Source organism: Salmo salar, chromosome 20, assembly GCF_965601325.2.
Source record: "Salmo salar chromosome 20, fSalSal1, whole genome shotgun sequence".
In the NCBI taxonomy this organism is placed as follows: Eukaryota; Metazoa; Chordata; class Actinopteri; order Salmoniformes; family Salmonidae; genus Salmo; species Salmo salar.
Genome location: NC_138310.1, coordinates 12,194,096 through 12,261,752, shown reverse-complemented (window position 1 = coordinate 12,261,752; position 67,657 = coordinate 12,194,096). Strand labels below are relative to the sequence as shown.

The 67,657-nt window shown below is 41.4% G+C and overlaps 1 protein-coding gene and 1 gene segment (V, D, J or C); both read right to left on the bottom strand.

The window, feature by feature from the left end:
* Positions 1-13,761: 13,761 nt before the first annotated feature.
* LOC106580235 (uncharacterized) lies at positions 13,762-48,035 on the bottom strand. The gene is made up of 7 exons (XM_045704213.2): positions 47,462-48,035; positions 42,783-43,106; positions 22,795-22,990; positions 16,157-16,194; positions 15,279-15,584; positions 14,873-14,938; positions 13,762-14,186 (listed from the first exon to the last, which is right to left on the bottom strand). The coding sequence occupies exons 1-7, from the start codon at positions 48,033-48,035 to the stop codon at positions 14,050-14,052; spliced, it is 1,641 nt and encodes a 546-aa protein (XP_045560169.2). The 3' UTR covers positions 13,762-14,049.
* A 12,442-nt stretch (positions 48,036-60,477) lies between these two features.
* On the bottom strand, positions 60,478-60,932 carry LOC145862469 (T-cell receptor gamma chain V region DFL12-like). The segment is given in 2 exon segments: positions 60,478-60,809; positions 60,923-60,932. Coding segments are annotated over 2 exon segments (342 nt in total).
* Between the last annotated feature and the right edge of the window lie 6,725 nt (positions 60,933-67,657).

Sequence of the window (67,657 nt, the reverse complement as noted above, 5' to 3'; positions counted from 1 at the left end):
TTAGCTTACATTGTTAGATTATATTTTAGTTGTCACTGTATTAGACTAAGCACAGGTGACTAGATAATGTTGAAAGGTTGAAGTTGAAATGGTGCTGGAATAGTGGAGGCAGCTCCCAATTTATTTGTGACATGCTGTAACCCTCTGTGGTTCTAAATCAATAGTTGTTTAGTAGTCCGAAAATGTCGGGAAACATTTGAAACTTTGCTTGACCATGTTATAGGTAATGTAACTGTTTGTTACTGCAATATTTTTTGGTGAATTTCACCGGACAGGTGTTGTTCTACGGTCTTGTAATGAAACAAATGTGTGGCTGAATTTATTCTGCCACTGTGTCTTCTTATTGTCTCGGCCTAAGGCCTAAATATCACATTGTTAAGGCATATGAACTAACAGGTTATAGAGCAAACAACGCAATTATCACGACACAAAGATTGTCATATGGCTTTTTTTTCTGGCTTGGCATCCCCGGTGATTTTACCCATGCACTGCTACTGCAGTTGTTTCAAGTTGGCTGGATGTCCTTTAGGTGGTGGACCATTTTTGATACACAAGGGACACTGTTGAGCGTGAAAAACCCAGCAGCGTTTCAGTTCTTGTCACGACTCCCACCGAAGGTGGCGCCCCCTCCTGCTCGGGTGGCGCTCGGCGGTCGTCGTCACCGGCCTACTAGCTGCCACTGATTCCTTTTGTTTTCCCCTTTCTGTTATTGTTGGCACCTGTCCTTAGTTGGGTTGATTAGCGGGGCTATATTAGCCAGTTGGCCCGCCTGCTCTTTGTGCGGGATTGTTTCTCTGTTGGTTGCTTTGTTACGCGCTGTATGTATTTGGCACTAGTGCGTGGTTTTGCGCTCACTGTGTTTTGTTCCCTGTGTTTGGGGCACTTTGATTTTTGTGTGCGCTCAGTTCGCTATTTGGGGTGGCTGGTGTTTTGCTGTGTCGCTCATTAAAAGCTATCACCCGTATCGCTGCTTCCTGCGTCTGATTCCTCCTCCACTACGCCAAAGCCTTACAGTTCTTGACTAATTCAAACCAGTGCACCTGGCAGTGGCGTGTATTCATGGATGCAAAGGGAAGCCAAGCTTCCCCAAAAAATGTAACAATACTTTTATTAATCAATTATTTTTCTTTCGTCTCTCTGTGTTTCAGAATTTTCCATCAATTCGCAAAAGGCTGAATGTATCTCACAGGAGAAAGCATCTGAGCGAGTGAAACAGCATCCCTCTGTCTCTCTACATGTAGGCCATCTATCTGATGCTGTCTGATCCAAACGAATATGACATTGTTGCCGCCCGTAGCACTGAATGCAAGGGAAGCCAGCGAGCATTTGGCGTCCCTTGATAAAAAAAGTATAAAAAATTTGCTAAACTGACCGAACTCAACTGTGAATGTTTTTTTCTTAGATCATTTATTTGATTTTTGTGGTACTTGCTCCGTTCGTAGATTCTGATGAGGAGCTGTTGGATGATAAACACGAACCGGAGAAGCCTCTTATTTAGCAGGTACAGTGGCTTGCAAAAGTATTCACCCCCTTGGTATTTTTCTATTTTGTTGCCTTACAACCTGGAATGAAAATAGATTTTTGGGGGGTTTGTATCATTTCATATACACAACATGCCTACCACTTTGAAGATGCAAAATATGTTTTATTGTGAAACAAACAAGAAATAAGACAAAAAACAGAACTTGGGCGTTCATAACTATTCACCCCCCCCCCCCCCCCCCAAAGTCAATACTTTGTAGAGCCACCATTTGCAGCATTTACAGCTGCAAGTCTCTTGGGGTATGTCTCTATAAGCTTGGCACATCTAGCCACTGGGATCTTTGCCCATTCTTCAAGGCAAAACTGCTCCAGCTCCTTCAAGTTAGATGGGTTCCGCTGGTGTACAACATACCACAGATTCTCAATTGGATTGAGGTCTGGGCTTTGACTCGGCTATTCCAAGACATTTGAATGTTTCCCCTTAAACCACTCAAGTGTTGCTTTAGCAGTATGCTTAGGGTCATTGTCCTGCTGGAACCAGTCTCAAATCTCTTGTTTGTTATTGGTTTTACTCGTCTTTGTATTTTGTATTTTGGATGAAAGTGAAAATTGTAGGCCCTATGATTGATTTCTGGTAATGATAGTATTATATACAAGTTACAATTTGCTTTTTATGTTATTTTAATCAAATTGACATTTGCATATATTGTTAACCCTAGGATGTATATGTCGGGTCTGTCACGTCCTGACCAGCAGAGGGTGTAGTTGTGTAGTATTTTGGTCAGGACATGGCAGAAGATGTCTGTGTACGTTTGTTCTGGGTTGTATGTTTCTATGTTGGTCTGTGTGGCTCCCGATCAGGGACAGCTGGTTATCATTGTTCCTGATTGGGAGTCATATATTAGGTGTGTGTTTTTCACTTGGGTTTGTGGGTTGTTGCGCTAGCACTGCTATTATTTTGTATGTATAGCCTGTTAGCCTGTCGTGAGTCGTTCTTGTTTATTGTTTTCCGTGTTTGCGTTATTCTTTATCATTAAAGATGAGTATCCACATCGCACTTGCATTTTGGTCATCCATTCCCAACGACAGCCGTTACAGGGTCAAAATGATCCGGCCTAATGTTGTTGTTTTTTTGCTGTATTGATCCCCCCCAAGAATGTAATCATCTAATATTCCAGGAATTCCTTAAATAATGCGTCTTTAATGTTCTAACGTCCTAGTTTTGTTTTCTTATTTTTTAAGTAAAAATTGTTTTTGCATCACTACCCCAAGTTTTCATATGTGGGTCAAGTATGACCGGTTTGTATTTCCTGTGGAATTCACTGCATTTCTTTTTGCTACAACAATAAAATCAAAGTAATTAATCAAATATTTATTAAATATCTTGTTTTTAATGTTCATTAATTACCATTTTCATTTCTTCTTTTTAACCTGTTAGTGACCCCTTAACACGTGAATCCTGTTAGCGGGATCGATTTGACAACAGCCAGTGAAATAGCACAGCGCCAAATTAAATTTAAAAAAATCTAATAATTCACATTTCTCAAACATACGACTATTTTACACCATTTTAAAGATACACTTCTCCTTGATGCAACCACATTGTCCGATTTCAAAAAGGCTTTACAACGAAAGCAAAACATTAGATTATGTTAGCACACCACCTAAACAAGAAAAGCCACGCAACCATTTTCCTAGCAAGGAGAGGCATCACAAAAAAACAGAAATACAGCTAAAATTAACCACTAACCTTTGACGATCTTCATCAGATGACACTCCCAGGAGTCAATGTTAGACAATACATGCATGTTTTGTTCGATCAAGTTCATATTTATTTCCAAAAACAGCATTTTACATTGGCACGTGATGTTCAGAAAATGTTTGCCTCCCAAAACTTCCAGTGAATGTGCACATTAATTTACAGAAATACTCATCATAAACGTTGACAAAATATATAACAATTATTTAAAGAATTATAGATATACTACTCCTTAATGCAACCACTGTGTCAGCTTTTAAAATAGCTTTTCGGCAAAAGCACATTTTTCAATATTCTGAGTACATAGCTCAACCATCAAAGCAAGCTATACAGCTACCCGGCAAGTCATGGCATTAATAAAACTCTAAATTAGTGTTATAAATCTTTCCTTACGTTTGCTGATCTTCGGCGGAATGCACTCGCAGGACTCCCACTTCCACAAGAAATGTTAATTTGTTCGATAAAGTCCATCATTTATGTCCAAATACCTCCGTTTTGTTGGCGCGTCCAGAACACTATTCCAAAGGCACGATGCAGGAGCGCAAATAAATACACGAAAAGCTCAAACGTTCCATTACCGTTTGTAGAAACATGTCAAACGATGTTTACAATCAGTCCTTAGGGTGTTTTTAACATAAAAAGTCGATAATATTCCAACCGGACAATAGCGTATTCATTCCAGAAGGAAAAGGAACGGCGCGCTCACGGGCTGGCGCATAACCAAGTCCTTTGTCTTCAGACAGGTCACTGATTGACTGAGCTCCTATTTTCTGCCCAGTAACAGGAGAAGGATGCAAAAAGTTTCTAAAGGCTGTTGACTGCCAATGGAAGCCTTAGGAAGTGCAACGTGATCCCACAGACACTGTAGTTTCGATAGGGATTCAAAAGAAGAACTACAATTCTCAGATTTCCCACTTCCTGGTTGGATTTTTCTCAGGTTTTTGCCTGCCATATGAGTTCTGTTATACTCACAGACATCATTCAAACAGTTTTAGAAACTTCAGAGTATTTTCTATCCAAATCTACTAATAATATGCATATCCTACCTTCTGAGTCTGAGTAGGAGGCAGTTTAATTTGGGCATGTTTTTCATCCAAACGTGAAAATACTGCCCCCTATCCTCAACAGGTTCTCATTGAGTAAAAATTGTTTCATAAGGATAACATTCATAAGAATGCTGCCTGATATACAACCAAAATGGTTTTACAGATGCTGGATGAGGAAGCCATTGGTGCCTCTGACTCAGAATCTGAGGTATGCAATTCAGATGACACAGACTATGTGCCCTGTGGGTGAAGTTGGCGTTGTGGATGCACCTGGTAGTCCAGCTGTCCTAGATGATTCTACAGATGAAAACCAGTCAAATTGACTGAGTAAAAAGGGATCTTACTGGAGTGAACATTACACCCCCCCCCCCCCACTAAAGGCAGGACCAGAAGCCATAACATCTTGAGGAGCCTGCCCAGTGTCTGTGCCAGGGTCAACAGTTGTGTCACCAAAAGTTGCCTGGGAGCTGTTCATTAGTTACAACATCATTGAGGAGGTCCTAAAGTGTACAAATTTAGAAGGATGGAGAATAGAGACAGCAAATGGGACAGAGTGGAGAGAGGTCAACAAAGATGAACTAAAGGCCTTTATTGGTTTAGCCCTCCTCACGGAATGGAGAAAAGGTGTTATGTCTCCACATGGGAGCTATTTTTGGATCCACTGCAGAATCCAATGTTTAAGGCCACCATGCCAAAAGTAAGTGTTTGTTTTGACATAGGCCTACAATTCTACACATGCAAGAACCTTCCGGCCTTCCCTGTAGCTCAGTTGGTAGAGCATGGTGTTTGCAACGCCAGGGTTGTGGGTTTGATTCCCACAGGGGGCCAGCACAGGAAAGAAAAATGTATGAAATTGTATGAAATGTATGCATTCACTACTGTAAGTCGCTCTGGATAAGAGCGTCTGCTAAAATGACTAAAATGTAAATGTAAACCATAAGGTACCATTATGCAATCGTATTGTCTGCCAATCGCTGTGATATTGTTGAAATTGATGGCAAGACACGAACCCACAAATAGAGACAAAAAAATGATAAATAAAACAAGGGATTCATTACATACTCAAGTTGTCATTTACCAGATGCTTTTATCAGGAGCAATTACGGTTAAGTGCCTTCCTCAAGGGTACATTGGCAGATTTGTCGCCTAGTCAGTTTAGGGATTCAAACCAGCGACCTTTCGGTTACTGGCCCAACGCGCTTAACAGCTTATCTACTTGCCACCGATATATATTGTTTCAAGTAGCTACCGTTTCACATTTCATTAGAAAACCAAATAAACATATTAACCACATTTTCCCACCACTATTTAGTCCAGGCTCAACATCTGCGTTGGAAGATGCAGATTTAAGCAAACAGGTTGAAAACAGAGAATAAGGGATCTTATGATCTTATTGTTCCACTTCTGAAGTCATTCAATAAAATACAAATTTCACAACCAAGAATAGATGATCCTATAGTAAAGAAATCAAATGTTTTGATGATTTTAAGTAACCTTTATTTTCTATTATGGTGACATTTTCCTAATCCAAAACAGCACCAACATTTTGCAGAACCATTTCTGTTATAACTTTTCTTTCACAAAGGCAGCGATTATTAAACCCATCCCCATCTGAAAGGACATGGTTACTTTGGGAAACTTAATTATTTTGAGCAGGCTGTGTTACGCAAGAAAAATGTCACTCTTCATACAAGCCGTATCAATGCAAAACAACAACAACAGCATTGTATCAATGTAAAAAAGCACAAATAAATGATTTCCCTCATAGACAAATATACCTGCTCAATAAGCATTCAGAATTTAGTTATTTAAAGCAAAAATAAAAGCTGGATGTTCAGTTATTCATGGTAAATGAATGAAATAATTGAATTAAGATATGAAATACTACATTAGAAAACATGACAAGTTACAAAATATTATATTGGAAAATGATACAGATTTTGTGAAAATAATTTAGCTAGGACATATTTTGCAGGACAACTTTCTTAAAACAGTCTAAAATTAAATCATAATTGATCTACCTGAAAGATTTGCTCTCCTTATTTTTCAGAAAACCTTAACTTAACCTGTATTCAAGTGTCTGCAGTGGGTAAGTCCCAAAGTAAAATGTGATATTCATTTTAATTTTAAGGAGGGAAACACAATACACACCATATACAAATGTGTATGTCCTGCGGTTATTGTAATATCATTATATGACAGTCCATGTTCAGTGATTATGTTGTTAAGAATTGGGAAAATCTAAAAATACGAGTTCAATTGAACGGAAACGGTGATGTACTGAATGACCAGTTGAAAAACGGGAAGGGGTTGGGTAGGGGTTGTGGGCATAATGTAATTGCTTATGGGTTGGGGAATGCTGTCAGCATGGCCATTGACCTTTAAATACATCCCTCATGCATTGCTTCAAGCCACACGTCGCCTTTTGTGACCTGACAAGATTCTGCAGGAGAATACAACAACAACTCTAGCAGAAGTTAGAATAAATCATGTGACCACAAACTTTGCATCAATGACTTGGGGTGCATTGTTCAGAAAAAAAGAGAGTTTGGGACACACTTACTTAAATAAAGTGAGTAAAGAATGACAACAGAGCCTAGAGACATTTCTATGATGATTCTGATGTGTCCTCTATTGAACCTGAAGATAATTATGTTCAGTTGGTGCAGAGACGAAGATGTGAGGTGAAACACTGTCACTTGTGTTTGTGGTTTCTAACTGCTCCTTCAATCTGATGTCACTTCCTGTTGTTGTTGACAAGGGCATGTTCCAATTGTATTATCTACATATCTGTCCTTCCTCCCAAAGTGTGAACTTCCATTCACTGATTTGAAAGAAATATAGTGGCATGTAGCCTAGCGTTTAAGAGCTTACTGGTCCCCACTGGGAATCAAACCCAAAACCAACTGAGCTACACGGGACCATACGACTGTGCTTTGTAAAGTAGCATCAGAGGTTGAATTGGAGATTGTCAGAGCATGTTTACACAATAATCAATAATTCAAAGGCATTGGGAAAATATAGCCTACCAAGACACTCATGTTGAAGATTAGTTTAGGTCGCACTGGAAACTTTTATCTCTCACTGATCAAACAACATAAATTCCACAACCATCGTCACCATTAGCAAGTGTTGATGTGTGAGGAAAACATCCTGCTGCATGTAGTTAACTGTCAATACTGTAGCCGACAAAGTTAATCAGATTGAAATCCGGCTTGGTTTTTTCATATTAAATACCCACTAAAGAGAGCATTCTCTTCTCTTTTTCAATAGAGTAAATTAATAAGGTTCACCAATCAAGGCACCAAGTTCATTTTCACAGTGGAAAGCCTATGTGCATGTTACCACATTTGATCAATAATTACATTGCTTGCTTGTTAATTCAGTGAAGCAATACCGTGCAGGCTATCTAGCTTTTTATTAGTTTGACATTAGTTTTACTCGTCTTTGTATTTCGTTTTTGGGATGAAAGTGAAAGTTGTATCATTAATTTCTGTTAATTTTAGTATTATAGATGTTATTTTTTGTATTTCAATATAATGAAATAAAATGTAACATTTGAACATATTGTTAAAGGGCCTTCATTGGGAAGTGAAGATAAAAAAATACAATTAATTAATGAGACATTTCGGTAGCCCTTTACATTACAGCACAAAATAAATAGGTACTAATATGATAATAACTTGGAAACTGACTTCAATTCTACTGTATTTCATAACCATATTAATTTAGTCGAAGTAAAAAAATTAATTAAACACTCCATCCCTGACTTCATTTAATTTCTGTGTAATTTGAATGTTTCAAGGTAAAAAAGTAGCCTATACATAAACAGAAGTATGAAGAGCTTGTTTTGCAATAGGCCTACAATTCCACAAATGCAAAAACAATAAGCTACCATTATGGAATTGTCTTGTCTGCCCATCACTGTCTAATTCTCAAATTTGATGGCTAGGTCCAAAAGGCTCCTTAACAGCTTCTACCCCAAAGCCATGAGACTGCTGAACAGTTAGGCAAATGGTTACCTGGACTTTCTGCTTTTCACCCCTGCTTACATGTAGGCCTACAGTGTATTAGTACATCAATCAATTGCCTAACCAAACCTACATGTACATATGACCTCAATCACACCAACTACTGCTTATCCCAGTACACTGACTCTGTACAGTAGGCTACTCCTTGTGTGTGTGTATATATATATATACTGCTCAAAAAAATAAAGGGAACACTTAAACAACACATCCTAGATCTGAATGAAATAAATAATCTTATTAAATACTTTTTTCTTTACATAGTTGAATGTGCTGACAACAAAATCACACAAAAATAATCAATGGAAATCCAATTTATCAACCCATGGAGGTCTGGATTTGGAGTCACACTCAAAATTAAAGTGGAAAACCACACTACAGGCTGATCCAACTTTGATGTAATGTCCTTAAAACAAGTCAAAATGAGGCTCAGTAGTGTGTGTGGCCTCCACGTGCCTGTATGACCTCCCTACAACGCCTGGGCATGCTCCTGATGAGGTGGCGGATGGTCTCCTGAGGGATCTCCTCCCAGACCTGGACTAAAGCATCCGCCAACTCCTGGACAGCCTGTGGTGCAACGTGGCGTTGGTGGATGGAGCGAGACATGATGTCCCAGATGTGCTCAATTTTGATTCAGGTCTGGGGAACGGGCGGGCCATTCCATAGCATCAATGCCTTCCTCTAGCAGGAACTGCTGACACACTCCAGCCACATAAGGTCTAGCATTTTCTTGCATTAGGAGGAACCCAGGGCCAACCGCACCAGCGTATGGTCTCACAAGGGGTCTGAGGATCTCATCTCGGTACCTAATGGCAGTCAGGCTACCTCTGGCGAGCACATGGAGGGCTGTGCGGCCCCCCAAAGAAATGCCACCCCACACCATAACTGACCCACCGCCAAACCGGTCATGCTGGAGGATGTTGCCGGCAGCAGAACATTCTCCACGGCGTCTCCAGACTCTGTCACATGTGCTCAGTGTGAACCTGCTTTCATCTGTGAAGAGCACAGGGCGCCAGTGGCGAATTTGCCAATCGTGGTGTTCTCTGGCAAATGCCAAACGTCCTGCACGGTGTTGGGCTGTAAGCACAACCCTCACCTGTGGACGTCGGGCCCTCATATCACCCTCATGGAGTCTGTTTCTGACCATTTGAGCAGACACATGCACATTTGTGGCCTGCTGGAGGTCTTTTGCAGGGCTCTGGCAGTGCTTCTCCTACTCCTCCTTGCACAAAGGCGGAGGTAGCGGTCCTGCTGCTGGGTTGTTGCCCTCCTATGGCCTCCTCCACGTCTCCTGATGTACTGATGTACTGGCCTGTCTCCTGGTAGCGCCTCCATGCTCTGGACACTACGCTGACAGACACAGCAAACCTTCTTACCACAGCCCGCATTGATGTGCCATCCTGGATGAGCTGCACTACCTGAGCCACTTGTGTGGGTTGTAGACTCCGTCTCATGCTACCACTAGAGTGAAAGCACCGTCAGCATTCAAAAGTGACCAAAACATCAGCCAGGAAGCATAGGAACTGAGAAGTGGTCTGTGGTCACCATCTGTAGAACCACTCCTTTATTGGGGGTGTCTTGCTAATTGCCAACAATTTCCACCTGTTGTCTATTCCATTTGCACAACAGCATGTGAAATGTATTGTCAATCAGTGTTGCTTCCTAAGTGGACAGTTTGATTTCACAGAAGTGTGATTGACTTGGAGTTACATTGTGTTGTTTAAGTGTTCCCTTTATTTTTTTGAGCAGTGTATATATCGCCTTTTTATTGTTATTTTGTTGTTTTATTTTATTTCATACCATGTCATTGTTGCATACTTGCACCTGATTGGCTTAAAGGGCATTCTAGAGCGTGCATTATTTCCCTTTATAAACTGGGTGGTTCAAGCCCTGAATGCTGATTGGCTGAAAGCCATGGTATATCAGACCATATACCACAGGTACGACAAAACATGTATTTGTACTGCTCTAATTACATTGGTATCCAGTTTATAATTGCAATAAGGCACCTTGGGTGTTTGTGGTATATTGGCAAAAATGTGTACATTATAGCCATGGTATGAAAAGGATTATGAACTCGGGCTTTATGCGTTCTCCGTTAGCATGGCGTGAAAGATACCTTTCAGGTTATTCATTATTTACCATGGAACCTAGCTATAGCCCCCTCGTTGATTATCCCTTAGGCCTACATGCTGCTATTTTCTTTTTATCTGTTTGTTAATTGTCTTACTTTTTAACTGCATTGTTGGGTAAGGGCTGGAAAATAAGCATTTCACGCTACGGTAAAGTCTACACTTGTTGTATTCGGCGCATGTGACAAATAACATCTGATTTGATTGAATAAAAGAGTGCTGCGCCAGTAACCGAAATGTCACTTATGCATGTCCACGAGCCGACTAGGGGTGCGTTCGTAAATTCACTCTGTGTGCGCACTAGATGTTCGTAAATTCAGAGCGTTATCAGATTGTCCGTTCGTAAATTCAGCGCGTTTCGGAGCGTTCAGACGCTCGAGGAGTAGAGTTGAACCGAGCGTTCTGACCACACAATGGCAGTCAAGCTCCCAAGCTAACTGGGTAACGTTGGCTAGCTTGCTAGCTAGCTACTTCCAGACATGAGAGAACACCTCTCTGACCATTGTACTCGCCCTAGCAGAGCTGGTTAGGCTGTTTTCATGTTATCCTCTGTAACTATGCTGCTGGCAACAATTTAAATACGTTTTTTTGTCGACCTTTACCGACTCCGGCCATATTCAACAGGTGTTGAGCGTTCGTAAATGCATCAGTTTTTCTGCGCTCTGGCACACTCAGACGAGAATGCTCTGAAATCTGAGTAGATAGCCAGAGCGAATTTACGAACACACTCCTAGGTGAAAAATCTATAGATTTGCCCTTGAGCAAGGCACTTAACTCCAATTGCTCCTGTAAGTCGCTCTGGATAAGAGCGTCTGCTTAAATGACTCAAATGCAAATGTCAAAATGAACCCACCAAAAAATGTGACAACCATCATCCTGTGAATAACCAAAACTCATCACACGATCGAGCTGCGGTTATGCAGCTATGTCTTGTTTCCAGTAACTACGTTTCACCTTTCTTTAGAAAACCAAAGAAACATATTAACCACATTTTCGCACTGCTATTGGGTGAGTAGGCTCAACACCTGCTTCGAAACACAAATGGAAGCAAACAGCTTAAAGCCAGAGAAAGAGGGATCTTATGATAGATTAGATAATTTTATAGAAAATAAATACAACGTTGGGGGGGGGGGGGGGGGGGGGGTGTTAAGCAGCCTTTATGTTCTATTATGATGACAGTTTCCTCAACAAAAAAACATCACGGAACAGTACAACATTTACAATAGGCTACTTTGCAGAACCAAGTTTGCTGTAACATTTCTTTCACGCATGCAGCGATTATTAAACCCTTCCCCATCTGAAAGTATTTGGTTATTTTAAGAAACTTTGCACACTGCATAGGCTGTGTTACGCAAGGAAAAACATTGTATCAATGTAAAAAGCACAAATTAATGATTTCACTCATTCGTCTGCTCAATAAGCACTCAGCATTTAGTTCATTAAAAGAAAAATAACATCTGGATTTTCAATTATTCATGGTAAATTAATAAAATAATTAAATTACGATATTAAATACTATGTTCGAAAACGAACTCAAATTTCTTGAAATAAATTGCACTTCATTACACACATGACAAGTTACTAAATATTATTTTGGATAATGATGCATATTTAGAAATAATGAGACTACATATTTAATAAGTTATAGGTCACATTAATATTTTGGAAATATCTTTGTGTAAATCAAAGACGGATTTAGTGAAAATAATGTACGCTGTGACAGATAGGCCTATTGCAGGGCAATTTTCATAAAACTGTCTAAATTTAAATCACAAGGGTCTACATTCAATATTTGCTCTCCTTATTTTTCTGAAAACTTTAACCTTCTTTCAAGTGTCCGCAGCGAGTAGCTCTCACAATCATCAAAAGTTAAATGTGATTGTTCATTTTAAGGAGGGAAACACAATATACACAATTAAAAGTTCTGCAATTCATTTCATAATTGGCAGTTGAAGTTAATGGAAGACATGGAAAGATATGACTCACAATACTTTAGCATCCTAAAATAAAGTAGGACAAAAAAAATAAAAAAGTTCGACCTCAATGGGATGTAAAACCATTGTTATTACCAGCCCCCTACAACTATATCCATACTTGGGGTTTTCCCTTTCAATGAATGTGTCCACTGGTGCTGGGTCTTCTTGTCATGTTCCTGTGGTGCAGCAGGAGAGAGCGAGCCCACAGCACTACTCCATGCTCTTCACTATCATCACTGTGTAAGCCAGAGAGGCCAGGTTCAGATTGCACATGGACTGGAAGGAATCTGGAGAAAATAAAAGTTTATAGGCTGGGATTTTAGCCAGTCATTTTATTTATTGAATACTTTTCTGCAATTTCAACAGTAAAACACTGTAGATTGCAAAGTATAATACCATACATGTATTTTACAGAATTAAGGCTGTAGATTGCGTTGCATTATGAAAAAATACTGTTATTAACTGTAATTGGAAGCCTCCTGTAAAAATGATTCTAACATGCTGTATTTCTTTACAGTAATGGTTTATGCCTACTGTAGATTACAATGATCAGTTTCAGGCACCAACCTCATGCTGTCGAGTAAGACGCATGAAGCTCAGACTATTTTAGTAGGCTAGAAATGCTAGAAATCTTTTTGAAGCTGCTGTGAAGTAGAATAATATTTTCATTAGCTGCTGGGGAGGTACCTATCCAAATAATAAGACATTTCGGGAGCACTTTAAGTATTTTCCATGTCATTGTAATGTTATTACCAAATAAATGGTAATAACATTACAATGACATGGAAAATACTTCTCTTGATAAATGTTCATTTCCTTGCAAAATATATGTTAAAAACAAATTAAACACTCCAACCTTGATTTAATTTAATTTGATTGTTTCAAGGTTTGTTTTGCCATAGATCTATAATTCTACAAATGCAAGAACCATTAACTGCCATTATGGACTCGTCTGCCATCGCTGTCATATTCTTCAATTTGATGGCAAGAGCCGAACCCACAACAAGAGGTAAAAACAGATCAAGGCAAAATGAATCATCCAGCAGCTTTGGATAACCAACGCACCACACACTCGAGCTGTGGTTATGCAGCTAGCTATATCTTGTTTCCAGTAACTACCATTTCACATGTCCTTAGAAAAACCAAAGAAACATATTAACCATATTATCCCACCACTATTAAGTCTAGGCTCAACATCTGCGTCGGGAACATGCACATTGACGCAAACAAGTAGAAAACAGATAATTGGTGAACTTATTGTTCTGCTTCTGATGAGATTCAATTAAATAAAATTTTCCTAAATATGAATAGATGATCTTATAGTAAAGAGATGCAATGTTTTGGGGGTTTTAAGTAACCTTTATTCATAGAAAACAGCACGGAACTGTAAAAAATGTATTTTACAATGATTTACAGAACCATTGTTGTTGCAACATTTTGTTCATAAAGGCAGCGATAATTAAATCCATCCTCATCTAAAATAATATGGTTATTTTGATCAACTTGGTTAATTTGAGCAGGCTGTGTTAGGCAAGGAAAATGTCATGCAAGCTGGATCAATGTAAAAAAACAACAACATTGTATCAATGTAAAAAAGCACATAAATGATTTTCCTCATAGAGGTCTTCAGGTGCTGGGTCCTCTTCCTAGAATCCTGTGGTGCAGCAGGAGAGAGAGCCCACAGCAGTACACCATGCTCTTCACGATCATCACTGTGTAAACCACAGAGGCCAGGTTCAGACTGCACGTTGACTGGAAGGAATCTGGGGAAGAGAAAAGAGTAAGAGCTGGGATTCAATTTGCATGCAGGTTACAGGGATTGCCGTTTAAAAACACATGTTCCTATTAAGCCGACATATGGTACATTTACCATGGATGGCATCTCGGCAAACAAGTGCCTTTAAGGGGCACTTTGCCTATAAACCGTGATCAGATTATCTATCCGATCGCGTTTTGTCGGCTACACTCCACTTAGGAGGTTTTAACAATACGAACAATTTACATGACCTTGGCGAGTGCAACAGGTAAAAAAGTTCCATTCGACTCGCTCTGCCACTGTCACAATTCCTGGTACTCTGGTCCTGGATCTTGGACCCGCTACTCACGCTATCCTCATAAGAAGATATTCGTTTCAGCCCGGGTTAGTTTGTGTTTCACACATGCTTTATAGCGCGGATCAGGGTAGAAAACTAAACGCTCCTGGATCCAGATCATAAGAGGATATGTGAAAGCGCCCTTAATTAAAGGTCATTTTAAATTGAGCAGCCATAAACAGCGTTTATACCGTGAATGCGTTCCTCAGAAGGTGGAATGGCGACAAAGCGCAATCGGATGTAATATCTGTCTAAATCTGTTAATTTATCCAAACACTCATATTTTAATTTTTTCCCTTTTTTTATTTTTGTTTTGAATTGACCCCAACCCTGCATGAAATATACATGAATTTTACCTTCGGTAAACTGCAGAGTCAGTGGCTCCTGCGTGTCATTTCTGAACGGGCAGGTTGGTGGAGTATCTTCAGTTGGTTTATTTGAGAATGAGATGGAAAAATATAATATTAAAGAATATGCTTTCAGAATATTATGTGGGCTACTGTCAGGGATAATTGTTACGCAAATTAAGGTGTTTTGTTTTAACTTGCAAAACTAACTACACAACATTCCTATGCAATGGCCAATTGTGTGTCACATTTTTATGTACTTTCTTTTTAATAGGCCTATGTCATTTTTACATGGTTGAATACATGATAACCTACTCATATAAATATAGTACATACATATTAAATTAATAATGATGTATGACAAACATAATAGGCTTACATACTAATGTAAAACTATTTCAATTACTGGCTTTACCTTTTGGGATGTCAAATTGTTGAGCGCCCCATTCATGCTCCACAGAACAGACGTATTTGTTCCTGTACGTCTTCTCTTTATCAATGATGATCATACTGGTCGTCTGTCCTTCCTCCCTCTGCTCCAGCTGTTCCGTCTCTGCTTTGGACACCTCCATTCTTCCGCCGTTTGCATCCTCAATCTTCCATGAGATCTTGACCAAGTCTGGAAACATGTCTCTAGCCAGACATAGCAGGGTGGTCTTCCCATTCGACTCAGAGTTGGACGCTGGGTACACCGTCACTTTGGGTTTTCGTTGATTGCTGTCTAATGTTCAAGAGAAATAATACGATTTACAGACTTCTTTAAAGGGACATCACACACAAGATTAATCGTGATGTCCCACATTATTTGTTTTATATCCAGCTGTATGTACTATCTATATTCAAGTGAACAATTAATTACATTTTTCTCCTTAACAACTATACTTTATGGAATATATTATTTCAATGTAAATCATAACTTTCAATATCATTTAAAACATAAGACTCTTAATTAAGTAAACGGTTCAACATTTTTGCTCTGTCAAATTACTTTACATTTATATCATTAATTTAACTGAGGGTGTATATCTCTAAGAGTAGGGACATGCAATATTCTGTAAAATGTTCATATGGCTTCCTTGAAAATCAGAATTATCTATTGTACAGACTATTAACAAACTTTCAAAAACTTTTTTCCTAACATGGATTAATCATGAATAGTGCATATTTGCGGAGCAATACTGCAGATGTTTTCAAAATGATTTTGGATAGTGATTAGAGCTATAGATTAAATATGAATTATTAAGGACTACTGCTTTGTTTACCTGTTGAAAATCAGAGGAATGGATATCTTACCTGTCACATAAAGTGTCGTGCCAGAGCCAAATTCGAGCCTTCACAGTGAAAATTCCCTTCTCAAAAAGTAGTCTGCACTGTGAGGATAGCCTGGAGGGGTGGATGTGGGGGATGGGGGGTGGTGGGGGGTTGGTGGGGGTTTTCCTGAGGTAGCTAGTCCCCCCCATCTTTAAATGTAGCATTTTTAATGGTTAATCCAAAATATGTAGATGCTTCTCTGCATATCTAAGCATAACTCTTGAGCTTTAATAATTTTTTTTTTTACAGAACTATTTATTATTATTATTATTTATTTCAACTTTATTTACCAGGTAGGCCTGTTGAGAACAAGTTCTCATTTACAGCTGCGACCTGGCCAAGATAAAGCAAAGCAGTGTGACAAAAACAACAACACAGAGTTACACATGGGATATACAAACATACAGTCAATAACACAATAGAAAAATCTGTGTACAGTGTGTGCAAATGAAGTAAGGAGGTAAGGCAATAAATAGGCCATAGTGGCAAAGAATTTACAATTTCGCAATTAACACTGGAGTGATAGATGTGCAGAGGAGGATGTGCAAGTACAAATACTGGTGTGCAAGAGAGCAGAAAAACCAAAACATATATGGGGATGAGGTAGGTAGTTGGTTGGATGGGCTATTTACAGATGGGCTGTGTACAGCTGCAGCGATCGGTAAGCTGCTCTGACAGATGATGCTTAAAGTTAGTGAGGGAGATATGAGTCTCCAACTTCTGTGATTTTTGCAATTCGTTTCAGTCATTGGCAGCAGAGAACTGGAAGGAAAGGTGGCCAAAGGGGGTGTTGGCTTTGGGGATGACCAGCGAAATATACCTGCTGGAGCAATTGCTACAGGTGGGTGTTGCTATGGATATCAGTGAGCTAAAATAAGGCAGAGCTTTACTTAGCAAAGACTTATAGATGACCTGGAGCAAGTGGATTTGGCGACAAATATGTAGAGACAACCAGCCAACGAGAGCATACAGGTCGCAGTGGTGGGTAGAATATAGGGCTTTGGTGACAAAACAGATGGCAGGTTGTTTGGAGGTTTGTTAACACAGTGTCGAAAGAAGGGCCAGATGTTTACAGAATGGTGTTGTCTGCGTAGAGGTGGATAAAAGAATCACCCGCAGCAAGAGCACCATCATTGATATACACAGAGAAAAGAGTCGGCCCGAGAATTGAACCCTGTGGCACCCCATAGTGACTGCCAAAGTTCCGGACAACCCTCCGATTTGACACACTGAACTATTTCTGAGGAAAAGTTAGTGAACCAGGCGAGGCAGTCATTAGAGAAACCAAGGTTGTTTAGTCTGCCGATACGAATACGGTGATTGACAGAGTCGAAAGGCCAGGTTGATGAAGACGGCTGCACAGTACTGTCTTTTATCGATGGCGGTTATGATATCATTTAGGACCTTGAGCGTGGCTGAGGTGCAACTGTGACCAGCTCGGAAACCGAATTGCATAGCAGAGAAGGTACGGTGGGATTTGAAATGGTCGGTGATCTGTTTGTTACTTGGCTTTCGAAGACTTTAGAAAGGCAGGGCAGGATGGATATAGGTCTGTAACAGTTTGGGTCTAGAGTGTGTCGTGTCTTTGGCTATGCCAGATTAAGTGATATGACATGCTATTCTATAAAATAATTTCTCTGTAATTAATATTACCTGATTAAGCTAATCAGGTAAATAATTAACTAGAAAGTCGGGGCACCATGAAATAATGTTTATAGAGCTGTTATCTTCCGAATAAACTCATAAAGACCTAGTAATCTTTTACATGAATAGCAGTCAATATTTAATCGTCACCTTGTTTAGTCTCATCTGAAAGTTGTAAATTCTTGGTTATATTCACGAACCCTGGCTAACAAGTTGAATCAGCAATACAAAATGTGGTTTAATTATTTATTTACTAAATACCTAACTAATCACACAGAATTACATATACACAGAATGAATCATACTTTGATGGACACGGTGAACGGAGCCGATTTAGCGGCTGGTTACACAAAGGAAGGGGGGGTATGAGTGAAAGAGTGCGAAGACTAAGGAACAAATGGAGAAGCTATGCTCTCGTAAATGCAGTATCTTATGCATTCTAAATTACCGCCCATTTGAAAAAGGAGAATGCAATAAATATTTACTCTGAGCTGCGCTTCGGTAGATTGGTTGTCGATGGAAGGCCGGTTTGTCCTTTGAAGAATGTCTCTTGGTGAACTGGAGCGTGGTAGAATGGATACTCTGTCCATCCTTTCCTAGCCCACGTTTAGCGGGCGGAGTGGGTAGAACTTCTTTAGTGAATAAGAGTTCAAAAGTTCATACCAAGTTGCCATACTTTAAACTCATGCTATATTCTGGCTGGTATAGTCGAAATTCATCCTTCCGGCATGTAGGCCTTCACATTGAAATTCGATGCCAATTTCATTAGGTTCTTGCTGAGGTTGGCTTAGTTCTGTAGGTGGTCTTTGTCCTTTCAACGTGGGGATGGTAAGTCCTCACGTCCTTGGAACAGGTTATTATCAAATCAAATGACATTTTATTTGTCACATACCCATGGTTAGCAGATATTAATTTGAGTGTAGTGAAATGCTTGTGCTTCTAGTTCCGACCATGCAGTAATATCTAACAAGTAACCCTACCTAACAATTTCACAACAACTACCTTATACACACACAAGTGTAAAGGAATGAATAAGAATATGTACATAAAAATATATGAATGAGTGATGGCCGAACGGCATAGGCAAGATGCAGTAGATGGTATAAAGTACAGTATATACATATGAGATGAGTAATGTAGGGTATGTAAACATTACATAAAGTGGCATTGTTTAAAGTGGCTAGTGATACATTTATTACATACATTTTTCCATTATTAAAGTGGCTAGAGTTGAGTCAGTATGTTGGCAGCAGCCCCTCAATGTTAGTGATGGCTGTTTAACAGTCTGATGGCCTTGAGATAAAAGCTGTTTTTCAGTCTCTCGGTCCCCGCTTTGATGCATCAGTACTGACCTCACATTCTGGATGATAGCGGGGTGAACAGGCAGTGGCTCGGGTGGTTGTTGTCCTTGATGATCTTTTTGGCCTTCCTGTGACATCGGGTGGTGTAGGTGTCATGGAGGGCAGATAGTTTGTCCCCGGTGATGCGTTGTGCAGACCTCACTAACTCACTACCCAGGATGCTCTCGATTGTGCATCTGTAAAAGTTTGTGAGTGTTTTTGGTGACAAGCCAAATTTCTTCAGCCTCCTGAGGTTGAAGAGGCGCTGCTGCGCCTTCTTCACCACGCTGTCTGTGTGGGTGGACCATTTCAGTTTGTCCGTGATGTGTACGCCGAGGAACTTAAAACTTCCCACCTTCTCCACTACTGTCCCATCGATGTGGATAGGGGGCTGCTCCCTCTGCTGTTTCATGAAGTCCACGATCATCTTCTTTGTTTTGTTGACATTGAGTGTGAGGTTATTTTCCAGACACTACACTCTGAGGGCCCTCACCTCCTCCCTGTAGGCCGTCTCGTCGTTGTTGGTAATCAAGCCTACCACTGTAGTGTTGTCTGCAAACTTGATGAATGAGTTGGAGGCGTGCATGCCCACGCAGTCATGGGTGAACAGGGAGTACAGGAGAGGGCTGAGAACGCACCCTTGTGGGGCCCCAGTGTTGAGGATCAGCGGGGGTGGAGATGTTGTTACCTACCCTCACCACCTGGAAGTTCGGGACCAAGTTGCACAGGGCGGGGTCGAGACCCAGGGTCTGGAGCTTAATGACGAGTTTGGAGGGTACTATGGTGTTAAATGCTGAGCTGTAGTCTATGAACAGCATTCTTACATAGGTATTCCTCTTGTCCAGATGGGTTAGGGAAGTGTGCAGTGTGATTGCGATTGCGTCGTCTGTGGACCTATTGGGGCGGTAAGTAAATTGGAGTGGGTCTAGGGTGTCAGGTAGGGTGGAGGTGATATGGCCCTTGACTAGTCTCTCAAAGCACTTCATGATAACGGAAGTGAGTGCTACGGGGCGGTAGTCATTTAGCTCAGTTACCTTAGCTTTCTTGGGAACAGGAACAATAGTGGCCCTCTTGAAGCATGTGGGAACAGCAGACTGGGATAGGGATTGATTGAATATGTCCGTAAACACACCAGCCAACTGGTGTGCGCATGCTCTGAGGACGCAGCTGGAGATGCCGTCTGGGCCTGCAGCCTTGCGAGGGTTTACACGTTAAAATGTTTTACTCACGTTGGCTGCAGTGAGCCCTTTTAACATAGGACCGTCGCCCTAACATCCTCGGAACAGAAAGTTACATTTTTGTCAAGGGGCTTATGTAGGATTGGGAGAGAGGGCCGTGTTTCATAGTTTACAACCACGGTCTGTTCACATAGGCAGGGCCACTGAGTTGGCAGAGTTTACTCTATGACAAACCATTCTCTCATTAATAAGAGGCTAATTACGTTTCATAATTTCACAAATAGTTTCATATTTAAACATTTAAATTGCACAACAATTCCATGTGAATCTGATAACTATAATGTGTAGACTTTCTAAGATACAGTTTATGTCGTCCTATCATCAGTAATCATGTCTCAGACGCCAACTGAACTGACATCATATTCATTAATTCCCAACGCATATTTTCAACTGGTTGGATTTATGTACAAATACCTAAGTTTTGTTCGTGCATACAGATCACTTATCCAAAGGCATAACGCGCGAGCGCAGAACGAGAGACGAAAAGTCAAAATGTTCCATTATCGTACTTAGAAGCATGTCAAACGCTGTTTAAAATCAATCTTTATGGTATTTTTAATGTAAAATTGCGACGATATTCCAACCGGACAATATATTCATTCAAGAAGAAAAAGAAGGAACGGCGTACTCGTGTGACCTCGCATATCCAATCCCTTTGTTCCCAGGCAGACCACTCAGTAACTGAGCTCCTATTATCTGCCCAGTGACAGGAAAATGCTCAAACCATTTTGTGAAGGCTGTTGACAGCCAATGGAAGCCTTAGGAAGTGCACCGTCACCCCACAGACACTGTAACTTCAATAGAGAATCAAAAGAACTACAATTCTCAGAATTTTCACTTCCTGCTTGGATTTTTCTCAGGTTTTTGCCTGCCATATGAGTTCTGTTATACTCACAGACACCATTCAAACAGTTTTAGAAACTTCAGAGTGTTTTCTATCCAAATCTACTAATAATATGCATATTCTTGTTTCTGGGCTAGAGTAGTAACTTGTGTAAATTGGGTACGTTTTTCATCCGGCCGTGCAAATACTGCCCCCTAGCCCAGACATTTTAATATTGACTTGCCTTGCCCAGAAATCACAACACATCTTCCACATTGGTTAATCTGTATTTCACAGTCTTCTTGTTGTCATACCTTAAGAACATAAGTTAAGAAATCCTGGTGTCCTCATTGGTCCAGTCTGCAAACTTGCTTTCATCTTTGATTATGAAGATGCAGTCTCCCTTCAGACACAGCAAGTCTCCATCCTCCTCGAAGATAGTGGTGATGCACAGCTTCCAATCTTGGCCAGATGCTTTTCTCACTCTTTTTGGCCTAGTTTATGCTCTATATCTGGATTACCCAAAACTCATGTCCAGCTTATTTCTATTGATTCAGCAAGTGTTCCTTAACGTTGATTCCGAAAAGCTCAAATAAAAAGCTTTGGCCTTGAAAAATAAACTATAACCTAATTATTAGCTGTTTTCAGGTCAAATGTGCCTGTGGTAAGACAACACTTTTTTTTCTTTTTTTTCTTCAACCTTAGAAAAGAGAACCTGGTGATTGTTGGAACCAAAAAAAGTTTGAGTGAATGGTTTTGTTGTTATTTCCTCTCATATGGGTTCTCTTGAAATGTAACCAGAGGAACAAAAATTGACTGACATCTGTGAATCTCATGTGTTTGAAATGCTTTTGTTGTATTCTCCAATAATAAATAATAGTAATTTGTACAGTGCAACATGACATTTACATCTGAACCTAAATGATCTACATGGAAGCACTCTGTGAGGGATCGGCTTGTGTGTTTTTGTCTTAGCAAGGAGTTAGGCCTAGTAAACTATGACTGTGCTTTTGAAGACTTTGTAATAAATACATTGAATGTGTACTTTGAAGGGGTTAACCACTTCCCGCCCCTGGTCACATATATCCCTGGACTTCTTCAATGGTCTACCCCCGTCTGATGGCAACACGGTTATCCTTACCGTGGTGGACCGATTTTCCAAAGCCGCCCACTTCATCCCTCTCCCCAAGCAATCCTCAGCCAAAGAGACAGCCCAGTTCATGGTGCAGCACGTCTTCCGGATCCATGGTCTTCCGGTGGACGTGGTCTCCGACCGGGGTCCTCTGTTCTCGTCGCATGTTCTGGAAGGCATTCTGCACGCTCATTGGGTCGTCGGCCAGCCTCTTCTTCGGGTCCCACCCCCAGTCTAACGGCCAGTCGTAGCGAGCCAATCAGGACCTGGAGACGACTCTTCGCTACCTGGTCTCCGCCAATCCCACCACCTGGAACCAGCAGCTTGTGTGGGTAGAGTAAGCCTGTAACACTTTCCCTTGCTCAGCCACTGGTCTCTCGCCTTTTGAGTGCTCCCTGGGATATCAGCCCCCGCTCTTCCCGGAGCTAGAGGACGAGGCATACCCTCGGCCTAGATGTCTGTCCGCCGCTGTCGCCATACCTGGAAGAGAGCCCGGTTGGCTCTTCTCAATACCATCTCCAGGTATTGATGACAGGCGGACCGCCACTGGACCCCGGCTCCCCATTACCATCTCGGGCAGAGGGTATGGCTGTCCATTCGGGATCTTCCTTTCCGGGTAGAGTCCCGCAAACTGTCCCCCTGTTTTATCAGCCCATATCCAAGATCCTTAGCCCCTCTGCTGTTCGTCTTCTGTTGCCCCGTACCCTCAGTATACATCCCACTTTTCATGTGTCTAGGATTAAACTTATTTCTCACAACCCTTTGTCTCCTATTTCCAGGCCTACCCTTCTCCCCAGTCTCATCGACAGGCCAACCGGGGTACATTGTGAGGCACCACCTGAAGGTTCAGCCGCGGGGCAGGGTTGACTGGGAGGGTTATGGCCCAGGGGAGAGGTGCTGGGTTCCCCGCTAGGAACATCCTGGACCTAGCCCTCATCGCTGAGCTCCGTTGCTGGCATCCCGATCAACCAGGTATGTGCCCAGGTAGGACGCCAGGTGGTTTCCAGGGGGGAGGGGGGGTACTGTCACACCCTGATCTGTTTCACCTGTCTCTGTGCTTGTCTCCACCCCATCCAGGTGTCACCCATCTTCCCCATTATCCCATGTGTATTTATACCTGTGTTTTCTGTTGCCAGTTCTTCTTGTCTTGTCAGGTCTTACCAGTGTTCATTCATATATTTTTATGTACATATTCTTCATTCCTTTATGCTTGTGTGTATAAGGTAGTTGTTAGGTTAGATTACTCGTTGGTTATTACTGCATTGTCGGAACTAGAAGCACAAGCATTTCGCTACACTCGCATTAAGATCTGCTAACCATGTGTATGTGACAAATAAAATTTGATTTGTTCTTTCCCACCTTCCTCTTTCTCTAATTGTTTCCTAGTTTTTTCCCGTTTCTGACCATTCTGCCTGCCCTGACCCCAAGCCTGCTTGCCGTCCTGTACCTGCTTCACGCTGACCTAATTATGAATCTCTGCCTGCCCGGGCCATGAGCCTGCCTGCCATCCTATACCTGTCTGACTCTGACCACGAACCTCTGCCTGCTCTCAACCTGCCCTTTGCCCGGCCCGTGTTTATAATAAATCATCTGAGAACTGTACTATCTGCCTCCCGTGTCTGCATCTGGGGCATATCCTTAGTTGGGATAACAATGTCTGGTTCCTCTTCGGGATAGGGGGCAGTATTTTCACGGCCGGATGAAAAATGTACCCAAATTAAACTGCTTGCTACTCGGGCCCAGAAGGTAGGATATGCATATTATTAGTAGATTTGGATAGAGAACACTGAAGTTTCTATAACTGTTTGAATGATGTCTGTGAGTATAACAGAACTCATATGGCAGGCAAAAACCTGAGAAAAATCCAACGAGGAAGTGAGAAATCTGAGGCTTGAAGTTTTTGAAATGATTCCCTATTCAATTTGTAGTTTTAACCTGTTGGGGGTAGGGGGCAGTATTTGCACGGCCGGATAAAAAACGTACCCGATTTAATCTGGTTATTACTACTGCCCAGAAACTAGAATATGCATATAATTATTGGCTTTGGATAGAAAACACCCTAAAGTTTCTAAAACTGTTTGAATGATGTCTGTGAGTATAACAGAACTCATATGGCAGGCAAAAACCTGAGAAGATTCCTTACAGGAAGTGGCCTGTCTGACAACTTCTTGGGCTTCTTGACTCTCTTTATTGAAAACTGAGGATCTCTGCTGTAACGTGACACTTCCTACGGCTCCCATGGGCTCTCAGAAGGCGGGAAAAAGCTGAATGATGTCTTTGGAGCCCCTGGCTGAAAAACATAAGCGCCTTTGGTAAGTGGTCGATCAGAGTACAATGAGACTGAGGCGCGTGCACGAGGCGACCCCATGTTTTTGAACTAAAACAGGGTTTCCCGGTTGGAATATTATTGCTTTTTTACGAGAAAAATTGCATAAAAATTGATTTTAAACAGCGGTTGGCATGCTTCGAAGTACGGTAATGGAATATTGAGAATTTTTTTGTCACGAAACGCGTCGGGCGTCACCCGATTTCAAAAAGGCTTTACAGCGGAAGCAAAACATTAGATTATGTCAGCAGAGTACCCAGCCAGAAATAATCAGACCACCCATTTTTCAAGCGAGCATATAATGTCACAAAAAACAAAACCACAGCTAAATGCAGCACCAACCTTTGATGATCTTCATCAGATGACACTCCTAGGACATTATGTTATACAATACATGCATGTTTTGTTCAATCAAGTTCATATTTATATCAAAAAACAGCTTTTTCCATTAGCATGTGACGTTCAGAACTAGCATACCCACCGAAACCTCCGGTGAATTTACTAAATTACTCACGATAAACGTTCACAAAAAACATAACAATTATTTTAAGAATTATAGATACAGAACTCCTTTATTCAATCGCTATGTCCGATTTTAAAATAGGTTTTCGGTGAAAGCACATTTTGCAATATTCTGAGTAGATAGCTCGCCATCACAGGCTAGCTATTTTGACACCCACCAAGTTTGGCCCTCACCAAAGTCAGATTTACTATAAGAAAAATTGGATTACCTTTGCTGTTCTTCGTCGGAATGCACTCCCAGGACTTCTACTTCAATAACAAATGTTGGTTTGGTTCCAAATAATCCATAGTTATATCCAAATAGTGGCGTTTTGTTGTGCGTTCAAGACACTATCCGAAGGGTGACGAAGGGTTACGCGCCCGACGCGTTTTGTGACAAAAAATGTCAAAATATTCCATTACCGTACTTCGAAGCATGTCAAACGCTGTTTAAAATCAATTTTTATGTGATTTTTCTCGTAAAAAAGCGATAATATTCCGACCGGGAAACCCTGTTTCCGTTCAAAGACATGGTGTCGGCTCGTGCACGCGCCCCCAGTCTCATTGTTCTCAGATCGACCACTATCCAAATGCGCTACTGTTTTTCAGCCTGGGCCTGCAAAGGCATCATTCAACGTTTTGCCGCCTTCTGAGAGCCTATGGGAGCCGTAGGAAGTGTCACGTTACAGCAGAGATCCTCAGTTTTCAATAAAGAAAGTGTAGAAGGCCAAGAAATGGTCAGAGAGGGCGCTTCCTGTAAGGAATCTTCTCAGGTTTTGGCCTGCCAAATGAGTTCTGTTATACTCACAGACACCATTCAAACAGTTTTAGAAACTTTGGAGTATTTTCTATCCAAAGCTAATAATTATATGCATATTCTAGTTTCTGGGCAGGAGTAATAATCAGATTAAATCGGGTATGTTTTTTATCCGGCCGTGAAAATACTGCCCCCTATCCATAACAGGTTAACGAGAGTCTTGTCTTTAAAATGGTGTAAAATAGTCATATCTTTGAGAAATTGAAGTTATAGCATTTTTAAGGTTTTTGAATTTCGCGCCACTCGATTCCACTGGCTGTTGACTAGGTGGGACGATTTCGTCCCACATACCCGAGAGAGGTTAAGCTACTTAAGTTAACACAGGCTATTTTTAGCACTTTTGTGGGAATCTTGATTGTTTTCATTGCTTTACTGGAAAGCTTAGCAGAAGTAGACAAGCTCATGTAATTTATTTTAGTGCAGGGTGAGGATTTCCTAATAGGGCACACCGCCTCAGTGCCAACAGTATAACTCTTGTTCATAGGCACATCATTACTCCTTTTTCAGTCATTGTCTCAACACAGCCTTATAATGCTGTGAAAGGGTCCAGGAACCCAAATTACTTCAATGGGTCCCGTCCTTACAAAACAAGCTTTGTTTCTAGAAGGTATAAATATGGTCAATAAATTTGACACCCACAGAGCTGCAATCCCCTCTCTCCACTGGGATTCTCTGCCTCAAACCCTATTACAGGGGCTAAGTCACTGGCTTACTGGTGCTCTTCCATGCCATCCCTAGGAGGGGTACGTCACTTGAGTGGGTTGAGTCACTGACGTGATCTTCCTGTCCTGGTTGGCGCCCCGCCTTTGGTTGTGCCGTGGGGGAGATCTTTGTGGGCTATACTCGGCCTTGTCTCAGGATGGTAAGTTCGTGGTTGGAGATATCCCTCTAGTGGTGTGTGTGCTTTGGCAAAGTGGGTGGGGTTATATCCTGCCTGTTTGGCCTGTCCGGGGGTATCGTCGGACGGGGCCATAGTGTCTCCCGACCCCTCCTGTCTCAGCCTCCAGTATTTATGCTGCAATAGTTTATGTGTCAGGGGTATTTCTCCTGTCTTATCTGGTGTCCTGTGTGAATTTAAGTATGCTCTCTCTAATTCTCTCTCTTTCTTTCTCTCTCTCGGAGGTCCTGAGCCCTAGGACCATGCATCAGGACTAGCTGGCCTGATGACTCCTTTCTGTCCCCAGTTCACCTGGTCATGCTGCTGCTCCAGTTTTAACTGTTCTGCCTGCGGCTATGGAACACTGACCTGTTCACCGGACGTGCTACCTGTCCCAGACCTGGGGTTTTCAACTCTCAGAGACAGCAGGAGCGGTAGTGATACTCTGAATGATCGGCTATGAAAAGCCAACTGACATTTACACCTGAGGTGCTGACCTGTTTCACACTCTTCAACCACTGTGATTATTATTATTTGACCCTGCTGGTCATCTATGAACATTTTAACATCTTGGGCTTGTTCTGTTATAATCTCCACCTGGCACAGCCAGAAGAGGACTGGCCACCCCTCATAGCCTGGTTCCTCTAGGTTTCTTCGTAGGTTCTGGCCTTTCTATGGAGTTTTTCCTAGCCACTATGCTTCTACACCTGCATTGCTTGCTGTTTGGGGTTTTAGGCTGGGTTTCTGTACAGCACTTTGTGACATCAGCTGATGTAAAAAAGGCTTTATAAATACATTTGATTGATTGAAAAGTCACGTAGTGTCACAGTATCCACAGAAAGGTGGCGCCCCTCCCCGGTCGGGCGGCGCTCGGTGGTCGTTGTCGCCGGCCTACTAGCTGGCACCGATCTATGTTTCTGTGTTGTTTGGTTTTATCTGTCTAGCTGTGCACCTGTTCCTTGTTTGTAATTAGTGTGGGGGTATTTAGTTTGTCCTTTTTGTTCAGGTATTCGTGCGGGATTGTTTTGTGTCTTTACGAAGGGCTGTTCGTATTTACGCTGCCTGTTAGTTCAGGGTTTTGGTGGAGCTGTCAATTTATTATTGCCGGGTTGCGCCTCGTTCGCTTTATTGTTTTGGAGCTGTGCTCCTGTCGGGTGTTTAGGCGCACCCAGTATTACGACTGCCTATTTTTCCATACGGTGTTAATAAACATCTGTGTTTTTGGACCTCCGTCTCCTGCCCTTGACTCTGACCCTTCCTGCAACACTGATAGCCCGGGACACGTAGCCAGAAGACTAAAAGCCTGCTGAAACGTTCAGTGGCAGATTTATTGAGGGCACAGGGCCAGATATTATTGGGAGCTTGTTCTTGTCAAGTAGAGACCCAATCAGTTCTTATGTCATTGAATCCCACATGAACTATGATAGATTCAATTTCCCGATGTAGGTTTAAAATATTTGGCAGCAGCTTATTTATGTCCTGTACTCGTGCTCCTGGAGCGCGCAAAGTTTTTACTCGAAGGACTAAGACATTTCTCACCATTGAACTGTCCAATACAAGACCAATTAGTGGAAAAAATATAAGAATTGATCTGCTTTTGTAAATGCAGCCATTGTTGCTCAGCATAAGACCATATAGAACAGGGGTCTCCAACCTTGTTCCTGGAGAGCTATCCTCCTGTAGGTTTTCGCTCCAACCCCAGTTTTAACTAACCTGGTTCAGCTTATCAAACAGCTAATTTTTAGAATCAGGTGTGCTAGATTAGGGTTGGACTGAAAACCTACAGGACGGTAGCTCTCCAGGAACAGCGTTTGAGTGCCCTGATGTAGAACCACCATAAAATAAATATGGATATTTTCTATCAATCTTCAACATTTGTCTGACCTTATGGATTCACAGAAGACATTGATATAAGATGTACAGGGCTCTGTAGCATCAAACTTTTGCTAGACATTCAGATATCCAAAGAATGTTTGTCAAAATCTAAAATACCGGGGAGTGAACACTATTTAATAAAAAAAAAGCTTTTTTGGGGCAGAAATGCCTTCTGGAACATGTGAACTTTTATGTGCCATCTGTAAATATGAATAATATGAATAGTTTGTTTAGCCGAAGAGAAAGCAGGAACCTACCAGCTAGCCATGATTGGCTGAGATAATGGATGGGCTGGAAATGCATAGAGATGAGTTTGGATTGGTCTTGTACCACACTTCTGTCTATAATATGAGCTGCTCAGTATGTTTAGATAATACTTGCTACTGCTGCTTTTTTGAAAGATATCATGTAGAACTGCAAAAGTGTTGCTACTGCTCTCAACAACATTACTGCCCTGAATTTAGTAGGCGCTATCGACAAAGATCAGCAGGAAAAAGTTGTGATGGGCTACTTTCTGGAGGACAATCGTGCCATGCTGAATCTGACTCTGAAAATGAATCAGACGATGAGGAAATCCCTGATTTAGATAAAGACATTTTCATTGAACCAGACATTTTAGAGTCTTCTAATGACAGCGATGGGGAAGAAACGGCGATCAACAGTGTTGTTACGGAAGAAGTTGACCAAGTTTTGAAATCAGTGGAATGCCCGGTGGAAGCAGAGACTGATAAGTAAATGGAGAAAATTCTGCCGTTTGATTGCAAATGTAGAGGGAGTCGAAAAGAGAACAAGGAAGGCTGTTGTATAAAACACCAGTCTCTGGATTACATCTTCAAACTAAGGGCAACCATGGCATTCGTGACATAGGGAGAAGCGTATGGTGAAAGTAACATACAGAGTAATAGTATGTGTAGTACAGTTAAGTGTCTACGAGTGTGTCTCAGGTGTAGACACACACAAGTGCAGAACTGTAGCTACAGATTGTTACACCAGATAATGTGATTCACCTAAATATTGTTGCCGACATGTCTATTTCAGGTCTTCTCTCATTGATTGAGACAGGTGTTTGTCCACCCCAAAGTGCTGCATGTCATGATGACAGAGACCTGTCTCGATCAATGATTGAGAAGACTTGAAATAGATGCGATGGCAGCGCACATATTGTTGGATTACTTTATGAAGCAAAAAAGTATTTATTTTATTAAAGGAGCATTTTCTAAATTCAAACTGACCTCCTGAAACTGGACACGTAAATTTGATGAGACTCCTGTTTTCTGGAATCGAGGACGAGGATGGCATCTCTAAGGTTGGTCTAAAACTCTCTGAGCTACACCAAACAGTACCTATCCTGTAACCAAAAATCTTTGGTTGAATCACATTATATGGTGTAACAATCTGTAATCAGCAGACGATGGGAGAGGTGGTCATGATGAAAGTGCCATTCCAAAGAAACATACAGTAAGTTCAGAGAATAGCAAAGCCGTGGGAAGAGTGTTCTCATAATCAAACTACCATTCATCTCCTCATGAGTCATCTGCTTGAAATCCAGCATAATGTCTAATCCCTTGGGAGGGATACAGTTCACAGACACGGTTCTGCTACAATGACAGAAGCAGGCAAAGGAGTCATGTTTCTGTATCTAGAACAGTGGAGGCTGCTGGTGGGAGGACGGCTCATCATTTTTTGGTGCAAATATATAGATTTTTTTTAAAACAGAAATAACATACTTTCATAAGTATTCAGACCCTTTGCTATGAGACTCAAAATTGAGTTCAGATGCATCCTGTTTCCATTGATCATTCTTGAGATCTTTCTACAACTTAATTTGAGTCTACCTGTGGTAAATTCAATTGATTGGACATGATTTGGAAAGGCACACACATGTCTATAAAAGGTCCCACAGTTGACAGTGCATGTCAGACCAAAAATCAAGCCATGAGATCGAAAGAATTGTCCGTAGAGCTCAGAGACATACATGATTGTGTCAAGGCACAGATCTGAGGAACGGTACCAAAAAATGTATGCATCATTGGAACCACCAAGACTACAAGACTTCCTAGATCTGTCTGCCTGGCCAAACTGAGCAATCAGGGGAGAAGGGCCTTGGTCAGGAAGGTGACCAAGAACCCAATGGTCACTACAACAGAACTTCAGAGTTCCTCTGTGGAGATGGGAGAACCTTCCAGAAGGACAACTATCTCTACAGCACTCCACCATCAGGCCTTTATGGTAGAGTGGCCAGATGGAAGCCACTGCTCAGTTAAATACACATGACAGCCTGCTTGGAATTTACCAAAAAGGCACATAAAGGACTCTCAGGCAATGAGAAACAAGATTCGCTGGCCTGATGAAACCAAGATTGAACTCTTTGGCCTGAATGCGAAGCTACACGTCTGGAGGAAAAAACTGGCACCATCCCTACGGTGATGCATGTTGTTGGCAGCATCATGCTGTGGGGATCGAGGGAACGATAAACGGAGCGAAGTACAGAGAGATCCTTGATGAAAACCTGCTCCAGAGTGCTCAGATCCTCAGACTGGGGCAAAGGTTCACCTTCCAACAGGACAGAGCTTGAGAGGATCTACAGAGAAGAAGGGAAGAAACTCCCCAAATACAGGTGTGGCAAGCTTGTAGCGTCATACCTAAAAAGACTCGAGGCTGTAATCGCAGCCAAATGTGCTTCAAGAAAGTACTGCGTTAAGGGTCTGAATAGTTATATGTGATATTTCAGAAGTTTTTTTATAAATTTGCAAACATTTCCAAAAACCAGTCTTATTTTGTCATTATGGGGTATTGTGTTTAGATTGAGGCAAAAAAACGATTTAACCTTCTCACACGTACCCACAAACGGGTGTGATCATTCTACAGTGGTCGGTGCAGTGTACGATCAAATTGGTTTGATTAGAATGCTTATTTAGAACATCCCGTTTCGATTGATGCAACAGTCAGCATTTGAGCTAGCCACGTTGTTGACTTTCACAGAAACATTTTTCACAAACACAGTCCTTACAAATGTAGGCTACATTAGAGCTAGCGCTAACTGAGGAAAGATTGATGTAATATTTAGAGAACTCTCGGCTGACAGAAACCACAACATGAATTAGCTAATAGAAATGACTATTTATAATTCATCACATCACGGTTGAGCTCAACATTGATCGGAATAATTTTGTAATTTTTTTTCTAGAAATCAAAAGTAATCCGACGATGGGTAGTTTGTGTATGCCGCCATGTTTGTTTTTTCGTGTCAACCAAAGATAACAAGAGGAGACAAGATGAGTTTGGTCTGTTTGTATTATGTATGTTTAAGGGGGTGTGTTGTCTACTTGTCACAAACATGGCGCCACACATAGCTGGCAAATAGCTTCGCATTAGCTCATTATAATCAGTACAACAAAATACCCCAAAACTATTTTACACACATCATAGGTGTCCATTAAAAGCTATTAAATGATCGGAATGCATTATTTGTGACTAGTACTTGAAAACATGTGAACAAAACTGTAAATACATTATACTCCATACATACATACATACATACATACAGTATGCTACAGTAGAAACGACAACACGATATACAAACACACACATGTCCAAAGTTATTATTTGTAAAGAAAACAACAATGCAATAATGCGAGCGCCAGCCAGAAAATGTGCCAGTTCGTGGAAAACTGTGCAAATGTATGCATACTTGATGTGCGAAAATAAGGGAGAAGTGCTCTCCTCAAAGAGGGATGTTTTGTCCGGCTCAGTAAAGCTTCAAACATAAATTGTCCGCAACACTGAAATGGGCATCTTCTACAGTATGTCAATTAATGAGGACATGGAACACACCTCAATTCAAACTGTTGTTAGAACATACAACTTATTAGAAAATAATTAGAAATTGACAAGTTGAAACATAGCCTATATATAATTATCAGGCAGCGTGTGTTAACTGTCCTATTGCATAACAATCACATGTTGGAACAGTGAGCGCATTCTGACATCATGTGCATAAAAAACAACTCATGCTGGGGCAACCGTTAGAGATATTTGGAACTCAAGTATGAAAAGTTTAATCAATTTTAGAATAAGGCTGTAATGTAACAAAATATGGAAAAAGTCAACGGGTCGGAATTCACCAATTATCAATCTATTCAATATGGAACAAGATATACCAGCAGCAGATATTAACTGGAGTACTGGTCCAATATTATATTCTCATCAAGAAACCCAAATCAGCCACAATACTTTTGCCCATATGAGTTAATCGACTCCAAAACTTATTCAGATGAACATAAACTGAACCCCTGTCTGTATGCTCTTCCCCAAGATACTCCTGGCACATTCATTCATATGGACTGGGAGTGCCCAGAGGTCTTCTCCTTTTGGCAATCTGTGGCTTCATCATTATCAGGCATTTTGTCTAAACAAATACAATTTATTTCAAATCAAATGTATTTATATAGCCCTTCTTACATCAGCTGATATCTCAAAGTGCTGTACAGAAACCCAGCCTAAAACCCCAAACAGCAAGCAATACAGGTGTAGAAGCACGGTGGCTCGGAAAAACTCCCTAGAAAGGCCAAAACCTACGAAGAAACCTAGAAAGGAACCAGACTATGAGGGGTGGCCAGTCCTCTTCTGGCTGTGCCGGGTGGAGATTATAACAGCACATGGCCAAGATGTTCGAATGTTCATAAATGACCAGCATGGTCAAATAATAATAATCATAGTAGTTGTCAAGGGTGCAACAAGTCAGCAACTCAAGAGTAAGTGTCAGTTGGCTTTTTCATAGCCGATCTTTGAGAGTATCTCTACCGCTCCGCTGTCTCTAGAGAGTTGAAAACAGCAGGTCTGGGACAGGTAGCACGTCCGGTGAACAGGTCAGGGTTCCAGCAGGTCTGGGACAGCAGGTCTGGGACAGGTAGCACGTCCGGTGAACAGGTCAGGGTTCCAGCAGGTCTGGGACAGCAGGTCTGGGACAGATAGCATGTCCAGTGAACAGGTCAGGGTTCCATAGCCGCAGGCAGAACAGTTGAAACTGGAGCAGCAGCACGGCCGGGTGGACTGGGGACAGCAAGGAGTCATCATGCCAGGTAGTCCTGAGGCATGGTCCTAGGGCTCAGGTCCTCCGAGAGAGAGAAAGAAAGAAAGAGAGAATTAGAGAGAGCATATTTAAATTCACACAGGACACCGGATAAGACAAGAGAAATACTCCAGATGTAACAGACTGACCCTAGCCCCCCGACACATAAACTACTGCAGCATAAATACTGGAGGCTGAGACAGGAGGGGTCAGGAGACACTGTGGCCCCATCCGATGAAACCCCCGGACAGGGCCAAACAGGCAGGATATAACCCCACCCACTTTGCCAAAGCACAGCCCCCACACCACTGGAGGGATATCTCCAACCACCAACCTACCATCCTGAGACAAGGCCGAGTATAGCCCACAAAGATCTCCCCCACGGCACAACCCAAGGGCGGGGCGCCAACCCAGACAGGAAGACCACGTCAGTGACTCAACCCACTCAAGTGACGCACCCCTCCCAGGGACGCCATGGAAGAACACCAGTAAGCCAGTGACTCAGCCCCTGTAATAGGGTTAGAGGCAGAGAATCCCAGTGGAGAAAGGGGAACCGGCCAGGCAGAGACAGCAAGGGTGGTTCGTTGCTCCAGCCTTTCCGTTCACCTTCACACCCCTGGGCCAGACTACACTTAATCGTAGGACCTACTGAAGAGATGAGTCTTCAGTAAAGACTTAAAGGTTGAGACTGAGTCTGCGTCTCTCACATGGGTAGGCAGACCATTCCATAAAAATTGAGCTCTATAGGAGAAAGCCCTGTCTCCAGCTGTTTGCTTAGAAATTCTAGGGACAATTAGGAGGCCCACGTCTTGTGACCGTAGCGTACGTGTAGGTATGTACGGCAGGACCAAATCGGAAAGATAGGTAGGAGCAAGCCCATGTAATGCTTTGTAGATTAGCAGTAAAACCTTGAAATCAGCCCTTGCCTTAACAGGAAGCCAGTGTAGGGAGGCAAGCACTGGAGTAATATGACGACATTTTTTGGTTCTAGTCAGGATTCGAGCAGCCGTATTTAGCACTAACTGAAGTTTATTTAGTGCTTTATCCGGGTAGCCGGAAAGTAGAGCATTGCAGTAGTCCAACCTAGAAGTAACAAAAGCATGGATTAATTTTTCTGCATCGTTTTTGGACACAAAGTTTGTGATTTTCGCAATGTTACGTAGATGGAAAAAAGCTGTCCTTGAAACAGTCTTGATATGTTCTTCAAAAGAGAGATCAGGGTCCAGAGTAACGCCGAGGTCCTTCACAGTTTTGAGACGACTGTACAACCATCCAGATTAATTGTCAGATTCAACAGAAGATCTCTTTGTTTCTTGGGACCTAGAAAAAGCATCTCTGTTTTGTCCGAGTTTAAAAGTAGAAAGTTTGCAGCGATCCACTTCCTTATGTTTGAAACACAGGCTTCTAGCGAGGGCAATTTTGGGGCTTCACCATGTTTCATTGAAATGTACAGCTGTGTGTCATCCACATAGCAGTGAAATTTAACATTATGTTTTCGAATCACATCCCCAAAAGGTAAAATACATAGTGAAAACAATAGTGGTCCTAAAACGGAACCTTGAGGAACACCGAAATTTACAGCTGATTTGTCAGAGGACAAACCATTCACAGAGACAAACTGATATCTTTCCGGCAGATTTAGATCTAAACCAGGCCAGAACTTGTCCATGTAGACCAATTTGGGTTTCCAATCTCTCCAAAAGAATGTGGTGATCGATGGTATCAAAAGCAGCACTAAGATCTAGGAGCAGGAGGACAGATGCAGAGCCTCGGTCTGACGTCATTAAAAGGTAATTTACCACCTTCACAAGTGCAGTCTCAGTGCTATGATGGGGTCTAAAACCAGACTGAAGCTTTTCGTATACATTGTTTGTCTTCAGGAAGGCAGTGAGTTGCTGAGCAACAGCTTTTTCTAAAATTGTTGAGAGGAATGGAAGATTCGATATAGGCCGATAGTTTTTTAATAATTTCTGGGTCAAGATTTGGCTTTTTCAAGAGAGGCTTTGTTACTGCCACTTTTAGTGAGTTTGGTACACATCCGGTGGATAGAGAGCCATTTATTATGTTCAACATAGGAGGGCCAAGCACAGGAAGCAGCTCTTTCAGTAGTTTAGTTGGGATAGGGTCCAGTATGCAGCTTGAAGGTTTAGAGGCCATGATTATTTTCATAATTGTGTCAAGAGATATAGTACTATAACACTTTAGTGTCTCCCTTGATCCTAGGTCCTGGCAGAGTTGTACAGACTCAGGACAACGGAGCTTTGGAGGAATAAGCAGATTTAAAGAGGAGTCCGTAATTTGCTTTCTAATGATCATGATCTTTTCCTCAAAGAAGTTCATGAATTCATTACTGCTGAAGTGAAAGCCATCCTCTCTTGGGGAATGCTGCTTTTTAGTTAGCTTTGCGACAGTATCAAAAATAAATTTAGGATTGTTCTTATTTTCCTCAATTAAGTTGGAAAAGTAGGATGATCGAGCAGCAGTGAGGGCTCTTCAATACTGCACGGTACTGTCTTTCTAAGCTAGTCGGAAGACTTCCAGTTTGGTGTGGCGCCATTTCCGTTCCAATTTTCTGGAAGCTTGCTTCAGAGCTTGTATATTTTCTGTATACCAGGGAGCTAGTTTCTTATGACAAATGTTTTTAGTTTTTAGGGGTGCAACTGCATCTAGGGTATTGCGCAAGGTTAAATTGAGTTCCTCAGTTAGGTGGTTAACTGATTTTTGTCCTCTGACGTCCTTGGGCAGGCAGAGGGAGTCTGGAAGGGCATCAAGGAATCTTTGGATTGTCCGAGAATTTATAGCACGACTTGGTTGGGGTCTGAGCAGATTATTTGTTGCGATTGCAAACATAATAAAATGGTGGTCCGATAGTCCAGGATTATGAGGAAAAATATTAAGATCCACAACATTTATTCCATGGGACAGAACTAGATCCAGAGTATGACTGTGGCAGTGAGTAGGTCCAGAGACATGTTGGACAAAACCCACTGAGTCGATGATGGCTCCGAAAGCCTTTTGGAGTGGGTCTGTGGACTTTTCCATGTGAATATTAAAGTCACCAAAAATTTGAATATTATCTGCGATGACTACAAGGTCCGATAGGAATTCAGGGAACTCAGTGAGGAACGCTGCATATGGCCCAGGAGGCCTGTAAACAGTAGCTATAAAAAGTGATTGAGTAGGCTGCATAGATTTCATGACTAGAAGCTCAAAAGACGAAAACCTCTGTCTTTTTTTTTTTGTAAATTGAAATTTGCTATTGTAAATGTTAGTAACACCTCCGCCTTTGCGGGATGCACGGGGGATATGGTCACTAGTGTAACCAGTGGGTGAGGCCTCATTTAACACAGTAAATTCATCAGGCTTAAGCCATGTTTCAGTCAGGCCAATCACATCAAGATTATGATCAGTGATTAGTTCATTGACTATAACTGCCTTGGAAGTGAGGGATCTAACATTAAGTAGCCCTATTTTGAGATGTGAGGTATCACAATCTCTTTCAATAATGACAGGAATGGAGGAGGTCTTTATTCTAGTGAGATTGCTAAGGCGAACCCATCTTATGTCTGCCCAATGTGCTACCGCTTAATGATGACTCTTCGCTGAACCTAACATACAATCATGGAATTGGCTTGCCGGCTTGCCGCCTGTAACGGCTGTGGGGAGAGAGAGTTGACCAAGGTGCAGCGGAGTTAGTGTTTATCTTGAATTTTAACCCCTGGTCGGGCTCGAAATCCAGCGAAAAATCCTATCGCCATTAGCATAACAAAATTTAATATATATATTTTTTTCAAATATAGGACTATGTTATATCATTTTATAGATACACCACTCCTGAATCGAACCACGTTGTCCGATTTCAAAAAGGCTTTACAGCAAAAGCAAAACATTAGATTATGTTAGAGGAGTATATCGTAAAAGTAGCCACATAGCCATTTTCCGACCAACCACATGCATCACAAATAACCAAAAAACAGCTAAATGCAGCAATAACCTTTGACAATCTTCATCAGATGACACACCTAGGACATCATGTTACACAATACATGCATTCTTTTGTTCGATAAAGTTCATATTTATATATAAAAACAAAATTTTACATCGGCGCGTGACGTTGACTAACTGTTTTCCCTCAAATGCATCCGGTGAAACAGCGCTACAATTGACTAAATTACTATTCGAAAACATTTTTTAAATGTAATATTGTCATTCTAAGATTTATAGATGAATATCTCTTGAAAGCACCTGTAATGCCAGATTTAAAAATAACTTTACTGGGTAATCACACTTTGCGATAAAAGGGGATGCGATACTCAGAAAAATAGGCTACCGTTACAGGTCAGCGCCATCTTGGAACAATCGCATATCAAATCTACTCTTGTATACTATTGTCAATAATCCCTTACCTTTGATTATCTTTATCAGAAAGCACTTCCAGGAATCCCAGGTCCACAACAAATGTATTTTCGTTCGAAAAAGTTAATCCTTTACGTCCCAATAGCTTGTTCTTGTTAGCGCGTTCTGAAGGCTGCTCCAAAACTTCCGTCAGCTGCGGGACTTCTCTCTCAACAAAATGCATTTTTTTTAAATTTAGGTTCGTTCAAACATGTCAAACGTTGTTTAACCTGTTAGGGCTAGGGGGCAGTATTGACACGGCTGGATAAAAAACATACCCGATTTAATCTGGTTACCACTCCTACCCAGTAACTAGAATATGCATATACTTATTACATATGGATAGAAAACACCCTAAATTTTCTAAAACTGTTTGAATGGTGTCTGTGAGTATAACAGAACTCAAATGGCAGGTCAAAACCTGAGAGATTCCTTTACAGGAAGTGGCCTGTCTGACCATTTCTTGAACTTCTTTTCCATCTCTATCATTTACTAAGGATCTCTGCTCTAACGTGACACTTCCCACGTCGTCCATAGGCGCTCAGAGCCCGGGAAAAAACAGAATGTCGTCATTCCAGCCCCAGGCTGAAACACATTATCGCCTTTCTCAAGTGGCCGATCAAGGGACACTGGGCTTAGGCGCGTGACCCGACCGCCCCCGCCTTTGGGATTTTTTCCTCTGTTTGCCGAAAAGGAGATTCCCTGTCGGAATATTATCGCTTTTCTACGAGAAAAATGGCGTAAAAAAAATTGATTTTAAACAGCGGTTGACATGCTTCGAAGTACGGTAATGGAATACTTAGAATTTTATTGTCACGAATTGCGCCATGCGCGCGACACTTCTTTACTATTTCGGATAGTGTCTGGAACGCACGAACAAAACGCCGCTATTCGGATATAACGATGGATTATTTTGGACCAAACCAACATTTGTTATTGAAGTAGCAGTCCTGGGTGTGCATTCTGACGAAGACAACAAAAGGTAATCAAACTTTTATAATAGTAAATATGATTATGGTGAGTGCTAAACTTGCCGGGTGTCTAAATAGCGAGCCCGTGATGCCTGGGCTATGTACTTAGAATATTGCAAAATGTGCTTTCACCAAAAAGCTATTTTAAAATCGGACATATCGAGTGCATAGAGGAGGTCTGTATCTATAATTCTTAAAATAATTGTTATGCTTTTTGTGAACGTTTATCGTGAGTAATTTAGTAAAATGTTAGCGAATTCCCCGGAAGTTTGCGGGGGGTATGCTAGTTCTGAACGTCACATGCTAATGTAAAAAGCTGGTTTTTGATATAAATATGAACTTGATTGAACAAAACATGCATGTATTGTATAACATAATGTCCTAGGGTTGTCATCTGATGAAGATCATCAAAGGTGAGTGCTGCATTTAGCTGTCTTCTGGGTTTTGGTGACATTATATGCTGGCTTGAAAAATGGGTGTCTGATTATTTCTGGCTTGGTACTCTGCTGACATAATCTAATGTTTTGCTTTCGTTGTAAAGCCTTTTTGAAATCGGACAGTGTGGTTAGATTAACGAGAGTCTTGTCTTTAAATAGCTGTAAAATAGTCATATGTTTGAGAAATTGAAGTAATAGGATTTTTAAGGTTTTGAAAATCGCGCCACAGGCTGCCAGTGGCTGTTACGTAGGTGGGACGAATTCGTCCCGCCTAGCCCAGACAGGATAACATAAATCTTTAGGGCCTTTTTCAACCAGAGCTCCAATAAGATTCAAGGGGGACGATTGCATTGTGTTTCAAAAAGTTTCGAAAGGGGAGGGTAGCCAGGGGCGTCATAATGGTGATGGCCCTCTCCGTGTGACCACGTTCCACTGCGTCTCATTCATTCAGTTTTCACAGTAGAAGGCTCAAATCACTTTGTAAAGACTGGGGACATCTAGTGGAAGCAACAGGAAGTGCTCAATGAACCATTGCTCACGGTGTGATTTATAGGCAAGGTGCTGAAGTTGAGTCAACAATTCAGAATTCCACATCCTGTTACGATCGGTCTCGGGGTTTTGACTGCCATATGAGTTCTGTTATACTCACAGAAACCATTCAAAAAGTTTTAGAAACTTTAGGGTGTTTACTATCCACAAGTATTAATTATATGCATATCCTAGCTTCTGAGTTTGAGTAGGAGGCTGTTTAAAATGGGCACGAATTTTTTTCAAAAATCGCTGTAGCGCCCCCTATCCTAGGCGACCGTCAAGAGGTTAATGACAGAAAGAACACTATACAAAACAAGAAAACCAACAGCCAAACAGTCCTGTCAGGTGCAAAACACTAAACAGAAACAATTACCCACAAAACCCAAAGGAAAAACATGCTCCTTATGTGTGACTCCCAATCAGCAACAACGAACTTCAGCTGTGCCTGATTGGGAGCCACACACGGCCCAAAACAAAGAAATACAAAAAACCTAGAAAACGAACATAGAACGCCCACCCAATGTAACACCCTGGCCTAACCAAAATTAAGAACAAAAAAAACCTCTCTATGGCGAGGGCGTTACACCGCCCTAACGAATAAAATAAAGTGTTATTGGTCACATACACATGGTTAGCAGATGTTATTGTGAGTGTAGCGAAATGCTTATGCTTTTAGATCCGACAGTGCAGCAGTATCTAGCAGGTAATATCTAACAAATCCCACAATAAAACCTAATACACACAATCTAGTAAAGGAATGGGATGAGAATATATAAGTATAAAATACACTGCTCAAAAAAATAAAGGGAACGCTAAAATAACACATCCTAGATCTGAATGATCTTATTAACTCCTTTTTTCTTTACATAGTTGAATGTGCTGACAACAAAATCACACAAAAATAATCAATGGAAATCCAATTCCAACTCCTGGACAATCTGTGGTGCAACGTGGCGTTGGTGGATGGAGCGAGACATGATGTCCCAGATGTGCGCAATTGGATTCAGGTCTGGGGCACGAGCGGGCCAGTCCATAGCATCAATGCCTTCCTCTTGCAGGAACTGCTGACACACTCCAGCCACATGAGGTCTAGCATTGTCTTGCATTAGGAGGAACCCAGGGCCAACCGCACCAGCATATGGTCTCACAAGGGGTCTGAGGATCTCATCTCGGTACCTAATGGCAGTCAGGCTACCTCTGGCGAGCACATGGAGGGCTGTGCTGCCCCCCAAAGAAATGCCACCCCACACCATGACTGACCCACCGCCAAACCGGTCATGCTGGAGGATGTTGCAGGCAGCAGAACGTTCTCCACGGCGTCTCCAGACTCTGTCACGTCTGTCACATGTGCTCAGTGTGAACCTGCTTTCATCTGTGAAGAGCACAGGGCGCCAGTGGCGAATTTTCCAATCTTGGTGTTCTCTGGCAAATGCCAAACGTCCTGCACGGTGTTGGGCTGTAAGCACAACCCCCACCTGTGGACGTCGGGCCCTCATACCACCCTCATGGAGTCTGTTTCTGACCATTTGAGCAGACACATGCACATTTGTGGCCTGCTGGAGGTCATTTTTCAGGGCTCTGGCAGTGCTTCTCCTGCTCCTTCTTGCACAAGGGCGGAGGTAGCGGTCCTGCTGCTGGGTTGTTGCCCTCCTACAGCCTCCTCCACGTCTCCTGATGTACTGGCCTGTCTCCTGGTAGCGCCTCCATGCTCTGGACACTACGCTGACAGACACAGCAAACCTTCTTGCCACAGCTCGCATTGATGTGCCATCCTGGATGAGCTGCACTACCTGAGCCACTTGTGTGGGTTGTAGACTCCGTCTCATGCTACCACTAGAGTGAAAGCACCGCCAGCATTGAAAAGTGACCAAAACATCAGCCAGGAAGCATAGGAACTGAGAAGTGGTCTGTGGTCCCCACCTGCAGAACCACTCCTTTATTGGGGGTGTCTTGCTAATTGCCTATAATTTCCACCTGTTGTCTATTCCATTTGCACAACAGCATGTGAAATTTATTGTCAATCAGTGTTGCTTCCTAAGTGGACAGTTTGATTTCACAGAAGTGTGATTGACTTGGAGTTACATTGTGTTGTTTAAGTGTTCCCTTTATTTTTTTGAGCAGTGTATTTTCTTTGACCCAAAAACCATACAAACTTGATCACAAAGCGAATCTGTTTTGGATGAGGGGTAGATTCTGCTTAGTATCTGTGTTAAGTACCTGAAATACATTCAATATCTTAAATCCATGGGTATCGTCAGCCAGGACCACCCTATCACTGGGCGTTTCAACTATGCTTCCACCATGAATAAGAACACCCTTTAGCCATTCTATATTCACAACATACCCAAATTGCACACAAACCTCTGCCCTAGCTCTGCACACGACGTCCGAATACAGGACACATCAGGAAGAAGCAACTTTGACACGGTTTGCTCATTGGCAAGACATCTCAACTATGTATTTATCATTCCTTTTAGAATAGCATTTCGCTTTGGACTTGAAGAAGAAGACAATCTACCCAATCTAACCTCTGATTATGTCACTTCCTGTGGTGCAGAAACCTTTTCATGAATTAAAAGTTTCATTAAAACATCAGAGTTTTTGTACAGGCTATGTGGATCAGTTCTCACTGTGGGTTGAGGAGTCCCAGCAGGCACAGTAGTAAGTGGCAGAATGGGACACTTTAACTGACTGGATCTTCAGCTCACTGGAGTCAGACTTACCCACGGCAGAGAAATCTGCTGTCTGAGGATGAGCGTTATCACGGGTGAAAGAATTGGCATTTAAATCATTGTATAAAATCCGAGAGAAGGGTTCACCCTCTCCCTTCTGGTACCAGTGGACCAGGTTACCCAAACACCAACCAGTAACTTTGCAGCTGAAGGAGACACTCTGTTTCTCTTTCCTAGTCTTTAAAATCTGGTCCTGTTGCAGCTGTTGTCCTGAAGCAGCCACTGTAAAACACAAGTGGATCACCAAATAACTCACAGTAGAATTATTCCATTCAAATATTAGATACCAGTTGGATGCAGGTTGGATGAGTTACTTACCCAGAAAAAGGGAGATTAATAATATACCACAGTCCATGTTCAGTGAATATGTGCTTAAGAATTGGGAAAATCAAAAGCGACGTGTTCTATAGAACATTGACCAATATGAAATAGAAATGAATCACTGAAAATCTAATTGATTGCACAAATCTTTACAGAAGTATGGTTTGGATCATATAGTCGATTATGAAGATGAGATGTGAAAAAACAGCTGGGGTGTGTCGTCTCAAACAGATCCTCTGATTATGTCACATCCTGTGATGCAAAACACTATAGTTTTCATTAATTCACAGCTTGATTCATTCACAGCTCAAGAATTAAGATAAAAGGTTCTCCCTCCTTTGTCTGGTACCAATGAACATACGTTGTACACTGATCATTGTCTTTGTAGCTGCAGGAGACAGCCTCTACATCTGTCCTAGTCCATGATATATCCTGGTACAATTTCTGCCCTGCCACTGACACCGCAATGACAATTGTCAACATCACTCAATTGTCAAATACACTCAGGTAAAAATACATTAGCAAAATTTGAAAGCAATTACGTGTCCACAATCAAAGACTTAAATTCAGACAGAGACATTGTTTTCCTCCAGTCATTTCCAATTGTTCCATGACCAGGGTGTCTCATCTTATTCAATGCTTGTGGAAAGTAGTGAACACTTCTGGGAAGTAGTGAACACAAGTAGTGAGCACCCATTTACTGTCTAAGTTCAACCATTATATTCTTTGTATCCAGATTTATCAATACTACTCAGCTAACTGATACATTCTATGTGTATTCTTGTTCAAGGACCTCCTAACATTTTATGTACTGTAGACCTCTATGTTCCAATCCCATACTGCTCATTTAATACTGACATTGCTCCCCTGTGTCTTCCTCCACAATATTATGCTAAAAACAGAAGCCTACAAACCATGTTTGAAAAAGTTTAATAGAGAAATGGTTATTAACATAAGAGGCCAGTGGCTATATCTTTTCAGTCTTCTGAATGGAAACTGTTGGTTTTGGCTTGACTATCTGCTATCACTGATGTTCTGTTTTCTTAGGAATAGCCCCCTATTTTCAATTTTGGCAAATATGACATACCCAAATCTAACTGCCTGTAGCTCAGGCCCTGAAGCAAGGATATGTTTATTCTTGGTACCATTTGAAAGGTAACACTTTGAAGTTTGTGGAAATGTGAATTGAATGTAGGAGAATAACACAATAGATGTGGTAGAAGAAAATACAAATACACTTTTTTTCTACCATCTTTGAAATGCAACAGAAAGGTCCCACTTCAAGCCATCACTCTGATTGTAATTCCGATGGTGTCCACAAGATAGCAGCAATGTTTAGTTTAGTTTATTAATTCGACCATTTAAAGAAACAAGCACACATAAAACTTAAAAGCCATACATGCACATTAATAAAATCAGAGGATAACACACAATAAAGTCTGGGACTTATTTCCATTGTGGTCCTCTTCAGACAAGATGGCTAGACAAGATCGAACACAGTATGGCAGTGAAATAATAAAACAAAAACATAGAAGAAGAACATCTATCTCATCATTCCAGTTACATCATAGGGGTTATTCATGTGGGCACAGAAGACAAACATTTTTTACTTTATTTTTAAAGCTGTCCAGAGAGGACATTGTTTTTATAGGCAGAGGCAACTCATTTCATTCTGAGGCTCCAGTATACAAGAAAGTACCTTTCCCAGCATTACCCCTGAACCTGTATAAGCACACATCAGCAACACCTGATCTGGTGCTGTGATTGTGTGCATCCCTAACACAAGGAAAGTAATCACTTAGATATCTGGGCACAGGACCATAAATACTCCTGCAAACCAAACCTAGTCTAATCTGGGACACCCAAGCCTCAACAGGCAGCCAGTTTAGTTCCTGAAAGCAGCTCCTGCCTATGTGAGTACGTGGACTCACCTTCAATACTACCCTGATCAGCGTATTCTGGGCTATTTGGAGCTTCCCCTTCATAAGTTTAGACAAGCCCCCAAACCAGGAAGTACTAGCATAGTCAAAATGGCATTGAATGAGGGCAGTAGCTAGGACTTTCATGGAGTCCTTATCAAACAGCTTGGACTTTCTAACCAAAAACTTAGTCCTGGCATTAACCTTCCCTAGCACCTTATTGGCCATGCTCACACCTCCCAAGCTTCCATCAAGGATACATCCCAAGTAGCTAACAGAGGTTTTAGTAGTCAGCACCTCACCCCCTAACTCCACTCTGACTTTAGACGACCTACACAATTTAGGTCTGGATCCAAATATAATTGCTTCAGTTTTCCCTAAGTGCAGAGATAGCTTATTATCTCCAAGCCGTTTGCTAATGTTAGTAAGCTCTGTGCTAAGTATGCTCTCCAACATAGTTTTACTTTTGTGAGACACCAGGAGTGTAGAGTCATCCGCATAAAGAAAAAGATGGCAAGAACAAGCATCTTTCATATCGTTAATATACAATAAAAACAGGCCCAAGCACGCTCCCCTGCAGAACACCACAACCTATTGGTTTTGCATGAGACAGTGAACCATTAACCTCTACTACTTGCTCCTTTCCTGATAAATTGGACTTTACCCAGCCTAGAGGGATACTGCTTAACCCCAGTGCCTCCAGTTTGTAGATTAGGAGACAGTGGTTAACTGTATCAAAGGTTTTCTGTAGGTCAAGAAGTACCATTCCACACAGATTTCCCTCATCAATCTCTTTCCTGATGAAGTCAGTCAATGAAAGTAGACATGAATCAGTGGAGTATGTTTTTTCTGAAACTCGACTGAAAATCATACATTAGACCCTGTTTGTTAACATATGCTCATGTACAATTCTCTCCAGGATCTTTGATGTTACACAGAGGATAGATACAGGCCTATAATTCCCAGGGTCAGACTTTATCCCCTTCTTATACTTTAGCTTGTTACATGTCCCTGGGAAAGGTGCCTTGTTCAAGAGATTAACAATATGCGTAATACAAGGGCCAATTTGCTAAACAGAATCTATTAGAAAACTTGCAGGAGTATTTTCCAGGCCTGTGGCTTTGGAGCATTTAAGCTCTGCCAGCATACTGACTATGTTGGCTGTTGCTACCTTTGCAAAAGAAAAGTAGTTTGGCTGAACCCCTAACTCTACATAATACTTGACTTGGTTGCTTCCATACAAACCAGAACTGGTGGGCAGTTTGCTAACCAGCTTACTGGCAACAGAAGTAAAAAAAGAGTTGAATTCATTAGCAACCTCTGGTTTTTCATATGCCATCTCGCCTTTTATGTTCAGTCCAATACTGTTTAGTTTGTTTTTGGTAGTACTACTACAGCCTAGTTCCTTAAATTATTTCCAAAGCTTTTTAGGGTCATTTTTGTTTACAATTATTTTCTCAGCAAAGTAACCCCTCTTAGCTTCATCCATCCTGCTCTCTGCTTCATTTCTGTGATGTTTATATAGGACAAAATCAGGCTGCTCTTGAGAGGTCTTACATTTTTTAATGCGAGCCTTATTCCTTGCTTGGGTAGATTCTAGAATCTCATGATTAAACCAAGGACTAGATCTCTGCTTTACCCTGACCGTCTAATGGGAGCCATCACATTTACCACATCAAGGAATCTACATTTAAAGACTTCCCAGGCACTGTCTACCCCTACACTATCTAGCACAGGTGACCAGTCAATTTTACCCACTTCCTCCTTAAACTTTTCTACACAGTATTTTTTGAGTCCTCTGATTCTAACGGTTTTGTGACACCTAAATATATCTTTAAAAATCCTTCTTGTGAAAAATTGTATAAAATGATCACTGATTCCATAGACTATTACTCCACTCTGCGATGTTTTAGATTTATCAGACACCAATATTAAGTCAATTGTACTTTGCACTGTTTCACATATCCTGGTGGGATCTTTTATCATTTGGGTCAGAGCAAGTGATCTATAAAAGTGCATAAATACATTGTGGGTTGGGCTATTCTTTTTTGCAGTCATCAGTATTGAAATCCCCTAACAAAATGATTTCCTTCAACAGGGAATCATTACAGTTTGGCAACACAATTTCAAGACCTTCATAGAATGCATTCTGCTTGGGCGTCCTATAACACACCCCCAACAAAATCGGCTTGGTTTTGGGAAGGCAGATATCCAGCCAGACAATCTCCAGATCAGCGTTTAAATCTGATCTGATGTTTAAAGCAATGTCAGATCTTACAAACGCACATATCCCCCCACCGTTCCGATTCCGATCCTTCCTGACAACTGAGTAATTACCCATCTCAATTTCTGAGTAACAAACAGATGATTCCAACCATGTCTCAGTAAAACACAAGACACCCACCTCTGATTTGCAAACCAACAGGCGTATCTCATCGATCTTCGGTAGTAGGCTTCGGACGTTTACGTGCACAAAATGTAAGCCCTTCTTCCCAAAGGCCTCATTGAATTCCAGATCCACTTGTAACTCGCCTCCCACTGCGCTGCCATCTTCCCACTGCCCTGCCTCCGGTGGCCTCTCTGTCGCCATGGAGCACCCCTCCCCAGGTGCTACTCCATCGTCCTCTCCACCGTGTCCCCCGTCACTCGCCTCTGGTTGCCTCTGCTCCGCTGTGGATCCCCCCTCCTCCAGTGCACTCTCCACCCTCGGTAAGTCCTCTGGTCCCACTCCACCTTCAATGCTCACACTCCCCGCGGGTACAGCACACCGACAGCAATGGTAAGCTTCATTGACCCCTTGCCCAAAGCTAGAATTGCTGCATTTAAAATGAATCCACTGGGCGCATTCCAAACATACCAAAGCTTTGCTGTTACTCTTTATCCACCGTTCGCAAGAGGAGCATGGGTGCATAGGCCGTTTGATGGGGTTCGTGATAAAGTGAGGTCCAGGGCATTGATGGATATCACCCGATAAGAGAAGGCATAGAGTTATTATAAGATCTCCACCATTAATTTGCGATTTCAGACTGGATTTCGATGATCGTTTTGGTTTGTGCCAAGGTGCTATGAAAGTTTGGTATATAACATTCCTTCCAAATCCGAAGTGCTGGATCCCATCAAAAGTGTTTACATGACTGAGAAATTGCTGAGAATTTACTATTCTTTCATCTAAATAGCAGATGCAATTATTTCCAGTAACATTTAAAACAAACAAAGTAAAAGTGCTGCCACCATGCCAAACCTGCCAGTCGCCATCTTGTCTTGTCAAATGTTGCTATGTTATTGTTATGGAGTCAGGCATGTGTATGTGCAAAGTAACTTGAAGTATGTGCAAACTACATGACATTTAGTTTGAAGTCACCCAGGTACATTTGGGCAAATCGTGAAGGAGACATTTGCATTCATATTACATTTTTCTGCAAGAATATCGTCAAATCTGTATACTTGGACTTTGATTTAGCTTCTCCAGTATTAGTAGCCATATTATAAGTTCAACATTTGCAAAACAACCAGTTTTCATAAATTCATAACTCTGAATATCCTTATAATTTTTGTCCTAAAGGAAAAGGCATGCCTATCGCACAAGGTCAGCAGCTACAATTTGCGACAGATACAGGGTTTCCGGATACTCCCGTAAATCCCAGCTCATTGGCTATCTAGCTAGCTTTGTTTGACCCCGATTGGTGCTTATTTGACAAAGTTAGAGTCGATCAAGTGAAGACCGCCCGCGTCATCGGCGTGCCATGAAAGCGTTGCTCTCTGACCAAATTTGGTGTCCTATAGGATATACTACACCCCTAATGATATAGTGAAGTCTGGTTGCATTCTAGAATCTCTGAGGAATACATACGAATGTGATTTGACTGGTTGAAACAACATTTAGGGTTAGATTTTCACAGATTCCTTTCATTGCAAATTGAACGAGTCGATATACAAAATCGATCGTGCATGCTATATGGACCTTTTTAGCACATGAAAAATGATTTTATCTAACAAAATGACACTTCATGTTATCTCTGGGACCCTTTGGATGATAAATCAGAGCAAGATTTCAGAATGTAAGTACACATTTTACCTTCAGAGGTGAATTCATCAAACCTATCGCGGTGAAAAAGTGTTTTGTTGTTAGGAGCTCTTCACAAACAATAGCATGGCATTTTTGTCACAGTAATAGCTACTGTAAATTGGACAGTGCAGTTATATTAACAAGAATTTAAGCTTTCAGACGATATAAGACACTTATATGTACCGACATTTGTTGTTTCTCTAAAATCTGCGATCGTGACACAAGATGCTGCATGATTTACAACGGTCCCGTCGACAGAAAGCCTATCCCTAAGAATACAGTGTTTTTATATACCATTTAAAATGTATTGTTTAACAGTTATCATTAATGATGTGGTGATCTGAGCAATGAACAACAAACCTGTGACCATGTCAAAAGTCAAAACTAACCAAACAGAGCAAATATTTGCTACAGCTGCAATGTCAGAGCGTGTGAAAACACCCCAATGACCTGGGTAATTGATTAATTGTCTGACAATCTCTACTAAGCAAAATATTGAAGGCTAATCAGTAGCCTATGTCAGATGCTGCCTAGGCAAATCTTTCTTTAAACAAGGATTTTTGGAGTCGACTCCAACTCTCGGTAGTCAAGGATTTGAGGAATCGACTCTGAGTTGACTCTCCAGTGGAGGCTCCTCAGAGGAGGAAGGGGAGGACAATCCTACTCTGTGAATATCTGAAAAATGAAAATAGTAAAACATTAACAAAGTTATCCTGTTTAGATAAATATTTACCAAATCTATATTCACTATCAGATCTCAGGATAAGACCCAGATGCAGACAGCGAGAGTCACAGATGTTAATTGACCCAAACAGGGGGCAGGGAAAAGGCAGGTCAAAGGCAAGCAGAGGTCCGTAATTCAGGGCAAAGTCAATAAGGTACAGAAAAGCAGACAGGCTCAGGACAGGCAGAGGTTCATAAACGGGTCAGAGTCAGGCAGGTACAGAACGGCGTGCAGGCTCGGGGTCAGGGCAGGCAAAATGATCAGAACCAGGGAAACTAGTGTTGTGTCTTTGGGGTACCATTAAACTGAAGACATGTTTATCAATTAACTCCCTGTAATTATTATCACGCGATTAAACTGATTAATCGTTTAATTGTAATTAACTAGGAGATCGGGGCACCAAGGAGAATATTCAGATTACAAAGTTATAATTTTCCTAATATAACTTTCCTATTTTATAATATAGGCCGATTATCTTCTGGTTTAAATGGTGTATTTTACCTCGCGTTCAGTCTCATTCCAAACGTCGTAAATTGTTGTATCTGCACGAACCCAGTCTTTACTAAAATCATCCATACATCAATTGTCTTAAAATCATTTATTTACTACACTAAGTAATTAACAGAAAACATACAAACAGTAATTATCGTCACAAAGGATTGGTAGAGGAATGTGCCCTTGTGGGCTAAACAGGCAGGTCGGCCTGTTGAACAATGGATCATAAAAGGTCAGCTGTGGCACACAGAGTTCATTAATATTAACAATTGATATGCTAATCCTTTGCACATGAACGGTCACTCATTCGGAAACAATTGCAATCAATATATATTTACGCTCAGTGTGTCATTGGGATCCTTGTTGGAGAGTTTTGTCCGCGTTCTCTCTTTCTCTCTCTCTCGGTTAGAATGGATCTTTCAGAGCGACATTCATTAATGTCGTCATAGAATGGATGTTTCGTTGGTCTTCGCGTTCGATTATATAATTTACTTAGCTGCAGACTAATAATTAATATCAAAGACTTGTTCTTATTCTGTCGGTCTCGATAGTCTAAAAGTTAACCACGTGGTGTAGTTCACTTTCAGTAGAGGAATTGGATGGTAAAACCTATTGGCCATGGAGTGGAGGCCTGGTCTAAAGAAATGTAAATCAGGGTGGGTTTTACAGTGACCCTTGAACAGGCTTGTCAAATGACGCCTGGTCCTGTCTGTGTCCCTTGGGGGCGTGCCTATGACTGAGTTAGACTTGGTTACAGAAATACAATTCTATCACATTAACATCAGTACATAGCATCTCAATGTATTATAAAAGCTTTATCCTTATTAATACATTCTATACAACCATTATGATGCAAGTCTCAAGCTGAGGCTATTATATAAACAGTTTTATGGTAATATGGCTATATTGTCTCTTTTGAGTATCACAAAATTGTACCAAGCGGACCAGTTCGTAGCTGGGTTCTTCACCAATCTTCCATACCTTCTCCAGAACACAAATGTCGCTTGGCTCCCCAATTCTGTGAGTTGGAAGAATTTCCTGTGTCTCTCTATGGGCCATGTGGCCAGAGACTCTCCTGGAATTTTACCACTCCTTCACACAGGGACTGGGTGGGGGGATGGTAGGTTGGGAAATGGTACAAAGGGGAGGGGTTCAACTGTCCTCCCTGTACCAAAAGAGGCCAACGTCATGACACTAGGGAACAGAAGTTGAGAAAGCAGGGAGAAGGGAAAACATGCTGGTAAGACCTGACAAGACGAACTGGCAACAGACAAACAGAGAACACAGGTATAAATACACTGGGGATAATGAGGAAGAAGGGCGACACCTGGGGGGGTGGAGACAAGTACAAAGACGGGTGAAACAGATCAGGTTGTGACATTCACAATTCACCAAATAACTGATTAAAGCACACTGTTTTGCAATGAAGTTCTACAGTAGCGTCAACAGCACTCTCTGGGGAAGCACCATGGTGTAGCCGGAGGAGAGCTAGTTTCCGTCCTCCTCTGGTTACATTGACTTCAATAGAAAACATAGGAGGCTCATGGTTCTCACCCCCTTCCATAGACTTACACAGTAATTATACCATAGGCGGAAATCCCAGGGGGGACGGGGGTGACACGACCCCCCTCCCATCCTGGGAAAAATATGATTTGTCTCCCCCAATATATCACTGTAAACATAACTATGTAATTTCAATAATATTAATAATACGCAATGAAAGCACTTGTGCTGATTAGAGACACTTAATAGCGCGTTTTTAAGTTTCAAAAGATTGCGACCCCCCGCCCTTTGCCTCACAATGGTTTGATCCACTGCCAGTTCCTTAGCTGGCAAGGTAAAAGAGGGTTTGTATCTACTGTCTGAAAGGCATTCAATGCACAACACTGACGTGAGGTTAATCCAGTCAATCGCGCCATAGCAATGTTTTGTTTTATGTTGGCAGGGTTCACACACACACACTAGCTGAATTTGCAGAGCTAGCGCGCAAACTAAAGCAAACATTAACTATCAAGCTAGCTAGTACCTATTCCATTTATGTGGCGTCGTCAAAGATGGAATCTTTGCTATCGTCAGTTTATTCCAAGATCAGCATGCAGCTGTAGTGCTTCAAAGTCCCTGTGATAAGGTTAGCGATAAACTGAAGCCAAACTGAACAGAACTACACTCTCTTCTACCATTGTCTTAAATATATTTAATGGTCTCGTTGCAAAAGCTAAATTGTCGCTAGGGAACTTTTTTATTTTATTTCACCTTTATTTAACCAGGTAGCAAAGATTATAGCAAACACCACAGAAACAGAATTGGTGCACGCTAGCTGCAAACGCGGGAAGCCAGCCTTAGAACAACACACGCCAGTGGGCCTAACCCTGCCCAAGTCAATCACACTTCTGTGAAATCAAACTGTCCACTTAGGAAGCAACACTGATTGACAATACATTTCACATGCTGTTGTGGAAATTATAGGCAATTAGCAAGACACCCCCAATAAAAGGAGTGGTTCTGCAGGTGGTGACCACAGACCACTTCTCAGTTCCTATGCCCAGGCGTTGTAGGGAGGTCATACAGGCACGTGGAGGCCACACACACTACTCAGCCTCATTTTGACTTGTTTTAAGAACATTACATCAAAGTTGGATCAGCCTGTAGTGTGGTTTTCCACTTGAATTTTGAGTGTGACTCCAAATCCAGACCTCCATGGGTTGATAAATTGGATTTCCATTGATTATTTTTGTGTGATTTTGTTGTCAGCACATTCAACTATGTAAAGAAAAAAGTATTTAATAACATTATTTCATTCATTCAGATCTAGGTTGTGTTATTTTAGTGTTCCCTTTATTTTTTTGAGCAGTGTATTTTTAAACCTGCATATTTAGCTAAAAGAAATCCAGGTTAGCTGCAATATTAACGAGGTGAAATTGTGTCAGTTCTCTTACGTTCATTGCACGCAGAGTCAGGGTATATGCAACAGTTTGGGCCGTCTGGCTCGTTGCGAATTAACCTGTTTGGGCTAGGGGGCAGTATTGAGAATTTTGGAAAAAATATGTGCCCATTTTTAACTGCCTCCTACACCAACTCAGAAGCTAGAATATGCATATTATTGTTCAGGTTTGGATAGAAAACACCCTAAAGTTTTTAAAACTGTTTGAATGGTGTCTGTGAGTATAACAGAACTCCTATGGCAGGCAAAAACCTGACAAGGTTTCATGCAGGAAGTGGCCTGTTTGACAAGGAGTCGTGCGTCTTGCATCTGTTTATTGAAGAGTAAGGATCTTAGCTGTAACGTGACAATTCCCAGGGCTCCAATAGGCTCTCAGGACCCGGGAAAATCATGAAGGTTGACGAGGAAGCCTCAGGCTGAAACAGATTATCACCTTATCCAAGTGTCCCATTAGGTGACAATGGAATGAGGCGCGTGCGCGATTAGCCCCCGTGGAGTATTTTAATTCGGCTGTTTAGTTTATTGCAGATTCCCGGTCGGAATATTATCGCTTTTCTACGAGATAAATGGCATAAAAATTGGTTTTAAACAGCGGTTGACATGCTTCGAAGTACGGTAATGGAATATTTAGACATTTTTTGTCACGCCATGCGCCATGCGCGCGACCGTGGATTACCATTCGTATAGTGTCTAGAACGCACGAACAAAACAACGCTATTTGGATATAACTATGGATTATTTGGGACCAAACCTACATTTGTTATTGAAGTAGAAGTCCTGGGCGTGTATTCTGACGAAGAACAAGAAAGGTAAGAACATTTTTCTTATAGGAAATGTTATTATGGTGAAGGCTAATCTTGCCGGGTGTCTAAATAGCTAGCCGTGATGGCTGGGCTATGTACTTAGAATATTGCAAAATGTGCTTCATCCGAAAAGCTATTTTAAAATCGGACATATCGAGTGCATAGAGGAGTAATGTATCTATAATTCTTAAAATAATTGTTATGCTTTTTGTGAACGTTTATCGTGAGTAATTTAGCAAACTGTTAGTAAATTCCCCGGAAGTTTGCGGGGGGTATGCTTTTTCTGAACGTCACATGCTAATGTAAAAAGCTGTTTTTTGATGCATGTATTGTATAACATAATGTCCTAGGTGTGTCATCTGATGAAGATCATAAAAGGTTAGTGCTGCATTTAGCTGTGGTTTGGGTTTTGGTGACATTATATGCTAGCTTGAAAAATGGGTGTCTGATTATTTCTGGCTGGGCACTCTCCTGACATCATCTAATGTTTTGCTTTCGTTGTAAAGCCTTTTTGAAATCGGACAGTGTGGTTAGATAAACGAGAGTCTTGTCTTTAAATAGCTGTAAAATAGTCATATGTTTGAGAAATTGAAGTAATAGTATTTCAAACGATTCAAAAATCGCGCCACTGGATTAGACTGGCTGTTACGTAGGTGGGACGAATTCGTCCCGCCTAGCCCATAGAGGCTAATTTGCCAGAATTTTACGTAATTATGACATAACATTGAAGGTTGTGCAATGTAACAGGAATATTTAGACTTAGGGATGCCACCCGTTAGATATAATACGGAACAGTTCCGTATTTCACAGAAAAAATAAACGTTTTGTTTTCGAGACGATAGTTTCCGGATTCGACCATATTAATGACCAAAGGCTCGTATTTCTGTGTGTTATTATGTTATAATTAAGTCCATGATTTGATATTTGATAGAGTAGTCTGACTGAGCGGTGGTAGGCAACAGCAGGCTCGTAAGCATTCATTCAAACAGCACTTTAGTGCATTTTGCCAGCAGCCCTTCGCAATTCTTCAAGCATTGCGCTGTTTATGACTTCAAGCCTATCGACTCCCAAGACTAGGCTGGTGTAACCGATGTGAAATGGCTAGCTAGTTAGCGGGTGCGCGCTAATAGCTTTTCAAACGTCACTCACTCTGAGACTTGGAGTAGTTGTTCCCCTTGCTCTGCATGGGTAATGCTGCTTCGATGGTGGCTGTTGTCGATGTGTTCCTGGTTTGAGCCCAGGTAGGAGCGAGGAGAGGGACGGACGCTGTACTGTTACACTGGCAATACTAAAGTGCCTATAAGAACATCCAATAGTCAAAGGTGTATAGAGAGAAATAGTCCTATAATTCCTATAATAACTACAACCTAAAACTTATTACCTGGGAATATTGAAGACTAATGTTAAAAGGAACCACCAGCTTTCATATGTTTTCATGTTCTGAGCAAGGAACTTAAACGTTAGCTTTTTTTACATGGCACATATTGCACTTTTACTTTCTTCTCCAACACTTTGTTTTTGCATTATTTAAACCAAATTGAACATGTTTCATTATTTTTTTGAGGCTAAATTGATAGTATTTATGTATTATATTAAGTTAAAATAAGTGTTAATACAGTATTGTTGTAATTGTCATTATTTAAAAAAATAATAATATACTGCTCAAAAAAATAAAGGGAACACTTAAACAACACAATGTAACTCCAAGTCAATCACACTTCTGTGAAATTAAACTGTCCACTTAGGAAGCAACACTGATTGACAATAAATTTCACATGGTGTTGTGCAAATGGAATAGACAACAGGTGGAAATTATAGGCAATAAGCAAGACACCCCCAATAAAGGAGTGGTTCTGCAGGGGGTGACCACAGACCACTTCTCAGTTCCTATGCGTCCTGGCTGATATTTTGGTCACTTTTGAATGCTGGCGGTGCTTTCAATCTAGTGGTAGCATGAGACGGAGTCTACAACCCACACAAGTGGCTCAGGTAGTGCAGCTCATCCAGCATAGCACATCAATGCGAGCTGTGGCAAGAAGGTTTGCTGTGTCTGTCAGCGTAGTGTCCAGAGCATGGAGGCGCTACCAGGAGACAGGCCAGTACATCAGGAGACGTGGAGGAGGCCGTAGGAGGGCAACAACCCAGCAGCAGGACCGCTACCTCCGCCTTTGTGCAAGGAGGAGCAGGAGGAGCACTGCCAGAGCCCTGCAAAATGACCTCCAGCAGGCCACAAATGTGCATGTGTCTGCTCAAACGGTCAGAAACAGACTCCATGAGGGTGGTATGAGGGCCCGACGTCCACAGGTGGGGATTGTGCTTACAGCCCAACACCGTGCAGGACGTTTGGCATTTGCCAGAGAACACCAAGATTGGCAAATTCGCCACTGGCGCCCTGTGCTCTTCACAGATGAAAGCAGGTTCACACTGAGCACATGTGACAGACGTGACAGAGTCTGGAGACGCCGTGGAGAACGTTCTGCTGCCTGCAACATCCTCTAGCATGACCGGTTTGGCGGTGGGTCAGTCATGGTGTGGGGTGGCATTTCTTTGGGGGGCCGCACAGCCCTCCATGTGCTCGCCAGAGGTAGCCTGACTGCCATTAGGTACCGAGATGAGATCCTCAGACCCCTTGTGAGACCATATGCTGGTGCGGTTGGCCCTGGGTTCCTCCTAATGCAAGACAATGCTAGACCTCATGTGGCTGGAGTGTGTCAGCAGTTCCTGCAAGAGGAAGGCATTGATGCTATGGACTGGCCCGCCCGTTCCCCAGACCTGAATCCAATTGAGCACATCTGGGACATCATGTCTCGCTCCATCCACCAACGCCACGTTGCACCACAGACTGTCCAGGAGTTGGCGGATGCTTTAGTCCAGGTCTGGGAGGAGATCCCTCAGGAGACCATCCGCCACCTCATCAGGAGCATGCCAAGGCATTGTAGGGAGGTCATACAGGCACGTGGAGGCCACACACACTACTGAGCCTCATTTTGACTTGTTTGAAGGACATTACATCAAAGTTGGAACACCCTGTAGTGTGGTTTTCCACTTTAATTTTGAGTGCGACTCCAAATCCAGACCTCCATGGGTTGATAAATTGGATTTCCATTGATTATTTTTGTGTGATTTTGTTGTCAGCACATTCAACTATGTAAAGAAAAAAGTATTTAATAAGATTATTTCTTTCATTCAGATCTAGGATGTGTTGTTTAAGTGTTCCCTTTATTTTTTTGAGCAGTGTATAGACATACACACACACACACACACACACACACACACACACACACACACACACACACACACACACACACACACACCCACACACACACACACACACACACACACACAGAACTAAAATATAAATGCAACATGTAAAGTGTTGGTCCCATGCTTCATGAGCTGAAATAAAAGATCCCAGAAATGTTCTTTACTCACAAAAAGCTTGCTTCCCTCAAATTTTGTGCATACATTTGTTTACATCATTGTTAGTGAGCATTTCTTCTTTGCCATGATAATCCATCCACCTGACAGGTGTGACATATCAAGAAGCTGATTAAACAGCATGATCATTACAAAGTTGCACCTTGTGCTTGGGACAATAAAAGGCCCATCTAAAATGTGCAGTTTTGTCACACAGCACAATACGTTTTGAGGGAGCCTGCAATTGGCATGAAAGAATGTCCACAAGAGCTGTTGCTAGATAATTGATAATTCCACAGCCACAATTAACAGCCTGATCAACTATATACAAAGGAGATGTGTCACGCTGCATGAGGCAAATGGTGGTCACGCCAGATACTAACTGGTTTACACCAGTCCATTTCTTAAAAAGTTATCTGTGACCAACAGATGCATACAGTGTTTTCAGAAAATATTCAGACCCCTTGACTTTTTTCACATTTTGTTAAGTTACAGCCTTATTTAAAAATGGAATAAATACATAAGTATTCAGACCCCTTTACTAATTACTTTGTTGAAGCAATTTTTGTAGTGATTACAGCCCAGTCTTCTTGGGTGTGATTCTACAAGCTTGGCACACCTGTATTTGGAGAGCATCTCCCACTATTCTTTGCAGATCATCTCAAGTTCTGTGATGGTGGATGGGGAGCGTCGTTGCACAGCTATTTTCAGGTCTCTCCAGAGATGTTCTATCAGGTTCAAGTCCGGGCTCTGGCTGGACCACTCAAGGACATTGTCTTGATGGTTCCAAACTTCTTCCATTTCAGAATTTTATTAACCTTTTTTTGAACAGGGACTCACATTGAGATAAAACTATTTTACAAGAGAGCTCTGTATACATTTACAAATAAAACCAAATTCATAAATAAAACACAACAGCCCTACAAAACAGTATAATTAAACACATAATACACAACATTAAATATACTGTATTTAAGAAAAGCAATCACATTCTGTAATGTAAAAGTCTCCAATCAATAATTAAAAATGCCTGAAAGGCACCAGAATATCTAATTGCTAGGAATTCTGCATTTTGTTCCAAAAAAACTAAAAGCATTTCAAAACTGCATAGTAAATACATATAAGAGAGTGCAGCTCTCGTCTTACAGACAAAGAGGTCCATCCCACATGTTTGTAAAGAATACAGTGATGAGTTTTAAAATCGTCCCCAATGATAAAACATATTGCTGAATGGATACTGAATCCAATGGTTTCAAAACAGAGGCTTCATCATGCATATTAATAACGTTACTATAAAATGATGGAGGCCACTGTGTTTTTGGGGACGTTCAATGCTGCAGATATTTTTTGGTACCATTCCCCAAATCTGTGCCCCAACACAATCCTGTCTCGGAGCTCTACGGACAATTCCTCCAACCTCATGGCTTGGTTTTTCCTCTGACATGCACTGTCAACTGTGGGACCTTACACAGACAGGGGTGTGCCATTCCATATCATGTCCAATCAATTAAATTTAGCCCAGGTGGACTCCAATCAAGTTGTACAAACATCTCAAGGATGATAAATGGAAACTTGGATTTAACTGATATCAATTTCATGTCTCATAGCAAACGATCTGATTACTTATGTACAGTTGAAGTCGGAAGTTTACATACCCAAATACATTTAAACTCAGTTTTTCACAATTCCTGACAAGCCTCCCCCTTTTTCCTCCAAACATAACGATGGTCATTATGTCCAAACAGTTCTATATTTGTTTCATCAGACCAAAGGACATTTCTCCAGAAAGTACAGTTTTTGTCCCCATGTGCAGTTGCCAACCGGAGTCTGGCTTTTTTATGGCTGTTTTGGAGCAGTGGCTTCTTCCTTGCTGAGCGGCCTTTCAGGTTATGTCGATATAGGACTCGTTTTACTGTGGATATAGATACTTTTGTACCTGTTTCCTCCAGCATCTTCACAGGGTCCTTTGCTGTTGTTCTGGGATTGATTTGCACTTTTCGCACCAAAGCACGTTCATCTCTAGGAGACAGAACGCGTCTCTTTCCTGAGTGGTATGACGGCTGCGTCGTCCCATGGTGTTTATACTTGCATACTATTGTTTGTACAGATGAACGTGGTACCTTCAGGCATTTGGAAATTGCTCCCAAGGATGAACCAGACTTGTGGAGGTCTACAATTTTGTTTCTGAGGTCTTGGCTGATTTATTATGATTTTCCCATGATGTCAAGCAAAGAGGCACTGAGTTTGAAGGTAGGCCTTGAAATACATCCACAGGTACACCTTCAACTGACTCAAATGAGGTCAATTAGCCTATCAGAAGCTTCTAAAGCCATGACATAATGTTCTGGAATTTTCCAAGCTGTTTAAAGGCACAGTCAACTTAGTGTATGTAATCTTCTGACCCACTGGAATTGTGATACAGTGAATTATAAGTGAAATAATCTGTCTGTAAACAATTGTTGGAAAATTGTTGGAAAAAGTTACTTGTGTCATGCACAAAGTAAATGTCCTAACCAACTTGCCAAAACCATCATTTGTTAACAAGAAATTTGGGGAGTGGTTGAAAAATGAGTTTTAATGACTCCAATCTAAGTGTATGTAAACTTCCGACTTGAACTGTAAATAAGATATTCAGACCGTTATACCCAGATAGCACACAAACCTCTGCACACAATGTACGTATACAGGACACAGCAAGAAGATGCGATTTAGACACTGTTTGCTCATTTGCAAGACATCTTGCTTATTATGTATTTATAATTCCTTTTATAATTGCATTTCACTTTGGATTTGAAGAAGACACTTCAATCGAACGTCTTATTATGTCACTTACTCCTGGTATAGAAACCTTTTTCATGAATTCAAAGCTTGATTAAAACCACAGAGTTTTTGTACAGGCTATGTGGATCAGTTCTCACTGTGGGTTCCTAAGACCCTACAGGCACAGTAATAGGTGGCAGAATGGGACACTTTAACAAACTGGATCTTCAGCTCACTGGGGTGAGACGCAGACTCCCTCCAAATATAGAAATCTTGTCTCTGAGGATGAGGGGTATCACTGCTGCCAGAATTGGCATCAAAATTAATCCAAGTGAAGGCTTCACCCTCTTTCTTCTGGTACCAGTAGACTTTGTTACCTGAACACGAACCAGTAACTTTGCAGCTGAAGGTGACACTCTCTTTCTCTCTCTTAGTCTCTGATATCTGGTCCTGTTGCAGCCTCTGTCCTGAAGCAGCCACTGTAAAACAGAAATGGATCACTAAAAAATTCACAGTAGAGTTACTCCATTCAAATATATGGATACAGGTTTGATGAACAACTTACACAGAAAAAGAGAGAATATTATTATACCACAGTCCATGTTCAATGAATATGTGCTTTAGAATTGGGGAAATGAAAAGCTACTTGTTCTATATAACATTGAACATCAAACTGACTTAACAGATCTTTACTGAAGTATGGTTTGGATCATATAGTTGACTATGAAGATGAGAGGTGAAAAACCAGCTGGAGTGTGTCGTCTCAAACAGTTCCTCTGATAATGTCACTTCCTGTGGTGCAAAACACTTTCTTTTTCATAAATTCACAGCTTGATTATTTTGCAGCTCAAGAATCAAGGTAAAAGGTTATCCCTCCTTCTTCTGGTACCAGTAGACATACGTTGTACACTGATCATTGTCTTTGCAGCTGAAGGAGACAGCCTCTCCCTCTGTCATAATCCATTACATTTCCTGGCCCAATTTCTGCCCTGCCAATGACACTGCAATGACAATTTACAACAACAACACACTTAGACAAAAGTATAAAGCAATTACATGTGTCCACAATCTTTGCATCAATCATAGACTTAAATTCAGACAGAGACACTATTTTCTGCCAGTCATTTCCAGTTGCTCCATGACTAGGGTGCATTGTTGTCACGTCCTGACCAGTAAAGCAGTTATTTGTTATTGTAGTTTGGTCAGGACGTGGCAGGGGGGTGTTTGTTTTATGTGGTTCGGGGTTTGTTGATATATGTGTTTATGTAGTGGGGTGTTTGTTTAGAGTATTTCTGGTGTTTTTGGTTATGTTCTATGTTTTGTATTTCAATGCTCTATCTATGTTGTGTATTTCTTTGTGTTGGTCTGGTATGGCTCTCAATCAGGAACAGCTGTACATCGTTGTTGCTGATTGGGAGTCATACTTAGGTAGCCCTGTTTTCACCTGTCCCTTGACGGAAGTTGTTGTTGCACTGCTGTGTTGGCCTGCAATACTGTTCGTTTGTACGGTTTCTTGTTTTGTTTCGTTAAGTGTTCAAATAAAAGTTATAATGAGCGCTCAACCCGCTGCGCCTTGGTCCAGCATATACGATGACCGTTACAATTGTAGGGTTTTTGTACAGTACAGTACTTAAATAAAGTGAGCAAAGAATGACAACAGAGCCAAGATACATTTCTCTGAGGATTCTGAGATGTCCTCTATTGAACCTGAAGATAATTGTGTTTAGTTGGAGCAGAGATGATGTGACGTGAAACACTGTCACTAACTGTTCCTCCAATCTGATGTCACTTCCTGTGGTCGTTGTCAATGTTCCAATTATATTATCTCTCCTTCCTCCCAAAATGTGCACTTGTTCACTTCCCTTCACTGATTTGAAAGAAATATGGTGAAAAGGCCATTAGCCAATGCCTCCAAGTATTCAATGAAGGGAGAAAGTTGATGTTATGGACACACCCATTCACTGTCTAAATTCAACCACTATAGTCTTCGCACCAGATTTATCAATACTACTCAGCTAAGTGACACATTCTAGCTGTATCCTTGTCAAGGTCCTCCTAACTTTTGATGTAGACCTCTACGTACCAATTCCATATTGCTCTTTTAATACTGACATTTTTTTATTTTTTTTTATTTCACCTTTATTTAACCAGGTAGGCTAGTTGAGAACAAGTACTCATTTACAACTGCAACCTGGCCAAGATAAAGCAAAGCAGTGTGACACAGACAACAACACAGAGTTACACATGGAATAAACAATAAACAAGCCAATAACACAAACAAGTCAATGACACAGTAGAAAAAAAAGAAAAAGTCTATATACAGTGTGTGCAAAAGGCATGAGGAGGTAGGCAATAAATAGGGCATAGGAGCGAATAATTACAATTTAGCAGATTAACACTGGAGTGATAAATGAGCAGATGATGTGCATGTAGAGATACTGGTGTGCAAAAGAGCAGAAAAGTAAATTAAAAACAGTATGGGGATGAGGTAGGTAGATTGGGTGAGCTATTTACAGATGGACTATGTACAGCTGCAGTGATTGGTTAGCTGCTCAGATTGCTGATGTTTGAAGTTGGTGAGGGAAATAAACATTGCGCCCCTGTGTATTTTGCCACAAGATGGTGGTAAAACATAAGCCTATGAATCATGTTTCAGAAATCAAGTTGAATAGAAAAATGGTTCACATAACAGACCAATGGCTATCTATATATTCTATATCTTATGAATGGGGACCGTTGTTCTTTGGCTACATGATCTGCTATCACTGATGTTCTGTACCATTTAAGTAAGGACGTGGTGATCTGAGTAAAGAACAACACACCTATGGACAAAACGGACCAAAATGAGCAAATGTTTGCTACAGCTGCAATGTCAGAGTATGTGCATGCACCCTAATGAACTGGATAATTGATTAGCAATGCCTTTAGAGCTGTCTGACAATCTCTACTAAGCATAATATTCAAGACTAATCAGTAGCCTTTGTCAGCTTCGCAGCCTAGGCTATTTTTCTTTAAACAACTCCAGGATTTTGGAGTTGACTAGTCGAGGAATTGACTATTTTGGAGTTGACTATCCAGTTGAGTCTCCTCAGACGGGAGGACCATCCTACTCAGTGAATTTCGGAAAAATGTTAACCTGTTATGGCTAGGGGGCAGTATTTTCACGGCCGGATAAAAAACGTACCCGATTTAATCTGATTATTACTCCTGCCCAGAAACTAGAATATGCATATAATTATTAGCTTTGGATAGAAAACACTCCAAAGTTTCTAAAACTGTTTGAATGGTGTCTGTGAGTATAACAGAACTCATTTGGCAGGCCAGAACCTGAGAAGATTCTGTACAGGAAGTACCCTGTCTGACCATTTCTTGGCCTTCTTGATTATCTCTATCCAATACAGGGGATCTCTGCTGTTACGTGACACTTCCTACGGCTCCCATGGGCTCTCAGAAGGCGGCAAAAAGCTGAATCGTGGCTTTGCAGGCTCTGGCTGAAAAACAGTAGCGCGTTTGGATAGTGGCTGGTCAGAGTACTATGAGACTGAGGCTCGTGCACGAGTCGACTCCATGTTTTTATTCTTTCGTCTTTGAACGAAAACCACCACTCCCGGTCGGAATATTATCGCTTTTTTACGAGAAAAATGGCATAAAAATTGATTTTAAACAGCGTTTGACATGCTTCGAAGTACGGTAATGGAATATTTAGAAATATTTTGTCACGAAATGCGTCGTGCGCGTGACCCTTCGTCACCCTTGGATAGTGTCTTGAACGCACGAACAAAACGCCGCTATTTGGATATAACTATGGATTATTTTGAACCAAACCAACATTTGTTATTGAAGTAGAAGTCCTGGGAGTGCATTCTGACGAAGAACACCAAAGGTAATCAAACTTTTGTAATAGTAAATCGGAGTTTGGTCAGGGCTAAACTTGGTGGGTGTCAAAATAGCTAGCCGTGATGGCTGGGCTATCTACTCAGAATATTGCAAAATGTGCTTTCACCGAAAAGCTATTTTAAAATCGGACACCTCGATTGCACAAAGGAGTTCTGTATCTATAATTCTTAAAATAATTTATGTTTTTTTGTGAACGTTTATCGTGAGTAATTTAGTAAATTCACCGGAAGTGTTCGGTGGGAATGCTAGTTCTGAACGTCACATGCTAATGTAAAAAGCTGTTTTTTGATATAAATATGAACTTGATTGAACAAAACATGCATGTATTGTATAACATAATGTCCTAGGCGTGTCATCTGATGAAGATCATCAAAAGTTAGTGCTGCATTTAGCTGTGGTTTTGTTTTTTGTGACATTATATGCTAGCTTGAAAAATGGGTGTCTGATTATTTCTGGCTGGGTACTCTGCTGACATAATCTAATGTTTTGCTTTCGCTGTAAAGCCTTTTTGAAATCGGACAGTGTGGTTAGATAAAGGAGAGTCTTGTCTTTAAAATGGTGTAAAATAGTCATATGTTTGAAAAATTGAAGTTTTTGTATTTTTGAGGAATTTGTATTTCGCGCCACGCCCATCATTGGATATTGGAGCAGGTGTTCCGCTAGCGGAACGTCTAGATGTAAGAGGTTAATAGTAAAACATTAAAGTTATCCTGTTTAGATAAAACTATACTAAATATATTAATGTAACCATAAAACTCATTAAAACACACTGTTTTGCAATGAAGGTCTACAGTTGCTTCAACAGCACTCCCTGGGATAGCACCATGGTGTGGTCGGAGGGACAGCTGTTTTCTGTCCTCCTATGGGGTATATTGACTTCAGTACAAAACCTAGCAGGCTCATGGTTCTCACCCCCTTCCATAGACTTATATCGTAATTAATTATGATGACTTCCAACCTATGAGAGCTCTTGCAGCATGAGCTGAAATGTTGTCCACCCAAACAAAAGATCAAAGGATCAGATAACTAATCTAGTACTGAAAGCATTTCGCTACACCGACAATAACATCTGCATGTGTTAATCGCACTGTACTGGGTGATTGTAGTGGGTTTACTAACACGTTTGTTCTAGTAGCTATGTTGACTATGACGTTGGATGGTTGGTGGCCTGGTGGTTGGGAGTTTGGGCCGGTGGCCGAGAGGTTGATGGTTTGAGTACGTGATTTGACTTGGTGGGAGATCTGTCGATGTGCCCTTGGGCATACGCTTGATCCTGCTTGCTCCTGTGGGTCACTCTAGATGGGACTGTCTGCTAGATGACGGAATGTAATGAAAGCAGACTGCAGGTAGAATGTAATCTATCTGCAGACTACAATCACTGCAGGTAGATTGTTACATTTACTAACTAACTAATTTGACATTTACATCATTTAGCAGACGCTCTTATCCAGAGCGACTTACAAATTGGTGCATTCACCTTATGATACCCAGTGGAACAACCACTTTACAATAGTACATCTATCTATCTATATATATATATATTTTTTTTTTTTGGGGGGGGGGGGGTTAGAAGGATTACTATATCCTATCCCAGGTATTCCTTAAAGAGGTGGGGTTTCAGGTGTCTACGGAAGGTGGTGATTGACTCCGCTGTCCTGGCGCCGTGAGGGAGCTTGTTCCACCATTGGGGTGCCAGGGCAGCGAACAGTTTTAACTGGGCTGAGCAGGAACTGTGCTTCCGCAGAGGTAGGGGGGCCAGCAGGCCAGAGGTGGATGAACGCAGTGCCCTTGTTTGGGTGTAGGGCCTGATCAGAGCCTGAAGGTACGGAGGTGCCGTTCCCCCTCACAGCTCCGTAGGCAAGCACCATGGTCTTGTAGCAGATGTGAGCTTCAACTGGAAGCCAGTGGAGTGTGTGGAGGAGCGGGGTGATGTGAGAGAACTTGGGAAGGTTGAACACCAGACGGGCTGCGGCGTTCTGGATGAGTTGTAGGGGTTTAATGGCACAGGCAGGGAGCCCCGCTAACAGGGAGTTGCAGTAATCCAGACGGGAGATGACAAGTGCCTGGAATAGGACAAGGCACTTGTCTCTTGACACATTAATGATTGTCATGGGGGGTCTGAAAGGAGGTGGATCTGTAATAGGTTTAATGCTGAGGCAGCAGTTCAAGCCCATGTGATAACTGTAATTCCCAGGCCCTAATATTTTGTATTTGTTATATTGAAGCCTTTGATGATCTTCATCAGATGACACTCCTAGGACATTATGTTATACAATACATGCATGTTTTCTTCAATCAAGTTCATATTTATATCAAAAAACAGCTTTTTACATTGGCGTGTGATGTTCAGAAAATGTAGTCCCACCGAAAACTTCCGGTGAATTTACTAAATTACTCATCATAAACGTTGACAAAATACATAGCAATTATTTGAAGAATTATAGATACAGAACTCCTTTATGCAATCGCTATGTCAGATTTTAAAATAGCTTTTCGGCGAAAGCACATTTTGCAATATTCTGAGTACATTGCTCAGCCATCACGGCTAGCTATTTTGACACCCACCAACTTCGAGGCACACTAAACTCAGAATTAGTATTAGAAAAATTGTATTACCTTTGCTGATCTTCGTCAGAATGCACTCCCGTGACTTCTACTTCCACAAGAAATGTTGTTTTTGTTCCAAATAATCCATAGTTATGTCCAAATACCTCTATTTTGTTCGTGCGTTCAAGTCACTATCCAAAGGGTAACGCGCGAGCGCAATTCGAGACAAAAATTCAAAATGTTCCATTACCGTACTTAGAAGCATGTCAAACGCTGTTTAAAATCTATTTTTATAGTATTTTTCTCGTAAAATAGCGATAATATTCCAACCGGACAATAGTGAATTCATTCAAAGAGGAAAAGAAAAAACAGAGTGGTCTCGTGAACGCGCATATCCAATCTCTTTGTCACCAGGCAGACCACTGAGAAACTGAGCTACTATACTCTGCCCAGAGACAGGAGACGCCTCAATCCGCTTTCTGAAGGCTTTAGAGAGCCAATGGAAGCCTTAGAAAGTGCTACGTAACCCCACAGATACTGTAGTTTCGATAGAGAATCAAAAGAAGAACTACAAATTCTCACAGGCCACTTCCTGCTTGGAATTTTCTCAGGTTTTTGCCTGCCATATGAGTTCTGTTATACTCAGACACCATTCAAACAGTTTTAGAAACTTCACAGTGTTTTCTATCCAAATCTACTAATAATATGCAAATATTTGACTCTGGGCCCGAGAAGTAGGCCGTTTAATTTGAGTACGTTTTTCATCCGGCCGTGAAAATACTGCCCCCTATAGCGAAGAGGTTAATGCTGTATCAAGTTTAGGTTTTCTGGGCTGAGAAAGAGTGAGCATGGTTTACAGGTTTTACCATACTGCTGCATAGAA

Coding starts and splice junctions, on each gene's coding strand:
- LOC106580235 (XM_045704213.2), bottom strand. CDS start 48,035: ATGCACCCATGCTCCTCTTGCGAACGGTGGATAAAGAGTAACAGCAAA. Junction 14,939..15,278: donor ACAATTTGACATCCCAAAAG/GTAAAGCCAGTA, acceptor AACCAACTGAAG/ATACTCCACCAACCTGCCCG. Junction 14,187..14,872: donor GACTCTGCAGTTTACCGAAG/GTAAAATTCATG, acceptor TCTCTTCCCCAG/ATTCCTTCCAGTCAACGTGC.